The 68,310-nt window shown below is 41.6% G+C and overlaps 5 protein-coding genes and 1 pseudogene across 6 annotated transcripts in view; 2 read left to right on the top strand and 4 right to left on the bottom strand.

Moving 5' to 3' along the window:
- Positions 1 to 9,580, top strand: part of itgb8 (integrin, beta 8) — a gene marked incomplete at both ends in the record, with an annotated part of 13,817 nt that extends 4,237 nt beyond the window's left edge. The window contains 12 exons of the mRNA XM_079232023.1: positions 87 to 226; positions 621 to 786; positions 1,630 to 1,788; positions 2,127 to 2,222; positions 2,360 to 2,452; positions 3,506 to 3,646; positions 5,170 to 5,575; positions 5,674 to 5,896; positions 6,059 to 6,162; positions 7,534 to 7,650; positions 8,485 to 8,648; positions 9,452 to 9,580. Coding sequence (XP_079088149.1) covers positions 87 to 226; positions 621 to 786; positions 1,630 to 1,788; positions 2,127 to 2,222; positions 2,360 to 2,452; positions 3,506 to 3,646; positions 5,170 to 5,575; positions 5,674 to 5,896; positions 6,059 to 6,162; positions 7,534 to 7,650; positions 8,485 to 8,648; positions 9,452 to 9,580 — 1,938 coding nt within the window. The remainder of the gene's footprint in view (positions 1 to 86; positions 227 to 620; positions 787 to 1,629; positions 1,789 to 2,126; positions 2,223 to 2,359; positions 2,453 to 3,505; positions 3,647 to 5,169; positions 5,576 to 5,673; positions 5,897 to 6,058; positions 6,163 to 7,533; positions 7,651 to 8,484; positions 8,649 to 9,451) is intronic.
- Positions 9,581 to 12,023: 2,443 nt separating this feature from the next.
- Positions 12,024 to 14,418, bottom strand: sp8a (sp8 transcription factor a). The gene is made up of 2 exons (XM_079232247.1): positions 14,343 to 14,418; positions 12,024 to 13,647 (listed from the first exon to the last, which is right to left on the bottom strand). The coding sequence occupies exons 1-2, from the start codon at positions 14,361 to 14,363 to the stop codon at positions 12,424 to 12,426; spliced, it is 1,245 nt and encodes a 414-aa protein (XP_079088373.1). The 5' UTR covers positions 14,364 to 14,418; the 3' UTR covers positions 12,024 to 12,423.
- A 15,972-nt stretch (positions 14,419 to 30,390) lies between these two features.
- On the top strand, positions 30,391 to 35,533 carry sp4 (sp4 transcription factor; the record flags this gene model as incomplete). Its single annotated transcript, XM_079231643.1, has 7 exons — positions 30,391 to 30,397; positions 30,683 to 30,753; positions 31,671 to 32,033; positions 32,131 to 33,325; positions 33,610 to 33,808; positions 34,527 to 34,726; positions 35,253 to 35,533. The coding sequence occupies 7 exons, from the start codon at positions 30,391 to 30,393 to the stop codon at positions 35,531 to 35,533; spliced, it is 2,316 nt and encodes a 771-aa protein (XP_079087769.1).
- Positions 35,534 to 38,722: 3,189 nt separating this feature from the next.
- Positions 38,723 to 52,510, bottom strand: cdca7b (cell division cycle associated 7b; the record flags this gene model as incomplete). Its single annotated transcript, XM_079231640.1, has 10 exons — positions 38,723 to 39,152; positions 39,741 to 39,877; positions 41,020 to 41,169; positions 41,279 to 41,428; positions 42,011 to 42,190; positions 45,222 to 45,284; positions 45,412 to 45,640; positions 46,331 to 46,425; positions 46,656 to 46,802; positions 52,250 to 52,510. The coding sequence occupies 10 exons, from the start codon at positions 52,508 to 52,510 to the stop codon at positions 39,131 to 39,133; spliced, it is 1,434 nt and encodes a 477-aa protein (XP_079087766.1). The 3' UTR covers positions 38,723 to 39,130.
- A 4,042-nt stretch (positions 52,511 to 56,552) lies between these two features.
- On the bottom strand, positions 56,553 to 65,896 carry LOC306748460 (rap guanine nucleotide exchange factor 5-like; annotated as a pseudogene). The gene is made up of 11 exons: positions 65,873 to 65,896; positions 65,134 to 65,225; positions 64,949 to 64,979; positions 64,250 to 64,328; positions 63,788 to 63,909; positions 60,769 to 60,891; positions 59,187 to 59,361; positions 58,978 to 59,068; positions 58,576 to 58,635; positions 57,039 to 57,093; positions 56,553 to 56,690 (listed from the first exon to the last, which is right to left on the bottom strand). The product of its transcript is annotated as a rap guanine nucleotide exchange factor 5-like (transcript).
- Positions 65,897 to 67,195: 1,299 nt separating this feature from the next.
- On the bottom strand, positions 67,196 to 67,717 carry LOC306748458 (lactose-binding lectin l-2-like; the record flags this gene model as incomplete). The annotated part of the gene is made up of 1 exon (XM_079231628.1): positions 67,196 to 67,717. One exon carries the CDS (start codon positions 67,715 to 67,717, stop codon positions 67,196 to 67,198), a length of 522 nt encoding a protein of 173 aa, XP_079087754.1.
- Between the last annotated feature and the right edge of the window lie 593 nt (positions 67,718 to 68,310).

Here is a 68,310-nt window from a genome sequence, read left to right as displayed (position 1 = left end):
TTCATGCTTTTCTACTTCTCCCCTTTACCCGCCCTCGGCCGTCCCATTCTGTGTCCATCTACCTCGGCATGTTTTCTGTGGTCCAGTTGAAGACAGTGGGAGTGGCGCTGTCTCTCCGTATGACGGAGCACTCCTCCGACCTTTGGCTGGGTTTCGGCTCGTTTGTGGACAAACCTGTTTCCCCTTACATCAACGTCCACCCCTCCAAGATTAACAACCCCTGCAGGTAAAACAAACCATCTGTTGGTGTGATTATTGATTGCTACAAAAGAAAATGAGTGTTAATCCACTCTATATTGCTCATTTTGTGAATGTTCTTGCTATGTATAGAATATATATTTGACACTTTTAAAATGTTTCTTGTTATACTCCTTAGCTAACGTTTTCTTCTTTTAATCAGACAAAAATGTGGTGATTTGAGCGAGTATTTAAAAATACATACAAACAAACTGCTCCCATTAGTTGCTCCAATGTGTGACTGAGAGACTCGTCAGTTGTTGGGGGGCAACATTGTTGAGACAATGAGCTGTGCTGTGAGACAGACTTTTGACATGAATTTGTCCTGAGAATACATTCCTTGAATGTTTCAATCAAAACCTTTCTTGGCTGTCTCTCACCAGTGATTATGAGATCCGCTGTCGTCCAGCCCACGGCTTCCACCACGTTCTGAGTATGACCGGTAATATGAGTGAGTTCACACACGTGATCAAACGCCAGCGCATCTCCGGAAACATGGACACACCTGAGGGAGGACTGGATGCTATGCTGCAAGCTGCTGTCTGCCAGGTGTGTACATACATACGCCGGGAAGTCAGGCTCACAAGAGCTACTTGTGTGTGCAACAAAGAGAAACAGAGTTAACTAAACATTTGTTATGATTGGTCATTTTCAGTTTACTTGAGAATCTAGGAAATGTTCCGAAAAATGAGGCATTACTCCAAATTTGGTTGTAAGTTTGCACGCTGGTGAAAGAAGCATTTATTCTGGGAGAATGGTGGCACTCTGACTCAGCATTGGATATTACCAATGGAATCCCATTAAGTAATGACACCACTGCTTGGGTATGGCACACACACACACACACACACACACACACACACACACACACACACACACACACACACACACACACACAGTTGCTTATACTATGGCTGCGGGAGGGCTGTGAGTCACACCATGCAGGGGGCCTGAGTAACCAGCCTGCAGGGAAACACCATGGTGGTAATCACTCTAGAAATAGACTCTCCATTATGTCTTACTTATAAACTCCCTGGGTTTCCTTAAATACACATGTGCACACACATGCTCACATAAACCCATTTCTCAGACTATCTATGACAAGTCACTGACATCAAGGGGGAGTCTGTGACTGGTGCAGGAACTGCTGCTGTGTTTCCACGGGAACTCGGTTAGCGCAGATGATTCAAATGTTTGAATTTGCAGTTTCTTACCACATGTGTAAAAAATATATAATGCACGCACATTATTTCCAGTCTGTGTAAATTTAGTTGAGTAGTGATGTAAGGGGATAAAAATAAGAGAATCTATAAAACTACTATCCAGAGACAGAATACACATGATTTACTCACATTACACAATGTCCTGACTCCTCTCCGTCTCTCCTTTTAGACATCGGTGGGTTGGCGTCCAGAGGCCAAGCGCCTGCTGCTCCTAATGACCGACCAGCCGTCTCACCTCGCCTTGGACAGCCGGCTGGCAGGGATTGTGACGCCACATGACGGCCTGTGTCACCTGGAAAACAATGTCTACACAGGAAGCACTAGGATGGTGAGAGCAGGAGCAAACACATGGTGGGAAGACAGACTTAAAAGAGCTGAACCTTCAAAGGAAATACATGTTTGTACAGATTAAACAGATAAGATATGCTGTGTTCATTTGTGAATTGTAGAGGTGCCGGTAGACAGATTGTATTACCTTTGGCTGTCTGTTTTCCGGCTTGTTTCAGTCTTTGTGCTAAGCTGCTGCTGACAGTAGCTTTATATTTACTGTATAGAGAAATACTAATCTGTGTAGCTTGCCAAGAAAATACATGTGTTTATTTCCCTAAATGTCAAACTACATCAGCGGGAAAACAGCGTTTAGTCTGATGACTGTCTCCTTTTCAGGACCATCCCAGTGTGGGCCAATTGTCTGATAAGCTGCTTGAAAACCATATGTACTCCATCTTCGCTGTGGAGAAGCAGCAGTACCAGTGGTACAAGGTAATCTCTTCCACACATGTGCACACAACTGCACACAGTATATAAGTGGAAAAACAAGTGTTGCCACACAGGTTTTAGGCTAGAGAGCCTTCCATAAGGGGGAATCAATGTACCTTCTTCTCCCTTTTCTTTTCTAGGAGTTGGTACGTTTCCTACCTGGCTCCTACTTGGGAAAGTTAGGCCTCTTCCAGGCCCCAAATATTATAGAGCTGGTTATGGACGCATACAAGGTACAGAGCACTCACTTCCTCCACAACCTATTTGTCATTCTCGTCCTCCCTCTGTATATTATTCATCCTTTAGACAACAAGAAGAAGGACAGGGACATGTGAAAAGTTAGAGAGAAGAGAGCAGCAGCACAGCGTGAGTTGAATATATGAGCCCACACAGCATCAGTTCAGAAGTATTTGTCTGCTGATCTGCTGACACAACATGAACTCAGCTCAGAGCACTAAAAGCACATTCCTGTTTGCAGCAAAAAAAAGGCCTCAGAATCTGTGATGCTACAGAAGGTGTGGACTATTATATTCATCCAGGAGACTTACGTTTAGGAGTGCACAAAAGCACAAACTTAAATTCTTAAATTGGAGATGTTTTTGGTCACGGAAGTCCTAATGACAGAGAAACAAGGAAGAAAACAGGAGGTTAAGGAAGGGTAAGGGTAAGGCGTGTGTGTGTGTGTGTGTGTGTGTGTGTGTGTGTGTGTGTGTGTGTGTTACTAGGGGTATGTTCAGTTGGCAGCAGTGTAAGCTATAATCTTGCCTCAGGCACAGCGCTCCATTGTTTGCTTCGAGAATCTGCCGAATCCAAAGATCCGGGTGCACAGCCATGCATATGTGCACACAGGCATACATACACGCACACACACACACACACACACACGCATGCATAGATGCATACACAAGTAGCAGAGCCGAACACAAGCTGGCATTATAATAGCTATCAGATCCCCACGGAAACCATAAGTCCTAATCATGGACGAATACAAAGATGCTATTTTTGGCCCCATTTTGTTTCCCCCTGTATTTTACAAAGAAAGAAAGGAGGGCATTCTGGGGACATGTGGCAACTTTAATTAATCACACTTCTCCCTTCCTATACTCTCGCCTCATTACTTTTCACTCACACAGATTATATTCATTAAATCTTAAAACTGTCACTGTTTTTCCCACTCTCTTTTGCCGTTACCCACATTCCCTTGCAACCAGCATAATACATTGAATTCCTTGATATCAGGCAGTAAAGTTAATGTCTCTTCTTATCTGTCTCCGCATTCCATCCAGAGGTTGTTGTCGGAGGTGGCAGTAGCAGTGTCAGTGGAGGACAAGGCAGTCAGCAGGTACTGGGTGTCTGTGTCTCCTCTCTGTCCCAATGGATCCACCGCAAAGGACCAGAGCTGCTCGGGGGTGCAGCCTGGCCAAACGGTAAACACACAAGCTTCAACTAAAGAACAAATTCAAAGCACATATGTGGTTAAAACAATGCCATAATTTAGCTAAATGTTTCCTGGAAATGTATTGGTTGTATTGGGTTACTTTGACACATACAAACACACTCACAGACGTCACTGAGAGCTAAAGATGTGGTAAATAATCTGAGTTGAGCAGATTACAGGCTGTGTTTAACAGGAAAACATTGCCACGTGAGTCCATGAATTATTCTTCCTAAAATCCTTACCTTGCCCAATATGAGAGCCTTTAAGCAAACAAATAGGACATTTGTATATAGAAATAGGTCACCGGACATCCACTGTTTTCATACCTGTTCCATTTATCCAGAGAGAACAATTTCTTCCAAAGAAAAGTTAAACTATAACAAACAAATAACCCCCCTTTTGGTACTAATTATAACATTTTCATTACATTTGGAAATGTTCTTCATGTTCACTCCCTAAACTGCAGATAAGACTCCGTTCCCCAGTAACCGTTTGGGGCTCTTAACTTTATTCCAAGATACTTAATGATTGCTCTATAGTTACTTCATTGTGCTAATAAATCCAGCCCTTTAATCCATGGGTGGATTAAAGTGAATTATGGAAAGTACCCACATTTACCAGAACGGTATTCCAGTGAAAAAAAAAAGCTTTGGCATGCACAACTTACCACATAACCAGAATTATTAACATGAAGCATCACACTTAGAATCCAGTTCCTGGTTCCTGATGTTGGATAAGTAACCAGGAAGTATTTTCTGTCTTATCAGAGATTGCCAAAATGATACTATAAAAGTTGGCTCATTTTAGATTTACAGCAGGACTTTCAAGGGAAAAAATTTTTTTTACGGCCAGCTGCATGTCTCTGGATCTGTGGAGTATCTCTAAAGCAAGAGCAGTTTCTTGAGAAAGAAATGGTTGTTAAATAGTCAATCATTCATTTGTTTCGTTGGTATGTTTACCAGCCACAACAGCATTTCTTTCACCTTTTTAGTCACCCGGTATTAATGTTTCTGTCCATCTGTGAAAAGATTTTGTCACAACTGTGCCAGGTCCAGTCAGAAAACTTTACAAATGTGTAGTTGAGATCTAAATGAATGTCATGTTTGAAGATGGATGTGGTCCTAGTAAGGCTGCCGGAAGATAGTTTTTAATTTGTCTTGCCTTACATGAATATGTGTCACACTTTCCCCTTTCTAACAGGCAATACAACATAGTAAGCTATTTCTATTGAGTATTTTCTCCAAAAATGTCATCTTCAGTATGTCAGGACTTAGTGATTGCAGGCTGTATTTAGGCACAGCAGTGGTCATAAAGTAAAGTATTGGATACATTTAAATTTGGACCTGATGATGGCGCTAGAGAAAAAAGTCAGGGAATCATGAACATTATTAGGATTGATTCTCCGTGCACTATGAATGTCTGTACCACATTTCATAGCAATCAATCCAATAAATGTTGAGATATTTCAGTCTTTACCAAAGTGGTGCTTAACCTTTTGTTCTTCTCATGCAGGTTTACTTCAATATCACTATCGGCATGCACTCTTGTCCTGAGGATGCTGAAGATGAAGATGTAACAGTGTTGGTTCGACCTGTGGGATATAACGAATCCACTGTCATTCGGATCCACTCGAAATGCAGCTGCAGTTGTGGACCAACAAAGCACTGCAATGACGCCATCCAATGCAGAGGAAGCTCCCATCAGGAGCAGAGGCCGGGTCATGGACTAATTAAGGACTCGGACAGAGATTCAAACTGGAATTGCAGAGCGGATGGGTCTGATGTGGACTGCAGTGGTCGGGGAGTGTGTGGTTGTGGGAGGTGTCTGTGTGAGCAGACCAGGCTTGGCACAGTATATGGGAAGTACTGCGAGATAGATGACTTCTCCTGCCCGTATGAAGAGGGACTGCTGTGTGGAGGTAAACTTCAACATGATGTATTATGAACATCTAGTTCCTAAAAAGAATTTCAGACTGCAATTTTTCTGTTTGGCCCGGTCTCTATCTGTCTTTCTCAGGGCGCGGTGTGTGTGTGTCAGGTGAGTGTGTGTGTGAGGACGACTGGACTGGTGATAGCTGTGGTTGTCCTGTCTCCAAGGCAACCTGCCAATCAGCCAACGGCTTGCTGTGCAGCGGGCGGGGCAGATGTGTGTGTGGCAAGTGTGTGTGCGACGACCCCTGGCACTCTGGAGACTTCTGTGAGAGATGTCCTGCTTGCCAAAGCACCTGCCAATCATACTGGTACGTGTCAGTTTGTATTTGCTACCACAAAGCATGATGGGAGCTTTTACTGAACTATTTGTGGCTGAAGCTGACGCTGTTCTCTCTCTCTCTCTCTCTCTCTCTCTCTCTCTCTCTCTCTCTTTCTCTCTATCTCTCTTTCTCTCTCTCTCTCTCTCTCAGGAAGTGTGTGGACTGCCACTTGTCTCACGGCCTCACACAAAAAGAGGCTGGACATTGCAACAACACCTGTGCACCACTGGTGGGCTACATGGATGTTGTATCAGGTACAGCTGCTCTGAAGGCAATTTTACACATGAGCTATGCACCATTTGCAGTTTGGTGGATCTGGGGAATGTTTAAAATTGTGTTTAATTCAATGTCTGGCCTTCCTTCTTCAATATTCAGCCTCTCGTTTGCCATTTGAAATAGAACTGAAAGGGTAACTTAACACCAGGTCACAGAGTTTGTTGTAAATCTAGGTCAATATCCGGATTCACCGGTTTGAACCAGTGTTTGTCATGAAGACACCTTTCTGGTGGATTAAAAAGAAGCAACCTGTGCCAACGGTGTCACGGCGCTAACGATAGCATCGCCCTATGGCACTGAAGCATAAACAAGCATAATGACAACATGATTGAAATAATTTAATGTGTGTTTATGAACGGACTAACCAAGCTGCCACACAACATGAAGGTGCAGGTTGTGTTTTGTGTTTAGGAAGTTCATGACAAGACGAGACATGATAGAGATTATCTCAACGTAAAAGTCATGGACGGCTGTCAAGTGGGACACCAAGGGTTGAAATTGGGTAAACCAGTTCAGTCCGATCTGTGCATGGCTTAATATCAAACGAGTTTTAAAATGTAATAATAAACCTCTGAATGTAATAATAAACCTCTGAACACACAAACGTGATCTCACGATGCACTTACCCACAGCACACTTCTACATTACTTCAACAAGATGAACCACTGGAGTCAGCAAAAACAAGATATCAGCTGTTCTTTAGTTGCTCTTTAAAGCTGTATTAGTTTCTTTGCATGCTTTTGGGTAGCCTTGCCTGTAAACACAACACTAACATATAAACATATTAAGCCAAACAAGTTGTCCATCATGCTTATTTACAGATACAGCACACACACACAGAGCAACATTGGCATTGACCTTGACTCGTGTTTCTGACTTGAGTGACATAACACAACTCCTGAAAAACATATTTGGCTTAAATGATCCACTATGTTGACCCTAACTGTGTCGGTCTGCTGTTTGGTGCTGGTCAGGTGGTAAACAGTGGGTTTAACTGAAAATGGGTTGATAAAAAAAAAAAAACAATGAGCTAAAGGAGCCAAAAATAAAGATGCAGTAGAAAAGGTGCTTTGCAGAGTTGGGAGACAATGTTGTGGATCTGTCATTACCAGGGATACGTTTCACATTACACATGGTCATTTGATCTCTTGTGACACAATAATATACATATTGATTGGTGCAGATTGAAGGTGAAAACTAAAGAGCTTTAACACACAGCAGCTTTCTGGTAATGCAACTCTCCCTGATTCTTTTTTTTTCTTCAGTAATCCTAGAGGATTTTCACTTGGAGTTTAATACGTCTGGACTGAATAACTTCTTACTTCAACTCTCTCTCTATATATTTTCAGGTCAAGCAGGGGAGATGTGGATTCAGTGCATGTACATCAGTAATGACAGCTGTCGCTATCGGTTCCAAACCAGCTCACAGTCTGGTCAGACTCAGCTTCACATCAGCACAAGACCAGGTATAATGTCAACACACACACACCTCACACATACACACATGCCTTCATTCGAGGTCACTTCCGTTGCTACCACTGCTGTTCTAGTGCACCCTGATGTATTTGAGTCAGCAAGCCTGCTGTCAGTTTTACAGCTGTATTTTACATTTCCCCCCAGTTCCCAAGCGCTCCTTAATTTCCACACACACACACACACACACACACACACACACACACACACACACACACACACACACACACACACACACACACACACACACACACACACAAACACAAAACACAAACACACACAATTAAAAAGCCACTAATTCACACATGACCTGGGTTACACAAACACATTATTGCACATTCAAGTATTACAGTTCATCCCCGCCTTCCCGATTTTTGGAACAGCACCGTTCATTGTGCGTTCCCCCTCTCCCCTATCGCCTCACCCCCACCCCTCCGCCCAACGGGACACTCTCTTCCGGCTCACGCCCACTCCTCCCGGGTCCAGCAGGAGCCAGGTCTCCATGGTAACCCGGTTACAAAATGTCATAGCACTCTTTGGACTCTTTGTGTTAAGCGATGAGCCCGTCATCCACACATGCTCCCCAGCAGATTCACAGCCAGCTGACTGTTCAGTGCAGCAACACTGGCACAGCTGCCACTGACCGAGCCGTATAAGCGTGTGTTTGTTTGTTTGTATTGAAAGTATATTACTTAAGCACAACTTTGTGTATTTCCATGTCACTTTATAGTAAAACCTGTGAGCATAAACTTTTTTCTTACCCACGACAAAGAGAGGCATCATGTGCCAGTTCCGCACAGTGAGACCTTATGTGTGTGTGTCCACAGAGTGTGCCAGCAACAGCCGGCTGGTTGGAACATTCCTGAGTGTGTGTGCTCTGACAGTGCTGTGCGGGCTGGTGGTGGTGGCCGTGTCCCGGCTGCTGCTACAGAAGAGAGGCTTGTCACCAGGGGGCGCTGCAGAGGACGGACCCTATCACTGCACTGGAAAGGTTCGCTCTCTATAGTCAAGTATGCTTGAGGCCCTCATCATATATGACAGCAGCACGGTTTTAATTGAGATATCCTTGGAGCCTTCAGAAGTATTAGGGACCCCTTAATTCGACAGGACACGTTTGTTCCTGCGTTCTGTCCGCTTAAACTTTGAGTAAGAATTCTGCTGTCAGAGGTACAGCTGCATTTTACATTTCCTCTCAAATCCCTGCTCTGCATCTAGCGCGTCCAAATTTAAGACTTTACAATGATGTACAGCACCTTTGAGAAGAAGGAAACGATGGAAATTAAACCAGGGGGGCTTTCTGGAGATATCTATGCCTAAACTGGTGTGAACGCGTTTGGAAACCTCTTATTTATTCTACATCGTTCACAACAGATCATGGTGATCATATGTTCATTAGTTGGGGGTTCTGCAAGTAAAGCTGAACATACTTTCTCAAAGACTGCAAGATATAAAACATGGTTACTCTCCACTTTTTAAGTTTAACATTTATGAAATCCACCTAAAAGGAGCTGCTGTTAATAAAGTGGCATTCCACTGATCTGATAAGTCTTTGTGGACAACACTGTGTTACTAGTAAAGACTTATTAAAGCAGTATATGTTGTATTTATACAACTATTGAAACAGTTGGATAAAGTCTTCTGTGACAACTTAACCCATTTAATGATTAAATGTCAAGATATATCAGCATATGCTGCGTTGAATGTGTCCCAAAATCTATAGCAATACAACACTAAATCCAGTATCGTGTGTGTGTGAGAGATGCTATTACTGACTGCATGTTTTTCACTATTCAGGACCTGTCATTCATCCCAACAACCAATGAGAAGACAGTTTCTTACAGGAGGGACCGTCCACCTGACCGCCCTGTGGAGATGCACATCCAGGTTCCCAAGATGCCCCTCGGTGACCCCTGGCAGTGCTAGGTCAAGGTCGGAAGTAAAGACTTCTTTTCTGCCTCTAAATCTTTAACCAGCTGCATGTGGAGACTGATAATGATGAACTAAACTATGAAACCTCCATGGGATCACATTTGTTAAATGAACTGACCAAACTCTCTTCGATTGTGTGACTAATGAGGCCAGTATCCTGGAAATCCAGATGAAACAAAGAGCACATGTCCCGCACCACCTCTTCCTCTGCAGCAGCAGGGAGGCTGCTTCTTCCACAGGGTAAAGGGTGATCATTCCTCGCTTTTTAGCCATGCAGCAAATACTGCTCTAAGTTATGTGTGTGCGTGTGAGAGAGAGAGAGAGAGAGAGTGTGTGTGTGTGTATGTGGAGCATTTGTGCTCTATGCAGGCTTTCTATTTATGATTTTAAATTAAAACACTACATGTTTGACATTTCTGTGATTATGTGACACTCCAAATCTCCAACTGAACTCTCTCCCTGCTGTCTTAGTCTGCCCTCCTGCGGCCAGCTTGAGGTACAACATTGTGTCTCCAATAATACTGTCAACACATTACTGACCTCAGCTGTACTGCCTTGGGATTTAAGTCACAGAGCATACCAATGATGCTGTATGCCATAATTTGTGGCATACCTTGCATTTGGTTTTTGTCAACCGGTCAACTGCATTGCAAATTATTGTTACTTTATGGCATTTTTCTATGATGATAAATTAGAATATAGTTTCATGTGTTTTTGATCATCTGGTTAGACTTGCACTAGAACAGTCGTTGGCATTATACTACTGAAAACTGTGGGGTTTCTGGGTTAGGAGCCGTGATGGTGGGTGTGCTATATGTTGGGCATTAGAAGGCATCTATTTACGGCTACGCATTAAGTGCATTTAAAGCTAATGTAACAAATCCACAACACTGGAATAACAATGAACTGAAAAATCATGTTTTTAAAAAATCAACATACTGACAATTAATGGCAACAGCATCATCACACTTGTATGCATGTGGCCTCTGTAACAGAGACAGAACTGTGTCTGCTGGTCATCCCGGTGCCATTACTGACGAGTTTAGACTCAACAAGTCAGCTCTGGAGGTACTGAGATCAGAGGTGGAATTACAACCCTAATGCACTTGATCACCTAGATCCAGATTGCCGGTTGCATCTTGTGAGACTTTCGCTTGTCCAATCCTGTTCCTCCTTTTTGAATTTTATTCAACACGATGTTGTTTACAGCAATAGCTGCTCTCTTTTACTGTAAGTCAGGAACACTAATTATTATTTATTGTGATTTTATTATTAGTTATTTTCTATGTTATTGTGCTATTTTATGATAAGGCTACCTGTTTTACAAGAAGTGAGTACTGTTTGTGTTTATGAAGAGTGGTCTCTATCTCTGACCATGAGACTAATTCAGCAATAAGGTTATAATCATCTCATCTAACCGGGCACTGAGTTCGGAATAACAACAGCACTTTTCTGTGTAGTTTTGCTGTCAATTAATGTGACTAGTTGTGTAGCATGAATGTTTTCATCACAATAAAATGGGCAAGATTTTTTTCATCATTTCTCGAGTACTTTAGCTTTTCTGTACCAATGGGTTGTATATAAATGTATATAAATCAGTGGGGTGAAACATGACCATATGTATCTAATCAATCAGCCTCATTTAACAGCTAGCCTGTATTTCTAAATGGATATGACTCAATGTTTTCAGGTCAGTTTCGTGCAGATCCTGAATGTATATATATATATATATATATATATATATATATATATATATATACACAATATATCACAATATATATACAATATATCACAATATATATATATATATATATATATATATATATATATATATATATATATATATATATATATATATATATATTGTGATGCAACAAAATACATCAAGGTGTGACCAACGTATGTGGTCCAAAAAACTGGTGACTGTATAAACTGAACACTAGGTGGAGTTGCTCACTATGAGAGTATTGTTACTGATCACTGTAAATATTATAGATATAAGTATAAACAATAGGCAGTAATAGAAAGTGTGCAAAATACAATGTTTGTTAAATGATCCAATATTAATTCTTCAACAGCTCAGTCTTTACATAATTTACGTACCTTGATCAGACACATTTCATTTTCACAAACCTGCTACAGGCCTCAGTTATACTCAAATAAATATGACAATGTCTGAAACAATGTAGATCTACACCAAAAATCAATTAATTAAATCAATAGTCATTTTTTTAAATACGCTGAATGGATCAAATTCAGGTGTCTGAAATATAAGTTAGCCTGATTAATTCAAGTGTTTTTTGTGTATGTTTTTCCTGGTTTAGAATAGTCAAGTTAGTTATTAGATATTAGTTATATGCTGTTTTATTTTTGTATTTCTCAAACATAAATATGTTCTTTACTGATAGAACAGCTTTAACTAGCAACGAAATATGTCCAAAAGTGTTTTATTGAGTTATAAATTATAATCATGACTTACAAGCAAAGAAAAATCATAACAATTTACTCTTTCAACATCATTAAAGACGATATAGCCTTAAATTAAAATGAATGAATAAAAAATGGATTATGGCAAGACATAACCCAAATAATTATATGACAGGCTTGTTTTGGGAATAAATTAAGCGCATATAACGTCTTCAAATAACAAGTCTGATAAACTGTAGAGTAAAAATTTATTTTTTTAAGAAGGCTACAAATAAGATGAGGTAAGGACACACAGTTCATCCACAGCTGAAATTCATCATAAAGTGCCATTTCAATGTTTAAGTGTCCAAGAAAACACACTCATATGCTGATATACAGTGTTATCAAATGCCCACGTGTGGCTCTGTACATCATTGCACCGCCCTCTGTCCCTCGGCGTTTTGGACAGTCTGACGCACCTGTATCCCGGGAGACTGGCTCGGGCTCCCGGTGAGGCTATTGTCCGTGTCGCTGCTCCCTTTACCGAGTCCCGGTTCCGCGCCATCTTCTGAGCCCTCCGCGCTGTGCGTCCTCGCGTGCTTGTTGAGGTGGTCGGAGCGCATAAACCGCTTGTGGCAAGTTGGGCACTCGAACCGCTTCTCCCCGGTGTGCGTGCGTAAATGCCGCTGGAGCTCGTCGGAGCGCGTGAAGCGTTTCCCGCAGAAGAGCCAGTTGCAGACAAACGGCCTCTCCCCGGTGTGCCAGCGCAGGTGAGCCTTCAAGTGAGAGGTCTTGCCGTAAACTTTACCACAACCCGGGATGTGGCAGCTGTGCAAACCCCTGCGCCGCGGACTCGTGCCGCCCTGGCCGAGGCTCTCCGCCTCCTGGCAGTTCGGACAGTCGCACGTGGCTCTGCCGGAGTAGCGCCTTGAGGAGGAGCGGGAGGATGCGGGCAGGGAAACGACGGGGGTTCCTGTCAGAGCAGGGGCCCCCGTCGTTGTAGACTCTGCGTAGGGAGCGTGGACCGGTGGCCTGAAGCCGTCAAACAGGTGCTGAGTGGCGGGGTGCAGGTGCTGAGAGGCCCCGGGGCTGAAGGCGGAGCTGTAGTCAGTGTTGTAGCCGCTCAGAGGAGACGGTAACCCGGCCGGGGCCTGTGTGTCCACCCAGCTGGTCCCCATGTCCCACCAAGCAGCGGACGCGTTACTGACATCTCCCACCGGCTTGAACCATGATTCGTAGGGATGCGCGTGCATCCTTGGATAAATTCCGGCTATGCTTTCCACTGAGGAGGGGAATTTGGTCAGAAACACAGACCGCTGAGTGTGCGAAGGATCGGGAGCACAATTCTCTGATGGCACGGAGGTCTGGTACATCGAAATGTCATTTCCAAAAGGCGAGTTGGCAGTGGTCACCGAGAAAGCGCTAGAGGTCTCCGTCAAGCCCGTCCCGTTACTCCTGGAGGGAACCCCGAGAGGGGTGAAGCAAGCCCCGAGGTTGCTGGTACCCGGGGCGCCTCGCTTCCACGGGTGAAACCCCTTCGCGTATCCCGAAACACCATCGGAGAGACCAGGGGAGCACGAGGGGCTGGACTCTCCGATTCTGCTGCAGGTGGCAGCCAACATTGCCAGCGGTGTGCTGCCGAGCCGGGGCTCCTCCTGTAGGGAACACACGGACATTTAGGCCAGAGTCATCATGGCCAAGCACGGTGTGCGTAAAGACGCGCACAATATTAGATACATCTAGTGTTAGTCACTCGATCTGCGTAACATGTTTAGTCTTAAAGATTAAAGTCATGTTAATTAATAATGTGGCATAGTTTAAGGTATAAACAGTGTGCCTCTGGCCTCATAATATAAATAACAATTAACATGGATATATATATATATATATATATATATATATATATATATGTATATGTATATATATATATATATGTATATGTATATGTATATGTGTGTGTTAATGCAGGCGCACTTCACCGTCATCAGATTAATTATATTATAAGACGATTTCTAAAATCAATTATATGTCTGTGCCTCTTCCTTTTAAACACATGTAGATACTTCTGACAGATACTTTTTTACTAACTGTCATGATCAGTGAAAACAACAAACTGAAGAATGAAAACAACTGCTGTCGGATTAATAAAGTATATAGACTAGTGATATTATCAGAGGGATATTACTGGTTAATGCAGCGACACTACCGGAGTGAAATGGTTAAAGTGAGAAGTTAACTAGGTTCCCTGAATACCACAGACACGCTGAGCCATTTAAGGATATTGTAACAACATATAACCAATACTTTAGAGACAACTCGGATACAGAAGTACATAGAGAAGCAAACTTACCCCTAGCAGTGTAGCAGCCATGGATCTTTGTCTCTGTGTGTGTATGTGTGTGCTCGCGGGGACTGGACGGGATGAGTCTGCGTTTCCTCTCTAACTGCTTCAATAGTTGTGACTTCTTCGTGCTTTGAAGTGCCGCTGAGAGTCCGAGGGCCAATCAGAGACCAGCTCACACTGTCGCTAAACATCAGCGCTCGAGGTCGTCGTAAATTTGAAAAGTGAGCTCCCGCGACTCTAGCTTGCTCCAAATTGCAGAGAGAGAGAATATGAAAAGAACACATCACGTCCAAGACAATATATTCAGTTTGACTACAACCCTTCACTAACTCACTCTTTTTACTTCAAACAGCCATGTGACTGAGCTTGCACACGTGTCATTATTTGTTATTAAACGTGGTAGCAGTATTAATTAGCAGCAATCCAGTGTTTGTTTATTTAATCTAGTATTTTTATTTTTTAATTTTTATTCATACAGAGCTCAAACATCAAAATGCTCCATTATAGGAACCAGGAAAAGAGGAAGGGAAATGGCCCCACAGGACCATGAAGTAACCAATTCAATTTCACATTTGTAAAAATGTTGTGAATAATACCTCCAACAAAAAAGATAATTGAAAACCTCAAAAGCAACAGCACTTTGTGGACAGTTTAGATAACCACATATTTATGTGTTTAGGTACAGGTTAACCAGGAAGCCAGGTACAGGATAACCAGGAAGCCTTTGTTTCAGCTATACAGTCTGATGTTTTTACTGATGTTGTGAAGCCACACAGAGGGAGAGGCTGATGAATGAGAGGCAGCCCGGTCCATCCCATCCTGTCCCTGGGGCGTATCTAGTCAGCCCTGGGGCAGGGAGGGGAGGACACCACCACTGCCTCCACAATTTCATCTCATTCAACACAAAACAAATGTTGTCTTTTTTTTTTTTAAACACTTCTTCCTGTGCTTTCCTCAATTCTATAGATCATTTAAATACTTGTCCTGGGTCAGACTCAAGCGGTGTGCACTCACTGTGAGGGAGAGTTTATATCACTTGAATGTAAACAGGTACTTCTATATTCTTAAAGTATGGGTGATTGACCAATGTGATAACGCACTCCCTAGAAATAACCCAGAATCATCTTCAGCCTCTCAATATATGAGCAAAGCCACAGAGGGAGCATTTCATTTGAATTTCAAATTTAATAAAACAGCAGGATTTAATCCATTTCCTTCATTTGTTTGGTATTAACTGCTTCCCTGCCTTTTTTCATCTCTCTTGTTCTATCATCCTGAATGAAGTCAGCTGGACACACATAGACGGAAAAGTTAATCACATTCCTCATCCACTCAACCCCCCAACACATGCACATGCACGCGCACACACACTGTTTACACTGGGTGATTGATAGTGCGCAAGATTCATTTTGGTGATGCTATGCACAGACAAATAGTTCACTCCATCAGCAAGCGTATAATTGACACTATTCTTTAAAAATGTTTAGTGTATAAAGATGGGTAAGAGTAGGTCATATTCATTATTTTACATTATGTTGAAAACAAGACACATGGAGGTACCTCTAATGTCTGTTGTACAGATACAAATACACATACTAATTTCCACTCCTTTAAACAGATCTATGCGCATACGGGTTATTTTAATTTTGTTCCTCTTTGTTTATGAGCTTTAAAAGCGGCTTTTGCACGTTGGCCACAGACAACAGCTATGTTGTGACGTAGCCATGACTATGCTAAAGCTAAACATAAATGTGCTTATTATCGTGTATAGATATTATTCATAAATTCAGTGTGTTGTTCCACATGGCCAATTGAGACATTAGCTAAATCAAATTTTGATGGAGAAAAAACAACAGCCTCTAAACACCTTTTAAAGATAACTGTTTTAACAAATCTCAGCATATGCAATCTCAGAGTGGAATGCGTGAGATTTAGTGTGGCTACCTTTAAATCTACATGATCGAATGTATTAAGTTGTACATTAATCTATTGAATTTATTACAGTATTAATTTAACAATGGGATGTAGACACATATATTATAAGATATGGACTATAAGCAATCAAAAGCTTAAGATCATTTAGTTTTGAAGATGCTGGATTTTCCACTTGAATTCTGTGAATGATTTAACTACAAACTGCAGTATCTGCAATTTGTTGTTCCGCCTATAAAGTACAAAGGTATAAAATGAGAACATTACAACCTTTTTATCGGTCACAGCTTTTTCACTGGAGTTATTATAATGTAATTCATTTCAGGGATTTTTAGAAGATTTTTCTGGGATTTTTTTGTTGATAACAAATTATTGTTGAAAATTATGGCCTATTAAGAATATATTTGGGTGTCATTTTTGGTAGGCACACGTCCCATTGGACCACACAAAATCACAGGTTCCCACGCTGGCCCTCGCTCTCCCCCACAGCCTGAGGCATTGCCGCATGCACAGGTGGAGTTTACAGTAGGCCATCTTGGCGTCCTCTTGAGCCACCCAAACAGCTGTCCCTCTTTTAAAAGCATTCTTTTCCCACACTGAAAGTGTGTGAGTGTGTGTGTGTGTGTGTGTGTGTGTGTGTGTGTGTGTGTGTGTGTGTGTGTGTGTGTGTGTGTGTGTGTGTGCTTTAAAGGCCCCCAATGAAACCCTGTCTGAGCCCCAACCTGTTCCTTTAGCGATGATAATGACCACATTATCACGCGCCATCGGACGTCAACAAAAAAAGATTGTCGTGTGCGTTCCAATCACTTCGTGGGCACTGAGACAGAAAAAGCAGAGAGAAAAGAGTGAAATAAAGATCTGGCACTTCTCAGGGAGAGGGATGGGTGAAGTATTTTATTTCTCCTTGGTGTTTTCCTCAATTACTCTTTTGTTGGCGGAGTATAGTCACAGTGATCCAGAGGGCAGGGCGGCCATCTTGGTCAGCTGCCCTGCTGGGACAATTAGCAGGAGAATCAGAGTCAAAAGACCAGCTGCGAAACATGACACAAAAAAATATGCATTACAGCCGGGGGGGGGGGGGGGTCAGTCAATCAATTTCAAAACAAAGAAAGAAAAGAAAGAAAATAGTTACAAGTTTTGGAGCTTTCCTGTGACAAAAACTGTTTGCATGCCGTCTGATTCGACTGGACAAGTTCATGAAATATTTCCCTGAGAGACAATATTGTGAATAATAAACGGAACTGAAAATAGTTATCAAACTTTTTTTAATATCATGTCAAATAACAGTGTTAGCCTACTTTTGAATACAGACACAACACTTCAGACATCATAAAATATGTCCCGTGTATTAAAAGTGCCAGAGGAAAACATGTTTTGTCTATATTTTTTATTTATCTTTGCCACAGAGGAGTATCTCAGACTGACCCTTATTTATCTTTTGATGCACTTTAAAGTCAACCCTTATAACAAATTGAGAGAGAAAAAAGTCATCCAGGTGAGCCGTGTGCCAGGATGTGCCTGGAGCAGCTCCTCCCCGGCTTCCTGTAATTACTGCGTGGAGAGGGCACGTCCACCGTCTGTCAGCGCGGCGCTGATGGAAGACTGTGGCAGTGGAGCAGGGAAAACGTGTTCGGGTGGCTGTGATGAAAACTTTCACATAAGCAATTTACAAGATCCCATTTCACCCGCACTTACAATAAAGGATCAATAAGCACTGAAACCCCACTTTTATCTACTGCAAACACATAAAATCCCTTTCTTTCGCTGTCTTTTGCTGTAACCTTTTCTCACACACACACACACACACACACACACACACACACACAACACGCACACGCACACACACGCACACACACACAGGGGTCAGAAAGAGCATCTCTCATCAGTATATCTATGCCGCAGACTGAGGGAATCCTGGCCAATGTAATTACACTGTTGAAGCGCTTCATTCACATTCATGTATACAGCAGATCTACATACACCAGTAGACACGCTCATTCATGAAATGAGGGGGGGGGGGGGGGGGGGGGGGGGGGGGGGGAGAGGTGGAGGAGGATGGATTCATGGGTGAGCAGAGGAGAGGCCTCTGTTTGTTAGGCACAAGTTTGGGCTGAAGGTGAATTGAAATTGTACTTCATGAGTAGCATCTCTCTTTGTTCCAAGCACACACACACACACACACACACACACACACACACACACACACACACACACACACACACACACACACACACACACACACACACACACACTTAGGGTTGATGGATGCCTGGGGTTTGTTAAGTCATACATCACAGAGGTCATTTAAGCTGCCAACACATCTGCTGTCTCTGCCCTCAGAAAGAGAGGAAGAGGTGGAGAGGGTGGAAAGATTTATAAAGGCAAGGGGGAGAATTATGCAGGGTGAGAGAGAATGAGACTGTGATTAGTAACTGGAGTGGATGAACAGTGCACGCACGCACGCACACACACACACACATACACGCACACGCACACACGCTCACACGCACACACACACACGGTATCTTTGCCAAAGCTGATTGCGTTATGAGTTTCTTCGCTCTTCCATCAACTTTCGTCCCATCTCTGTTAACTACTGACAATAAAGTTGCTGATTCATGCCGAGAAGCCTTTCAGCTCGCCAACACATTAACGAGATGCGTCTGAAGGAGGAGTCCTCATTGATTTCTTCAAATGTTGTTGACGTTTGTTAGGTGGCTTTATCTCTGACGTTTCAAACGGAGCGTGTTGATTGCAGATCAATAGCTTTTAGCTCACGTTGACTTACTATAGCTGCCTCTTAGACAGTGTCTCCTCTGTTACTGCCTTCAGGTCCCTACCAAAATAAAGAATATTCTACTTTACTTCATGAAATAGATGCTATCAGAAAGAGGGAACACAAATCAAGACTCTGGCTTTAAATCTTACTCTTTCAAAGTTTAGAATAAAGTTCTGTACTTGATCTACTGGTCAGATTTGCATCCACAAAGGCAAAACTCAAAAGGTCCAGAAATTGTAAACAAAAGTTATTTAGTGGAGTTGACGCTCGAATGTTGGTCATATAGTTGCCTCACCGCTTCTGATATGCTTTCCTACGCTGTGACAATAGTATGTGAATGAAGCAGTATGTTGGAAGGTTTTACTCATGTTGCTGTTGGTTAGCTAGCTGACTAACCTGCTAATTCCACCGTGTTTTTACGCTACACTGGTTTCAGTAAATGAGCCAAACCGCGGGCTGGTAGCCCTTCACTCCCCACCGCAAAGAGACTAAGGAGTTTCCTACCGGCAAACCAGTCTCAGTTGGGGGAGTGAGGTGGATGGGTGTGCTAGTAGCTAATTTCCTCATTTGTAGTCGCAAATGTAGCAAATGTGTAAATAGGTCACTAGTTCACCAAAAAAGATATATATATATATTTTTTTAACCAACAAAGTGAGTCAAATGGTACGCTTCCAGTGATTGGTTGGAATGATTTTAAGACCAGAAATTAAACAAGTCAGAGTTAACTTGACAGCGGTCCAAAACCACCGCTTTGAGGTGAACCAGAGAGTTGTCTGCGAACCAAACAACTGTTTTCGATTTGGTGGTCACACCAACTCAAATGCAACGCACCAAAAGGGGTAAATTCTCCAGAGTTCAGTTCAACCGGACTAAACATCAGCCTGTGACATTAAAATATGGGAAACACCGCTGAAGTCTGTCTCAGTTCAGTATTTCTAATCTCATGGCATTGTGACATCCGTTCTGTCCCCTGATATGATTTTTGTTTTGTTGTTCACTTCTTTTTTCTGAATGAATGACAGTATTTCGGGGGCTAGCTGTTTCCATCTGCTTCCCGTCTTTATGCTAAGCTCAAGCTAACCAGCCTGTGGCTTTAGCTTTACACTTAACCGACAAATATGAGAGTGGTATCGATGTTCTTATCCAAATCTTGCCAAGAAAGCGAATACATGTATTTCTCAAAATGGCAAACTATGGCTTTAAACATTCGTTTGGTGGTGTATTTCAGGAGGTAGCTATCCAATGTTATTGGTACAAAACAACAATGGTATGAATGGTATTACAATTACATGATAGCATCAAGAACATAATGCCAATGGAAAGTTATTTAAGATCCTTATTCGTGACTCACAAATGAAATGCATCTGCAAGTCAGGTGACGTGGTATTTAACAATGTCTTATTAAATGTGAAAGAGACACACAGGGCGGGAGGATTGATGAGTCAAACAAACACAGGTCTTTAAAACTGGTATTTAAGACCGGTGTTTGTGTCCCTGTGTTGAGTTATTGTGACGATACGTTTGTGAGGATTTTCCTGAACCTAACATTCTTTTTGTTACCAAAACCAAACGTTTCCTTGGTCTTGGCGCGTCATTTTAACCTGTTTCGTGCCACCACCATAAAATGCGTCCGTTCTTTGTTTTACTCTGATCTACATCGATAACTAGAGGAACCAGTAGCAATTTGTGCATGGAGCAAGTGGTGAGTGTGTAGGGGTTAACATGATAAGTAGGAGCGGATGTGGCATTTAAAGTCTGTTATTATGGTCTATTTTCCACAGCTGGTTCTGACACACAAATTGAGACTCATCCAACAAACCCACACATCACCACTTATGAATTACACACACTCCAATAGCACCGGGTTTTGTGCACCAGGGAGGAAGGCTGATGAGAGGGAGAGAAGACGATGAGGAGCGGGGGATGAAGATATAAGAACAGAAAAGCCGGTGATGCAACACATGTCTCACATGTTTTGATTTCTTTAATCTCTTTTAATGCTTGGGTAAGATTTTTTTCCCCCTGAACTGAAGCTGGTGATGTTCTTCAGCATCAACCAGGGAAGACTCTGATAAACTTCACCACACTCGCTCACATACACAAACTTGCTCTCACTCTCTCCTTGATTAAATCTTTCTCTGACCGTGATCTCTGTTCTCTTCACCGATAACACTGTTCATCCCTCTTTTCACCAACACACACACACACACACACACACACACACACACACACACACACACACACACACACACACACACACACACACACCTCAGACAAGGAGATTAATTTACTCGTGTTCATTTTTCAAGTTCTACGTCTTCTCTGCGTTTAATGTGTGGTCGAATGTGTGTGTGGTCGTTGATTGATGCGCAGAAGCCCAGGAGCATAATCATACACTTCCAGGCGTCATTTTTCACTTTCAATGTTGATGGATAGACTTGATGCATCTGATCACTGCTACCTCAGCGTGGGGGGTCTAGGTCATCTCCGAGGTGTGTGTGTGTGTGTGTGTGTGTGTGTGTGTGTGTGTGTGTGTCTCTTATTGGCCAGCAGTCCATCTGTCTGTCTGAGGCCAGTAGTGATTGAGTAGACTCCCCCATTCCACCAGAAGGTCTGTTTGTGGGGTCTCTTCTCCCTTTGCTACCCTGAGGACAACCAGCCATGACAGACAACTGTGTGTGGATGGGAGTGTGTTTGTGTTATTTTTAAAAAGGGAGAAAATCCACTATTTTACTGACCCCCCGTTGTCAAGATTTAGGGAAAGTGTCATCCTGAAAGAGCATTGAAGATGTTCCAAATAAAAATTCCCCAAAGGTAAACTAAGACCTCTAATTCCCTGTAGCTGTTGTGTGTTGTTTCAAAAGTTCAACTACTTTTAAGCTGCTATTACACATCTACTAACGGATCAACCGCCATCAATCCTTGCATGTAAACCGAAACTTCAGCCGCTTTAAGTGCACAAAATTAGCTGAGCTGCTTTCAGCACTTACAAGTCAACAGGCGTTTCATACAACAGTTCAAGTTTTTTTGGTGCTTTCCCTTCAACAGATATGACAGTGATTAACCTATTATTGGCATATCAGTAATTATCTAATGCTTACACTTCGAATGACACTTGAACTTCCTTTGTGAGATCAATGTTAGTTAGTCTTAGCTAATAGAACATGACATTAGCAAATAATTTCAATTAAAAAAAGATTTACACTATTTAAAACAAAGAATCAAATCTTTGAAAATGACGCCTTTATGTGTACTTACTTTTTAATGTGAAGTGTGTGAATAGGGGTTACTATGACTTATTCTATGTGGACCAAGGCACCCAGCCATACTCATACATATGCAGACACACACACACACACACACACACACACACACACACACACACACTATTCATGCTGTGTTCCTGGTTAACTAGCGCTCCTCCCACTCATTGCGCTTCACCTCGCCACAATGCCAGCCATAAAATTCAGGGGGTGAAGGAGCAGGAGAAGAGTGGGGGTTAAGAAAAGCACAGAGAGATGGCTTGATGTTAAATTGACTGGAAAAAAAGCTGCTTGCTTTTTCATGCTAATTGCTGTGCAACAAATTGTTAATTTATTCCACTAAGAACTGCAAAACACCCCCAGATTTGACAGAAAATGTGTGTACTATAAGACAAGCTTAAATCAAACTTCTATTTCTTACACTATCACCATCTCTGCACACACAAATTCAACTCGGGATAGGGTGTTTAGAGGCGTGACAGATTTAGAGAAAAGAACGCAGGTCAATACACATCCTTCTGGTTCTCCCTCTCTCTCTCTCTCTCTCTCTCACACACACACACACACACACACACACACACACACACACAATAACACACTCTCTTGGACCAGGTTCAGGTGGTTTTGAGGTGATTTCATGGTTGCCGTTTTATTGATGGTTCCCGTCAAACATGAAACGTTTCTTTTCCCACCTAACCGCACACACATGCACTGCCTCTGGGCTGTCATTCAGGACATACACAGACAGCAAGTAACAAGGGATTGGCGTCAGCTCTACCAGGCCCGCAAGTCATGTCAGGTCCTGCACTGAACTACACACACACATACACACACATTTACACACTTATCTTGGATCTTTATGGTGTGCTGCACCCTCCACTTAGCACTGCTGTAAAGGTCTTCCTGAATTCGTACAAGAGAGCCATCTTCAAAGAGGTCCATGCACGCTCACACAAACACACACCGAAGAGCCACACAGACTTCTAAGCGGACTTAATCATTTCACATTTGGCTTCAAAGAGACTATTTAAACACATGCTTGCTCACTGTCTGAAAGCACAGCATGGGTCCCGTTCTCTTTAATAGTGTTTCAATTCAGCTGAATTCTGCGTCTTTGAGTTCAGCTGCATTTGGGGAGTGAAGTGATAACAGAGAAACAGCTGAGATAATGCAGAGCACATGTCCTTTTTGATGCATTTCTCAATAACAAGCGGCCCTCATTAATAAAGAGGGATGTTTTTTGTGTCTTGAACTGTACAATACATCACTAGGAATCAGCTGATGGAAATTGGTTTTCACAACGTTCAATTTGAATAATTTGAAAGTTTGAATATGCATTTTACTGCCTTGTTTGCCAACCCCGTAACAATCACTATACTTTTTCCAACTACATTTAAAACTCAACTTAAAGTGTGATGTATGGGGCCACGGTTTAACTCAGAGTTCAGTCTCAGTTCAAGGTTTTGCTCCTATCTCTTCCATAATGATGCAACATCTTACAGCATCTCATCTCCTGTCCTAAGGAGCTATTTGTCTTGACCTTTGAACCTCTGAGGTCAGATACCTCTGGAGGCTGACTTTCCCCCTCTCTTTGTGCACATGTAATGTCGCCAACGTTATCTGTGCATGTGCAGTTTGATGAGAGGGAAGGTACCTGACCTGTTGTATGAACACTCAGATGTGCAAAATGCATAGGCACATGCACACAGAATGGAAAAGATGAATGCATGTAGTAAATACCTGCAGTTGTTGCCACTAAGACATTCTGCAGATTCTAGTGATTCAGACTCTGTCTTTGAAGGTGTCTTCTGAGTCGCAGGACTTGTAATTAGGTTCAGCTCTCGGCCTCACTGTTGTTTGAACAAAGCTGTAGTCAGAGGAGTTAACAGTTTGTTAGGACTTGAAGTCCAGCGAGTCGTGTTTGCCCGCACACTGGCGAAAACGCAGCAATTCAACATGTCAGTGACCAATGTTTGTCATTCAAAGACATTATCGGTTAGTAGTCAATATTTCACAATCACGCGTAACTCGCTGTATATTTAAAAGAGTTGAGTCTTAGTGTGATATTGTTCCTTGCATTCAGAAAAAAACATGCAAGTATGAATGGTAGTCTGTCAAAACATTCTCTGATTGATTTATGGTCCATGAAATGTCAGAAAGATATGGCTGCAACGTACTGTGTAATTACTTCCACTTCACAATGAGATTCTTTGGACTGACTGTGCACCAGTACAGTGCACACTGACGCAATACGATTGAAGTTAGGGAATAAGAGGGTTAACATGAGAGTTGATGCTCAGTCTTTGTGATGTTGTTTAGAGACTGACCGTCTCGAGACTGAGAGACTGACCGTTTATCTGTCGGTAGTAATAACAGCGGTTAACAGGCCCTGCACTGATTTTCTGTGTAATTGTGAGAGAATTTGAGTTTAGACTGGCACGCCTCTCTCTCTCTCACACACACACACACACACACACACACACACACACACACACACACACACACACACACACACACACACATATCCACCTGACACACTGTACATTAGGATGTGTTGTTGGTTCAAGGGTATGGTAGGTTTGGCATGTTTTGATGGAAGTGAAGCTGTCAATCAATTACAGCAACAGGTAATATACTAACTCAAATATCACTTGCTGAAGCTAAAGCAGACCTATAAGTGTAAGCTTCCTTAAAATTCGGTCGTCAACTACACTTAAAATGCGTTTAATATTGGAATTAGAGAGAAAGGTATTCGAAGGTACAATTTTAAATATCATTTTATTTGAGTTGCCCATTTCTTTATAGTAAAATACAATGTGATCTTAGGTGCATACACAGCTGATACACTCTGTGAAATCATATTGTTGTTTGTGTGCTAAAAAAAAAAGAGTAAAAAATGCAGCCACAGAGAGAAACAAAATTACCTTAACAAAAGGTGCAGGTTAGACACCCACCCACACCCTGAACTGGCACCATGCCCACTGAGACACACCGGTTGTTTTCCACTTGATCCAGACACCAGGAAGCATCAATCAGACAACTATCATTACAGCGAGACGCTGCCAACTTTCACAGAGCTTCATGCCAGTCCAGTCGAGTCATTTTCCAGTAATACAAAATATAGAATTCATCTTCCTCAAGTTACTGGACTCAAACATCATGGATAGAAAAAATATAAATGTACAGCTTCGGATCATCCCAAATTGTGTGCTCGCATATGCTGTAGTGTAATAGGAAGTCATGATGATGAGCCATAGAAAACACCTGTTCTCGTTCAGATTTACTGGCACTAAAGGATGAGAACAGAATGACCATCTATGTATCTATGTATCTATCTATAATAACAGCTTGTAAACTTGTTAGAGAAAAGTTATGTGAAACATGTCAGTTATCACCTGTCAACAAGTTCTCCAGGTGTACATGTACACACGCACACACGCTCTTACTTTATGAAGAACAGAGGCAGCTGCCAAAAGCTGAACTCATGCTAGAAGTCATAAATCTGTTCGTCTTAACTTAACCTTTAGGAAAGGGAGACATTCTGACGCCAAGGCCCAGTGTGACAAACTCACACCTACGCATACGAGTGCACAAAGAAAACCATAACTGCACGCAAGCGTGTACTGACTCACACATGCCAACATGCTTATGCGCAGAGGTGCACCACTACATTCCTGTGCACGCAATCATGTTGAATATACTCACAAGACATATGGAAGTGATGTGGACAATGCAATTACCTCCCAGATGCAAATCAAACCCATCAGACTTTTACATTATTCCTCTGTTTATGTCTGGATAATTACTCTGTAAACTATTTTTTTTTTCCCACATTACCTTTCCAAATTTGATCATTCTTCATGTCAATATTATAGAACATGCAAAAAATCAGCTCATTTATATGTTCAGTATGAAATCTGCTCTCATGTTTCAGCTGATTCTGTGCGCTTTACATATTGTTATGACGCTTCACTTTCAGTCAAATCAAAAGGCATTTTGCTCTTCTCTCAGTTGGAGTTTGCAGGTAAGAGAAGCAAAACTGCCAACACTGAAAGTGCACGGCTTTAAAAGAAAGAAAGTAAACTCTATGCTTGCTCAAATCGAGTCACACCATTTTTGTGTGCATCAAAACGTCTAAAATGCTCAATGACAGGTTCATTTGATTTGTGCTAATTCGGTCATGCACATTCTCAGACATTGACCTGCAGATTTTCTTAGTGGTAGTTTTTTTGTGTGTTGCTCATAGTTTTGACATTAATTTATTTCAAAACCAACTGTAACAGGCTGCATTGAAGTCATATATTTCTATTTGTATTTTACATCATGGAGCCATATACTTCTTCTTCACGTCTCTATTCTAAAGTCATTGTAATGTTAGGCTTTTTAAAAGCCAAGCATACCTTGACTTGGAATACAGAAGGAAGAGTTCGTCATCAAGCTTAAATAGAGTTATTGCATACTGCATACTTATTGCTAGTACTCAAACTAAAATAAAGTACTCAAACTTTAGTTGAGTATTTTCATTGTATGTCCTTCATACTTTTCATCCCATTTCAGGGAAATATTGACATCAATAGTTACTTGATATTTTACAACTTAAGCCGCAACCTTAATAAAGCATATACAATATGAATGTTATGTTATGTATGAATATGTATCGTTATAGATTTAACTACCTAACATATATCAAATTGTAAAACATGCTTACATATCATTGATAATAATGCAATATAATATAACATACATGATGTAAGAGAACTTTTAATTTGAAAACTTAAGTATATTGTGTTGCTCATAGAACATTTACATGAGTAGTTTTATATTGCAGTATTTCTGTTTTTACATAATCAATGCTCTGAATACTTCTTCTAACACTGAGGAAGGTGGAGGTATAGAGCAGTGTTTTCCAACCTTTTTTGAGCCGTGGCACATTTTCGACAAAAAAAAAAATCCTGCGGCACACCAACAACCAAAAAAGTTGCAAAATGTCACATTGTAGCATAATACAGCATATATGGTAGGTACTTATTGTGCTACCTACTGGCATGGAAGAGTATTTAACTACTAGGCCAGCCACTATATTGTAGGCTCAGATGCTCAAAAATGGAAAATTATTTGCGGCAACTAAATAATATTTTTTTGGCACCGATTAAATGAAATTGGAGATTTTCCCACGGCACACTGGTGTGCTGCGGCACAGTGGTTGAAAATCACTGGTATAGAGTAAATATTCTAGGTTTATATTTTCCTATTTTACGTTTTTTATATACCACTTTTTATTTATGTATCGTGTTATTTATATTTTAAACAAATGTCCCCTCTGGGGATCAATAAAGCTTTCTCTTATCTTTTATTATGTTAGTAACTATAAAGCCCCCATATCTGGTGCATGGCGCCATCTAGTGGTAGCAGCTGGAAAACAACTACTACTTTCACTTTCTTCACATTGAAGGGATATCCGTTTATAGTTCAGCTTTTGCTGATCCTAAATGTATCGTATTATTATTATGATGTGTAGGGCCCCAATGACTTTGATATCAGTAGGATCACTTAAAGTTAAATGTAAGTTTATTGAGGATTAATGACAATTAAAAATAATTATACTTGTACAACATTTAAACATTGGAAAAGGGCTTTTTGTATGTGTGGCATGAGTGATCTAAAACAGATGACGGCCTCCTCTTTTACCATCACCATCATCCTCATCACACAGGCAACAGCCCTTCTTCAGACAAGACCTCGTTGCCTAGCAACGCCCTGCCGAGTGGCCCAGGGGGCGGGACCAATGCACTTGGCTTCCGCAGTAATTACAGTGCATGTGCGTATGTATCTATGTTTCTGGGCCAATCCAGGTGTGTGTGTGTGTGTGTGTGTGTGTGTGTGTGTGTGTGTGTGTGTGTGTGTGTGTGTGTGAGTATTATCAGGTCTGCAGCCATGTTTATAGTTATTAGGGCTCTGATAAGAAAAAGGTCAGATTTTAAACTCTTGAAGCTTATGTTGTGGCATGATTACGCTCATCATCGTGAGATCACCAAATAAATCCATACATGTTGGTGCAATTTCGGCATCAAGTTGCATGTTGGATAAGAGCCTTGAAAGGTTGAAATCAAATAAATCTTGAAATCTATGTCAATGAACAGCTTTTAGTATTATGCTGACTTTAAATGACTGGGTGCATCTTAGAGACACAGTGCCACTGTGGCAGAGTATTGCTCTGGCTGACAGCCTATCAGCCTAAATATTTCCCTTGTGTGCCGTGGGCATATCCTCAGTTGGCTGCCTGCTAATGATGTTTTCTGCTTGGTGAACCGGGGCTTTGACTCCACTTGGCTTAAGTCATGCCTCGCTCATGGAGGTTTTCTCAGAAGGAGAGGACAAACAGGTCAAGAGGAACCCCTGCCTGGGACCATATAGGCCTACTACGTCACATGTAGCTGTGTTTGCTGGGATGAATTTAACATACATATACATTTCCCTTTGGGGGATGGAAAGAGGTTTTAGCGGGTGGGTGAGGCCATTACTTATACTTCCGTGCGATTGCTGCTACTGCAAACAAATAAAAACAATTAAGTTCTCTGCTTTTCTTCTCCGGCTAAATAGCCATGATTCAACTCGCAGTCCTTGAACGTTAGTAGTCCTTTTGTAAGTCGAATATTACTTTATATGTACTCAGTTTATGAATATATTCAATGGAAGAAAAAGCAGCACATCCTCATATTTGGGAGACTGGGAACATTTGACATGTGTGCACAGTAAATAACTTAAATTATGAATAGTTGAGCCTGCATTTGTGACAAACTGACTGGTGGAATATGACAAGGACGAAGTCCACCCAAAGGATATACGTTATGCAATTTATTAAACTATGGTCAACACAAAACAAAAAAAAAGAGTGGGTCGATTAGCAATGAAAGCCTGAGGGCCGAAGTGAGCCTACTCAACTGAGAACCCTCAGCCAGAAAAACCCAGATGGTAAGAGGGGGGTCAATTAGTAGGATAATTGTTTCATCCCTAAATCAGGCTACTGTAAAGTACTGTTTTCTCCCGATACGATTAAAAGACTAGAGACATGGGATAAGATGGGGCAGGGACTGACAAGGGAAAAAATATATTAGTGGCAAATAAATAAAAGGATTTCAGCACCGAGGCAACACTGTGACATTATTCACAATTTGCTCCCCGTATCGATAAAAACTAATGTGCATTTCAGTACCTCAGCTTCTCCTTTTCTAACCAGAGCTGTCATCTTGTGACACCAGTGCAGAGTGGGAACACACGCCTCTCCTTCCCGTCCGCCCAACCCCCCACGACACAGAAGTCCCCGCCCTTCCCTCTCGCTCTCACACCAACGTGACTACCAACACGGACGCGCCCCGGAGCATCATGGGAGCTGTAGTGTCCGCCGCCCAATAGAGCCCAAGAAGGCGAGGCCTCACCAAAATACAACTCCCATCTCGACCCTCGCACGCCGAGCGCCGTCGACCAATCTGAATATGTGGGAGGAGCGCGTCCGCCCACAAAAGCCACAGCTATCTCCCCGTATCTTCCCCTTAAAAAAATCAATTGTGCACGAAAAAAAAGGGGAATAGGCGTAAAATACAAACACCGGTGACGGTTTGTTTTCGGTGCACGAAGGACGGCGACGAGGCGTCCCCGCGTCGTGCGGCGAGAGAAACAGCGGCGACAGGCAGGAGCAGCGAAGAGGGTGTTGTCCTGATGCTTAAATGGAAGTGGGTGGGCCTCCACGGTCACACACTGACAACTTCTCTCTGGATATTATTCTGACAAGCGCCAATTTGCTCGTTTATGGACTGGCTATCCGGTGAAAGAGACATCCGACGGGGCTGCGAGGGGGCCGACGGGCCGTTGACGTCCACCGTGTTCTCCGTTATCTCCGTTTTTCGGGGCTGCTTGATTGTGTCTGCGCTTGGCACCGCCCTTCCTGGCCAGTGGGTGGTTTCGTCAAACGGACAGATCCGCCACGGCCCAGCGCCGAAGATATAGGCCGTCCTCCGCCGCTGTACCCGGCCGGCCTTCTACCGTGAACTACACCCTCTCCCTCTCGGTATATTAATGCGTTATGAGTGGTAGGTACCCTCCCCCTCTCCGTCTCCACCCCTCTTTCTCTCTCTCTCTCTCTCTACGTCTGACAGATAGGAGGCTCCCAGTACCTTTGATATTAATGAGGAGGTTACTGGTTCTTTACCTTTATTGACCACCTTTGTTGTTGTGTTGCAATAGTATCATATTTAGTTTAGGCAACTTAGTGTCTATGTTATGAGTGTGCCTCATCCTGGGACTTTCTACTACTTAGAAATACTCATATTTTAACTGGAGACATTCTTACATTTTTGTCTTCTCTCTTTTGACAGACTCTAAGAAGGAATCATCTGGAACTGAAGGAGGGAAAGCATCTAAGAAGGGGAAAAGTTCTGGATCGCAGGTAAAAGAAATGAAAAAAGAGTTTATCATACTTTTTGCTTTGCCTGTTAGGCCAAACATGTACTCCCTCCCTCCCTCCCTCCCTCCTTCCCAGCCAGCCTGACACCTCTGGGGGCGTTTCTCTGGTGAATTTCACTTCCTGCTTCTGTGCAGTCCTGCTGAGAGCCAAACCATAGCTTGTTGAATAGGCTTATACGGCTGTCACACTTCACCCACAGTACTTTTGAATTGTCCATTTGAATTAAGGTCTAAATTATTTAATTCTGCACATGGATTTATTATAAAGACCTGTAGCGTTGGTATGTGGCTCTACAACTGTGAAACCTCCTTTTTTCTCTCTGCTTTTCATAGGTTGTATATCTTTGATATATTTCAACGAGGCAGTTATTCTTAAGTGCATTATCTGTTGTTAAGCGTGTATGACAAGCATTGTTGCTGTGTTATTCCACAAGGTTTTACTTGTTACCGAACCTAGGCTTTTTCCGAGGTGTATAGCATAAGAAAATTGCTTGCGACCTAGTTCCTTTGAAAGGGAGGAGAGAGAGAGCGAGAGAAGGCGGCATTTTCTTCCAGTGTTCTGAGAAAAGAGAAATGTGGTTCTCACACGCCCACCCACTCACTTCCTGTAATACCGCCCACTTCCACTGACAGCTCTCTCTCTCTTTCTCTTTCACTCAGCTTTTTGTTTCTTCTTATTTCACCATGTTTTCCCCTCCCCTCCCCTCACTCTTTCTTATTTCAAATGTGTTCATTGTGTGAGTGCATAATGATACCTGCCATTTTTTACTTACATGGTGTACTTTCTTGTGTGTGTATGTATGCTTTTGCTTCCCCTTCTTCCCTCGTCACTCCTGTTTAACCGTTCCTCTCTCTGCCCCTCCCCACAATCCATCCTTTCCCCCACCCCGCCTCCTTCAGGATTCCTCGCAGCCCTCTCCGTTGGCTCTGCTAGCGGCCACCTGCAGTAAGATCGGAGGGCAGGGGGGAGCAGAGGGGGCCCTGGCCCAGGCCCAGGCTCAGGTGGGAGCCCAGCAGTTCCAGGTCCAGGGTGGTCAGATCCAGCTGCAACCAGGTCAGCTCCAGGGTCAGATAGTGTTGGACACAGGTGGAGGTCAGACCCTGGTGCCCCAGCAGCTGGAACTGGTCCCAGCTCAGTTCACGGGGAACGGCTGGCAGATTATCACAGCAGCACCTACTATGGCCAAAGAGAACACCAATCAGCCTGTTGCTGTGACAGTGGCCACCACCTTGGCTAATGACAGCTCACCGGTTGGACGCAAGGTGAAGGAAGTGGGGGAAGCAGTGGGTTTGAGCACTTGTTTTTGTTTGCCAACTTTTGTGACCTTAACTGTATCACTGCTTCTTTCCTGTTGGGCAGGTGAAGTCATTGGGTGGGATCAACAGCGTTGCAGCCAATCAGCAGCAGTTCCAGATCATCCAGGTTCAGAACATGCCCAATGCTGGGGGCGGGGTCCAGTATCAGGTCATCCCTCACCTGCAGACTGCAGATGGGCAGCAGATCCACATCAGCCCAGCTCAGACAGCCTCCTTCGGGACTGGACATGAGCAGATCCAGCTCATCCAGACCCAGAGCTCTGGCCAGACCCAGGCTATCCTCCAGCCAGCCAACCAGCAAGCCATCCTGACAACTACAGCCAATCAGACGGTCCCGCTGCAGATCCGCCCTGCACAGTCGTTCCCACTGCAGCTGCAGACTCTACAGAGTCTGCAGGGATCCCAGACTCCTGTTATGACCACAGTACCCATAAACATTGGTGGCATGACCCTGGCTTTGCCAGTGATAAATAATGTTGGAGGGGGCGGGGCCGTGCAGCTTATCCAATCAGCAGATGGCACATTCTCTGTTGCCAACGGCAACCAGCTGATGACAACAACAATGTCTGGGTCCGCTCCTGCCACAGCAACAACTGGCTCGACGGTCATAGCCGAAGGTGACGGCGTGTCCGATGTGACGCACGTGGTTTCTGTTGGATCAGAGAGTGGACCAGCTGACACCCAAGTGCAAAGCAGCGAGGCCGACTCTCAAAGCCAGAACCAGGCCAATGGACTACAGCATCAGATCGATACAGCAGGAACCATTCAGCAAGTGATAGTGGGCCAAATGGGGCACCAGATGGTGCAACAGATCCAGCTGCAGCCTCAGAGTCAGGGTCAGGCACAACAGCAACCTCAGCACATTCAGACCATCCAGCTAGCCCCAGGACAAACCCTGCAGCCCATCCAGGCCTTCCAGAACCAAGCCCAGGTCCTTATCCGTACACCAACCCTGTCCCCATCTGGGCAAATCACCTGGCAGACACTGCAGCTGCCCGGTGGAGTCTCCCTGCAGGGTGGCCTCGGGGCAGCCATGCCACAGCAGCTGACGCTGGCCCCCGTGGCCGGTGGGACAACAGTGGGGAGCGGAGGGCTGGTCTCCCTGAGTGGAGCTCCTCTGACGCTGAGCGCAGCCCAGATCAACCCAGGGTCTGGGGTCCAGACGGTCAGCATCGCAGGGCTGGGCACTGCTGGTGTTCAGTTGCAGGGTGTTCCCCTCACTATTACTGGTCTACAAGGTAAGACTGTAATACATCTCTGTGTGAATGTGTAGTGACTAATCCATCACTGATCCATTCATTAACAGAAACAAAAATGACTAATCTCCAGTATTGTGGTACAATCGTATGCATTAACAATTCAAAGTTAACCTACATTATACGACGATGACACTTTACTCTATTTTGGATCTGTTTTTTTCAGCTTTCTCTACTGTAAGTTTTCTTCAGACTACCCCACAGACAATATGACTTTTTTTGGATAAATAAGTTTACACATTTTTTCAATTTGAATCACCTTTCAGGTCAACCACAGGGTCAAGATGGGGTAAAAGTTCAGTCGTCTCCAGTGACGGTCACTGTCGGCAACGTGGCTTCAGGCTCGTCGATGAGTCCAGACCAGCTGGGTTCAGTACAAAGTTCTTCGGACCAAGAGGGACCGCCCAGCAAGAGGCTTCGTCGTGTCGCCTGCTCTTGTCCGAACTGCAGGGATGGAGAGGGAAGGTACGAACACATTAGAAACACAGCGCTCCATGCAAAGATGAGGTATTCAAAACTAGTGTTAAACATGTGTTCATATGGGGAATTATGGGTTTGTCTCTTTAAAAAAAAAAAAGGGACAAATAAGTCTCTTGCAAAGATATGACTGTAGTGCAGTAATTGACAAGGAAACTGTCTTTTGGACATCAAGTTATGTTTTATTACACCACCATCAATCACACAGTTAAAGAAAACACTGAACTAAGCTTGATTGTTTGACTGTCAGAAATCTACAACTCATGTTTATATATTTTATCATTCCAAAATGAGTGATGGCTGTGATGTCATGGAGGGACAACTGGTTTGACAGATGGTCAGAACACAATGTAGCTTGTATCCTAAAGTGAGAATTCAGACCTTTTCACCACCCAGCACTTCACATTGGTAATGAGGAGCCTGCACCCAGAAATACACTGAGAATATTTAGTGGCCAGTCAAATATATTCAGCTTTGCTAGAATAATCAGTGAATCCATTCCCTCAGAGAAGTTAACTTCATAAAACAGAGCTTTTTACTAAACATTTATCTTAGCTTTGGGTGGAGAGATTATTTCCATGACCTCTAGACACAGTGCAGGCTAGCTCTGTTCCCATTTGTTTCAAGTCCTGAAAGCTTTTATGTAACACACACACACACACACACACCACCTGCAGCTCACTCCTAACTCAAGTATGTTTTGTAGGAATAGCGGTGACCCCACAAAGAAGAAGCAGCACATCTGCCACATGGAGGGCTGTGGGAAGGTTTACGGCAAGACGTCTCACCTGAGGGCTCACCTGCGCTGGCACACCGGCGAGAGGCCGTTCGTCTGTAACTGGATCTTCTGTGGCAAGAGGTTCACCAGGAGCGACGAGCTGCAGAGACACCGGAGAACACACACCGGTAGGACAAACACGTACAGGGATGTGGACTGGGGATGTGGGTCACCCTGGTCCCGTTTGAAGGCCTTGGGGTGATAGCAACGAAGCGAATTTTTATCCAGTAATTAATGCAAACTAGGGCTGCAACTGATGACGCATCAACAATTCATCTTAAGTGTTTACATTTTTTTTTATAGTTTAAAAAAAGGCAACTTCCCAGAGCTCAATATGGAAGATTCAAATAAAAAGTAGCAAATCATTACATTTCTTCACAATTTGCTTGAAAATTAATCAATTATCAAAATAGTATTTTTCTGTCAACTGACTAGTTGTTTTAGCTCTAATTCTAACTCCTTTATTAACAATACAATTCAACTTGTTGCCAAACAGCTATACATGTATTTAATTGTAAAAGATAAAATAAAACATCTCCGAGAAGGCCCCAGCCAAAGCAGAGTTTCTTTGTCACAACTGAGAGGTGTCTGTAGAAAAGCCGGGTGTCCTTTCTTGATTTATTTGGATCTAATTCTTTGTCTTCTCCCCTCTAGGAGAAAAGCGTTTCGAGTGTCCCGAATGCTCCAAGCGCTTCATGCGCAGCGACCACCTCTCCAAGCACATCAAGACCCACCAGAACAAGAAAGCCGGCGCTGCGGTTGCAATCATCACCACTGATGACATGGAGGAAGATGCCCCTGAAGGCATGGATGCCTCCCCTCAGATCGTCGCTGTGGCAACCCTCTCACGTGACTCTGACCCCGCTACACCCACCACATCTAATCACATGGAGGAAGAGGAGGAGGAGGAGGAGGAAGGGGGGGAGTTTCAATAGGCAGCCGACTCCCGTTTCTTTACTGAAGGCTGACTTCCTGTTTTTTTGGGAGTCTTTGCAGGGACTGTAGGGGGGTGGCTAGTTTTTCTTTTTACTTTTAATTTGACATCATTTTAAAAATGTTGTTCTCTCATCAAAAAGGGACTCAAAAGAGACGGGATCATGTGATGAACAGAAAAATGTAAACATCACAATCTAAAAATAACTAACACATATAATAACAAAAATGTTGCCTAAACATATGAAAGATTAGTTTGGCACTTATCAAATGAATCTATAACAATTCCATTCGCAGTGGGGAAAGGAATGTAAGTAGTATCTAGATTAGCACAAGATTAGCCTGCTGAATCTAAAACCATCCAACACGGAGGGACATTTTCTGAATTGCAACAGAATCTAACTCTATGCACAAAGTTGTGTTCCTGTTTCATACGTGTCGGACTGTGCTGAGAGTCAATCATGGTACAGGACTGTTGCAGAGCAGCGAAAAAGCAGGGGCAGTCTGGGATGGTCTGTGTGTGTGTGTGTGTCCTGTATGAACGAGTGTGTGTCTGAATTCTCACGCTGTCACCGAGAGGATCTACCTAATTTGAGTTTTATTCATGGTTCAGGTTTAGTCCTCAGATCAGATTCAGGTGTTGATTCCTCCGAGACCAGTCAACGGATAAACTGTTATTGAAGAAAGAAGAGGGAAATTCTAAAAAAAAAATAATGAAATGAATACAAAATAAATTAAAAAAAGAGTAGAAAAAAGCACATATAAAAAGATTTATAAATAATGCATTCCTATTGAGGCACAGTGGCCATTAGACAAGAAGGTTTCTATAGAGAAAAACAATCTAGCTTTCTACAACTTTGTTTGTGTAGTGAAAGCAATACTATAATGACAATCCTAGTGAAACCATGTTTACATTGTCAGGGGACGTTTTCTCTGTTGATAAAACAAGCCAGATTAGTGAGAATAAGTGAAAGCAGTGCTGTCGTCAAAACAAACCATGTCGCTTTGCAGATACCACATGGTGGCTTTAACGTCACAGCTGCAGTCTATCCAATGCCAGTTAGTAATTTTTATATAATAGATTTCCATCAGATGGTACCTGGTAGATGGAACGGCAGTTTTGTTGGACAGCGGCACCGTCACTGGTGTGGCTTTTTGCTCTCTGTGCTCTGGTGTCGACCCCTCTGCACCTCCAACCCTGCTACGTGACCGACGTGCCACAATTGCCTTAACACAAGCTGTCGTACAGCGGGAACCTCAGTTAGCTGGATGGAGAACGAGGGGAGCTCTCCTGCATTAAAAGTTGGTGAGACGGGCAGCACAGCACAGAGAGGGAAAGAGCGACAGGGCGATGAGCGGTGGGTGGGAGAGGGTCGGGCTACTTAGCTATGTGGATATTATGAGACGTTTTCTGGTGGTGTTGCTCTGTGTTAGTTCAGTGCGTACATTCTTTTGAAATTTAAATATACTTTTATTTTATAGAATTGATCAGTTGTTCCCCTCACAGTATGTTGACACACAGGACCCCACTGTGTACAGCTAATTTATTATTTATCCTTGAGTTGTACTATTTGCCTTTTGCTGGACTTGTATTTGTGTGCGTTGATTCTGAGGTTGTGTACAGCATGTTTGAGTTTTTTGCCGTAGTGCTTCTTTCTTCTCTCGTTTAATCTTTGTGCTTCGGCTTTCTTTTTCTACGTCTGTCCATTGCTGTTCATTTCTTCTCTTTGCGCCATAACGTGTTTTTTTGAGGAAAATAAATAACAAAAGAAGAAGAAAGCAAAAAAAGTTACTATTCTTTAAAGTTGAAAAGGTTGATACCAAACAAATTTAGATGTTTTTGGTAATATTTTGTGTGACAACCAACTTTTTTTTCTTTGATATTTTGTAGTGACATCTCATTTGTAAATCTTTTTCTAAAAGATGTTTGTTCGTCTCCATAACATTTGATAATGGGTTTTTGCCAGGTTAGCCTCAAAGGCCCCAGTTTATTGATATTTTTAAAACTGGTTTGTACAAATGTGTTATGTCAATAAAAAAGAAAAAAGGACAACTTCAAGCAGAAAAGATGCTTTGCCTGCATAACACTTGACAATAAAGTGATTAAAACGGTCTGAAATTCCATGCTGATGCTCTGGTATTTGTGTTCACCAAGAGAAACACAGTGGAGCCCGAACAATGTCTACACAATGGTACACTTTGACACACGCACACTATAACGTCTGCTGCCCAAACTGGGCAATCTCTCAGTTGTGTTGCGACAGTGATATCTGTGTTTCCATTAGGAACAATCACTGTTCCCAGTTTCCATTTCTGCTGTTGATGGACTCCAAACTGTTGTGAGGATCGAACCTGTGACTGTTCAGTTACTCAAGAACTCACAGCTACTTTGACTAAGTGAGTTATGAGGAGTGAGTGAGTGAGTGAGTGAGTGAGTGTGAGTGAGTGTGTGTGCCGATAAAGAAACAATAAACCGTCTATTTCAGAAAACATTAACTACAAAACACGCAGCGTGTAACTCTGCTACGATCAAAGTGTGACTTTGGTGGTTCACCAGCAGGGCACTCTTGACTGGCTGTCTACAAAAATAAAGTTGTAGGCAGCTCATGCAAACCATTTGACATGTTACTCCTTTGAAGCACTTTAAAAAAAAAAACACGGCAATCTACAACCTCTCTGCACCCTCGGGTGATTTTGTGAAGGTAAAAAGAAGTTTAGTGTAGTGAACTTTCAAAGTTTACAACATTATCAAGGACAGAGTTTGACATTTTGATTACACTAGTGTGAAACCTTTTCCAGGACTGGTCTGCAGACCTGTATCACCACAGTGTGAACATCCACTCACATGGATAGTTCGTTAGTATGCACTGAAACACTGGGCCTACAGATAGATAATTAAGACACCATTGATTAGATAAACATTTCTCACTCACACGGAGGATCTTCACATGAAGATCCAGTGACCTCAGGTTGACCTCAGACTGTGCTGTGACCCCTGCAGCAATGCTACCTGGTCATTACATGAGATCAGCTGACCTGCAAGAGCAACCGTTGACCTGGACCTGATCCGTTTCACCTGGGGAAATGACAACGCGCACACGGACACACACAAGGACACACAATGTACCATAATGTTAGACAGGCAAATCATTTATGCAATGCCATCCTTTATTAGAATTTACAGTGGACCAAGAACAACAACAATGCGGTAAAAAAAAAAAAAGTAGTTTGTATATAAAAGGTTATTTTTGCATCCATATACCTCACATTTGTTCTAGTTAACATCAAGAGTGGAACTATTGAAAGGAAAATATACAGCTCAAAACAGAGTACTGACTGAAAATCAACAAAAATGTCCCTGCATTTTATGAAGCCTTAAACCAGGATGTATACAACATTAACAGTGTGTGCTTTGTGTTACGGTAATATATATAAAAAAAAAAAAACATATTTATGCTTTCGTTTCTCTGTTAGATATAAAAGGTTGATCTAAACCTAAAAATGTACATTCGAATGAGTTCTACGGTATTGTGCAGCGAGAGCCTGCTCTAGGTTTAGCTGTACGAACAGGTTCTCCTCCCCGTTTATCTCTCTGGACTTTACTGCAGATCGCTCTGAATCCTGCAATGGAGACAAAACAAAACAAAACGTGAGCTGCTGACACAATAGTTCTCAGTGTGGCTGCAACCAATCACTAGTCTTGATCTGCAAGTATTTTACCAACCGATCAATAAACAATTCAGTCTTGAATATCAGAAAATAATTTAACAAACACCCCATTGCAATTCCTCAGAGCTCAAGATAACGTCTTAAAATGTGATACAAACCCAAAAGATATTACATTTACAATGGTCAGCAAATCCTCCTGGTTTATATTGGATATTAATTCATGTCCTTTGGACTAATTGTTTGAATTACTAATTATTTCAAATAAACATCAATTTGTAAGCATCTAGTGAGGCTTTTTTTAGAAATCGTGCACTCAAAAAACAATCAATAACTTGAGAAATATTTAAAGTCATCCGTAGAATTGGCTTAATTTAATATATTTATATTTTCCTACTTCCATACAGTGTAGTAGCGTAGGCATTTCCCAACAGTTATTTTACACTGACTGCGCATATGTTCTTGATTAGATGCCTAAAATGTTCACATTATGGCAGTTTTAGGGAAATCCAGGTCTGTAACAGTGAGGATGAAGTGACGTACCGCTCCAGATACTCATGGACGTTGTCGTGGCCGTTGTAGCGGGCCAATCCCACTAGGATGCCGGTAGCACAGCGGCCCTCCTTCTTACGACACAGACTGCAGTTGCACATATCTCGGCAGATGGGGCACGACCACGTCTACGGAGAAAATGTCCAGATTTAAAAACCCTGTTGTTACCCCTACTGCACAAGTGTTTATCCAGAGCCAGGTCACGGTGGCAGCAGGCTGAGGAGGATATTCCAGACCTCCCTCTCTGCACCTTTCCAGCACTGCAAGGGGAACCCCAAGGCGTTCCCAGGCCAGAGACTCTAACCAGCTGGCCCCTTTTGAAAACGAAGGAGTAGCGACTCTACTTCCTTCAACCCTCAAGTCTTAAACATTTTCAAATATCCTGCTTTTGTTACTGGGAATGAATATTCAACACATACTTGGGAGTTTGTCATCCTAAAAGTTGCACAAACAGGCAAGCATTCATAATAAGCCACACACTGTAAACACACTAATGAATATTGTTCTAAAGGCAGGATATTGGTTTGTAAGTAGCCACTAACAGTGTAACCTGTGATGCTTTGATTTGTAATACATGTGTAAGCTGTTAACTGAACGTTGTTCTAAACAGAAAAAAAATGAGTGAAAGATCCTCTCACTCATAAACAGGAAAACATTAATCTTAGAGCAAAAAGTTGTCTTTGGTTTTCACACTCGCAAACATGCTACTTCATGTGCGCAGTGATTAATGTTACAATCTGCATCCTTTTGCTTGTATTTGCCAGTAATTACATACAAGTTTCTGCAGGTGGTGCTCTTCGCTTTGTTCAGCTATCTTGGCTTACACCTCTTCTGTTGAATACTCAGTTCAGCTTTTGATCAAAACAAACAAAACAAAAAACGGTCACTAGCTGTAAACCGAATCCAACATAGCATAATAAAGCGCTGTGATCAAAACATCATTATAGCGTATGTATCTTTGTTGTAAATTGTACTCTTACCTACCCTGCTACATATTATTTAATTGTCACTCAAGAACCAGCATTAGCTTTTCATATAAAGTAACTGTATCCAAAAACAAGACAAACAGGTTTTTAATCTGTTTGTAACTTGCAATACTTTGCAACAAAAAAAAATAAATAAATAAATCACACTTCAGATTTAATGATCTTTGTTTTTCTTCTGATGACACCCACATTCATCTCAAGTTTAGTCCAAAGAAGAGTTAGTTAGTTAGTTAGAGTTTAGTCCAATGAAGAGTTAACATTGTTAACAGTGTAATCGCACTGACCGGGTCCAGCAGCACATCACATACGTCCTCTCCGTAGCGGTTCTTCAGGCACGGCCCGCAGAACTGACCTTTGCCCTTCACACAGAAACCGCTGCGACACACTGTCTTGGTGTCCAGAGTCTTCTGTCTGCACTGGTGACACGAGCTGCCCTGAATGAATGAATGAATGAATGAATGACAGACTGTTAAGAAACGCAGAAAACTTCAGTACAATACAGTACCAAGGCCATTAAATGGGTAAAAGCCAGAGGTGACTCACATGCTCTTTGTCCCAGATCTTGTCTTTGCTGCGGTACGCTATGTTGTCCAGGTCTTCTCGAGTGATGTCATCAACTGACCTCACCTCAAACTGGCTCCTCCTGTAGCCGCTGCTCCTCCTTTTCTTTTTCTTACCAACAGCCTCATCCACCTGCACAATCACAACCGACAGATTGCAGATAATAATTGTTTTGTTTAGTTTTTATTTGTAGAATGCATGCTGGGACTAAAGTTGACTATATAACCAATTGTAATTGTGAATTTCAAATGTACAAATGACTTCACTGAAAATATTCTCCGGGCACATTTTAGGGCTGGACGATTCAACTGTTTACTTAAGCGGTGGACGAAGTACGATAATTTACTTAAATCAAAAATAATACCACAATACAAAAATAATCCCTGTTACGAGTAAAAGTCCTACATCCGAAATGTTACTTAGGTAAAGGAACAAAAGTTTTAGCATCAAAAGTACTCATATATATTGTTCTGAAATGGGCCATTCTGTATAATATTACAGTATATCGTTGGATTATAGTTATTGATGACTTGAGTAAATGTACTTAACATTCCACTACCAAAAAGAGCACAAACTTGTTAACAAGAGCACAATATTCTTCATAGATCTAGCCTCTTAATTTTGCACCAGATTGATGCACCTTTCAAATGTACATAATTTCCCCCTCTAGGGAGATCTGGGGGCATGCGGTGAAGTGTGTGTTACACATCGTACCTCCACTAGTCTCCTGAGGTCTACAGTCCTGGGATTTTTGACGAGTGGCTCGCTCTTCTCCTCCACTGCAAAGTTCTCAGGAGGACGAGCCTTACGAGACGGGTTCCTCCTCTCTGACCCCACCTCCGGTTCAAACTTGCGTCTCCGTGTCGTCACTTTCTCTGACGCCCGCTTCTTCTTCTGCGTAAAAAACAAAGACAGTGTTTACAATCTGTCTAAAACACAAAACAGCAAATTGTATTTGCTGTTTTGGGTTTGTAAAGCTTTTTAAGAGAAGTGCTTTCTTTTATTTCAAGCACTTTTAAAAAAGGTACCTAAATCAAATATTTTAACATTCTTTAAATTATTACTTAACAAAAATAGATTAAAGAACACAGACTCTCTCTCTCTCTCTCTCTCTCTCTCTCTCTCTCTCTCTCTCTCTCTCTCCTCCTCCTCATCCTCTCTCTCTCTCTCTCTCTCTCTCTCTCTCTCTATCCCTCTCTCCTCTCTCTCTCTCCTCTCTCTCTCTGTCTCTCTCTCTCTCCCTCTCTCTCTCTCTCTCCCCCTCTCTCTCTTCCTCTCTCTCTCCCTCTCTCTCTCTCTCCCCCTCTCGGTGAAGACTGAAGAGATGGGCCAACGAGGCCAAGCTGGAGCTACAGTCCTGCTTTGCCTCCACTGATTGGAGTGTTTTTGTGGCTGCTGCTACAGACCTAGATGAGCTAACTGACACTGTGACATCATATATCAGCTTTTGTGAGGACGATAAAAACCTTCTGCACACATAACAACAATAAACTCTGGTTCACTGAAAAACTCAGGCAGCTTCGTCGGGCTAAAGAGGAGGCCTACAGAGGTGGGGACAGGAATCACCGACTGGCTGACAACCTGAATGTCTTCTATTGCAGGTTTGACAAGCCCACTTCCACCCAGCCCAACTGCTTCATCATCAAACAATCATCTTCACTTTCTGCCTCACCTCTCCCATCCAACCCCCACTGAGGATCTGCAAAGAGGATGTGAGTCAGCTCTTTCAGAGACAGAAGATCAGGAAGGCTCCGGGCCCAAACGCTGTCCCTCTCCTGCCTGAAAGTCTGTGCTGACCAGCTGGCCCCCATCTTCACAAAGATCTTCAACCGATCACTGGAGCTGTGTGAAGTCCCTTCCTGTTTCAATCGCTCCATGATCATCCCGGTCCCCAAGAAATCCTCCATCACAGGATTAAATGACTACAGACTCGTCGCCCTGACGTCTGTGGTCATGAAGTCCTTTGAGAGGCTGGTGTTCACGCACCTGAAGGACCTCACAGGGCCCCTGCTGGACCCCCTGCAGTTTGCCTACCGTGCAAACAGGTCGGTGGATGATGCAGTCAATATGGGACTGCACCATATACTGCAACACCTAGACTCCCCCAGGGACATATGCAAGGGTTCTGCTTGTGGACTTCAGCTCGACATTCAATCCGATCATCCCGGAGGTTCTTCAACCTAAACTCTCCCAGCTCACCGTGCCTGTCGGTGGATCACAAACTTCATGACAGACAGGATGCAGCAGGTGAGGCTGGGAAAAATCATATCCAGCACCCGGACTATAAGCACTGGCGCCCCCCAGGGATGTGTGCTCTCTCCAGTGCTCTTCTCCCTCTACACCAACGACTGGCCTCATCAGGAACGGTGACGAGTCTGCGTATAGACGGGAGGTTGAACGACTGGTCCTCTGGTGTGGTCAGAACAACCTGGAGCTGAACAAGCTCAAGACTGTGGAGATGACAGTGGACTTCAGGAGGAGCCCCCCAACACTACCCCCTCTCATCATTCACAACAGCCCTGTGTCTGCGGTGGAGACCTTCCGGTTTCTTGGATCCACAATCTCCCGGGGACCCTGAAGTGGGCCTGCAACATCAACACCATCCGCAAAAAAGGCCCAGCAGAGGCTGTACTTTTCTGCGCCAGCTCAGGAAGTTCAACCTGCCTCAGGAGCTGCTGATCCTTTTTTACTCCGCCATCATCCAGTCTGTCCTCTGCTCTTCCATCACTGTGTGGTTTGGATCAGCCACCAAACAGGACAGAGTCAGGGTCTGCAGAGAGAACTATTGGTTCCAGCCTGCCCTCTATCCTGGACTTGTACACCGCCAGAGTCAGAAAGCGTGCTGGAAAGATCACTGCAGACCCCTCACACCCTGGACACAAGCAGTTCCAACTCCTACCCTCTGGTAGGTGCTACAGAGCACTGTACACCCAAACCACCAGACACAGGAACTGCTTCTTTCCACTGGCCGTCAGCCTGATGAACAATTAATCAGAATTCTTCCATCTGCACTTTTTGAATACTGTCTTTAATGTCTTTTTTTAATCTTTTTCATATTTATCCTGTTTACTGTATATTGTGTGTGTATAAGTACGAAGAGCAAATTGAAACCGGAGTCAAATTCCATGTATGTGCAAACTTACATGGCCATTAAATCAGATTCTGATTCAAGCATATTCGGAACCTTAAGAAAAAAGCAAGCATATCATGACTACCGTACATAAAAAAAATAGTGATTATTGTATATTTTTTATTCCCTGATTTGAACGTCTTCAGGCTCTTTTCTCATGAGATGAGATGTAATTTTAAATAACCTATTTACTTGTTTTTGTCAAAACAGTTTCAATAACAAAATGAAATGTTTGATGAATAAATAAGTATAAAAAAAATGTGTGTGTGTGTATATATATATATATATATATATATATATATATATATATATATATATATATATATATATATATATATATATATATATATATATATATATATATATATATATATATTCTGCTTTCATTCCTCCGATTTCACGTTCCATCTTATATCCTTTATGTTGCTGTGTAAATGTATTTTATTGGGCTGAACGGCCACGTGCCATCTTTGTTTACCTTTTCTTTTTTTTACGTCTCCATTGCTCCATTGGTAACTGCGTGTTTAACGTCACATTGCTACAAATTGTGGGCAATTCCCTTGGGAAAAGTCGGCATCAGCTGACTTGAGGAAAGGGTTTATAAAGGGCTCAAGATGTCTGCCAGAGACGCAATCACTGGACGATGGTCCAGTGATTGAGTCTGTGGCAGACATCTTGAGCTCTAAACCCTCACGCAGTTAGCTGAGGTGTGTCTCAAAGTCTGTGAGTCCGTAAGGGTTGAGATTGGGATTGGTCCTATGGTTATGAGAAACTGGTGGGAGTGCATATACTCACTTGAGGGGTGGTGGGCAGAGTCAAGTCAGCCATGGTGCTCAGATCAGCAAACAGCTTAGCCAGCTGAAAGACAACAGCAGAGAAGAGTAAAATAAATGCAACAAAGGAAGGACAGATATCGTTTTAGTCCAGAGATCACACAGTTTGTCAGAATATGGAGAAAACGCCAAAGGTTGTAAGGGTTCACTACCATGGCCTTGTTTTCCTGGATGTTCTTGTCCCGTTTCCGTAGGCTCTGAGACAGGACCTCCTCTTTGTTGTCTTTCTCCTCTTTCTCTTCCTCCTCTTTTTCATCCTGCTGCTGCATCACCCTTTGCCTTCCTCTGGTTCTTTGTAAAGGAGGATTTTCTTTGACTGGCTTTTTGACATTTTTCTCTTTCAGTTCCTGTTTGGCGGTAGACAGTCTTTTGACGGGAAACCTGAGGAAAACAATTAATATAGAAATCAACTATATTATCATAAAACAGGTCTGTGTTTCTGACAAGGTCTATTGTATAGCTGGGCACTAGAATGAGCACAGTAAAGAAAAAAAAAAAAACAATAGGGTGAAAAAGATAACTTTTTTATATTATTGGTTAATGACTCTTTATTTATATAAATAAATAACATCACGCGTAGTTACAGTGACATCCGCAATAAGAGGCTCCGTTCACTTATAAACTTCATTTAATCTAAATGGGAGTAAAAGTTACAAAATAAACATCATGCTTTATTGATGAAAACTTGAAACTAGTGACTGAGACCATAAACACATGTTTACAATGTAATACATCTAGTGAGCGGTATAATCCTTTTCTCATAAAAACCAAACAAGGGATGGCCAGTAGAGAGAATGCAAGTTTAAGGGACTTCCACATTGATTTCACTGTTCAGAACCGGAAGTTGCCTTCTGTTAAAGACACATAATATAGGTTCATGTTGCATTCAAATACATCCGCCTCTTTGTGTATTCTAGCAGCACTTAAGGATATTACACATAAATAAAACACATGGATGTAGGTGTTCCAACATACTGAGGATACAGGGATCATATTTACATTAAAAAAACTAGCCGCTGGCTTATTTACCAATTGACAGAAACAAAACAGAGACAAAACAGAGACACACACCTCAGGGCAACTAAAAGACTCCTCCTTTTTGGTGGGGGGGCATCGTCGCCATCAGAGTAGAAGCCTGTGTCCACGTCGCTGTCTGAATCCACCAGCTGGAGAAAACCAGAGAATAAAAAGCATTTAAACTGGAGTTTATTTGCCTACAGAATATATCATACACATGCTCATCAAATAATACAGCTAAATTAATGTGTGTTCTATGTTTTTGGTGTATGGCTCTTTTATGATGATTTTAATGTTTGTAAAGTGTAAAGCGCTATATAAATAAAATGTATTATTATTAATAATAATAATAATAATAATAATAATAATAATTTCATACCTCGGTCTTTTTTTGCCGTTTGTTAAAAGATCCCCTTTTCTCTTCTTTCTCTTCCTCACTGAAACCTTCAAACTCCTCCTCACTGTCCGACTGGCTGAACAGACGAACCAGCTCCGCAGTGATAAACTTGGATTTGAAACACGGAGCCTGTTGGCAGACAAATGAACAATCATATTAAACTTGGTGGAATAGCTGACAGGGCATTTTTGACTTGTTTTTCTACGAGTGGGTCCCCGTGTAGTTTCTCTCGTGCATATGCACTCAGGTGACACGGTACTGAGAAGTATTCTTTAAATCCCGGGTGATCATGGGAAGTAATAGTCCGGAATGCGATGAGGTATAATTAAAAAGTATTTAATAAAAGGTTGATCACAAAATCAGCTTATGCATTCTCACTTGAGGCCCTCTCTTTCTCACAGATTCACAGTCTGTCCCCCAGTTAGCTGCCGCCTCTGTCCTCCAAGAGAGCCCCTTCCAGTCTTGCGTGTTAGTTTATCCCAGACATTCACATAGCTACATAAGGCCCTTCCATTGGTTAGTTCTATTATTTCACACCTTTTCGTGCCTTTTTACTCATTCATCTCAAAAGTCAATGTTCAGCGCCGCCACCTCAGGCGAACAAGAGAACTACACTTCTTTCTAATAAAACAGTACCCTGGCATCCACATGCACTATGCAAACGTTGTTTTAAACTCCATTCACACATTAATCAGTAATAAAAATGACCTTAATATGCATACAATTAAAAATCCTTCATAATAATATCCCTTATTAATTAGCATATTTCATGCATTGTAATGTACACAATAAACAATTTCTTTATATAGATGTGCAAGTCCAAATGTGACAAACTAAATGACTAAAACCCTTCAGTACACAGTCCTGCCACTGGTGTCACGCTATTCCACGCCAATATATGCTGCAATGCAGCAGCAAAGACAAGAGAGAATACACAGACTTTCACCAGAACTTTTGTTGTTCTTTGGAGGAAACCCCAACAGGACAGTTTAGATCAGTTTTCAGCATTACACCAGAGGGCGCACCATTCCATCAGTGGAAATCCTTGACTTCACTGAATTTAATTAAACTGCACAGCCTGCCACTAGCCGGATCACCAGCGCTGAGCTTGATATTCATTCAAGTGAATTCTTCTTCTTGAGTTTGCATTGGCAATTACCACACTAGGACGTCCTCATCACTGCAGGCCTGTGCAACAGAGCAGAGAAGTTTAAGAACCATGACAAAGTGGAGTAGGAAAGGAACAGACACCTAAACCGTGTACGGTGCTTTGTTTGCATTGGCTTTACTTCCTCATAATACCAGATACGTATAATGAGGGTTTCAAAGTGGGAACCCATCCACTATTTGGGGCATATTGGATGAAGGTAATATATACAGAAACTATATCACACCACGTTATTTCACAAAATGAGGAACTATGTGGGGTTCTATATTAAATGGGTAATGCATGTATATAAATAAATATATAATTAAGATGCTGTCCACACCATCACAGCAGCGGTCTAAGAGTCAGAACATGTTTCATTTTCTGTAGCAGGTTTTATGAGCTCATCAGTTCAAAAACACAGTTATAAGCAACTGGGATAAAATAGGGAAAGATGTGATTATGAAGTTACAACAATGTAAAGTATATTTTGAGCTGATAAAGAGGACACACAAACATTACACCAGGGTTAAGTATTAACATTATCATGTTTTCTTTTTGTTTAGGCCTGGAGTCACATATTTGACACATATTTGCATGTGTAGTTTGTATTGGGTAAAACAGAGCCATGCTGTGTCTGGTCCATTTGTTGATATCGGCTGAACCATTCCCTCATCGCCCAGGGGTGATGACCTCTGACCTTCCAAGAGGAGGGCGACACAGATTGGACCCACCTACCCAGCTCCTTAACAGAACACTGAACGTGCACTCGTTGACTTTGAGCATCAGGTCTCAGTTCAATAGATCACCTGAACATTGATGTGAAGCAGCTCACGTGCAGGCTAGCTGGCCAAACCAGGGCAAAACTAAGATTAGATAAGTTTAGCAAATAGCGTTCAAGACATAACTAACAGAATGATAGGATTTCTGGGTTACAGGACTAAACGAGCTAACGCTGAAGCAGGAGAAAGGAGAAAGATATGCATGATGACGAATGAAAGACATGAATGCATCAATGGAGCAAGCTAGTCAGGCCAAACCAACCACGTTAATTTAACAATTGTGTTCATTTTGACTCGCTGTGACTTTTCTTCAACACAAAAACCAACATGTTCGTGCTACATTTAAGCGAACTGCTCTGCCGCTTACCTTTGACGCGAGGGTCATTTTTATCTCCGTTTATCGGCAAATATCTGTTCAACAGAAACTTTTGTCTTGTAGCACAAAACCCAACGAGTAGCGGTGGGTTTAAAAATTAACCACGAGAGAAAACTGGCCGTTGCAAAAGTAGGGGTTTCGTTGTTGTTGGCCTTCCACATTAGTTTGTAGTTGAGTTCAACACTTACACGTTGAGGCTCCACTAACAGCCGTAAAACACAATAAAGGCCCTGCTATCTTACATTTATCAATGAATAGGTTTCTATCCGTGTTTAGAAGTAGTCGCTCTCCACAGTCCCCCCTACACTGACAATGGTGCGGTCCACCCGTTCGCGCGAAAAAGTCTAATGGGCGTGGTAATCTATGAGCCCGAGTAATGGGGGTATTATCGAAAACTACAGTGAATTTTGCAGTTGGGTCTGTTGGATTATTTGTGTCTGCCATTGAATGGTAGACACAAATGCTTTTGTATTATTCCAGAGGAATCACGGGTACATTCCTGGCTAAATAAAGGATACATAATAAAAACATAAACAAGCTTTTAGCGTTGGTGAAATCTAACTATGTATGTAAATTCAATTTTGAGGTATACTTGTACTTTTATGTATTATAATTCCATTATGCTCCATTTAAGAGACAAATGCATTATACGTTTTACTCCATTGCATTCATGTAGAGTTTAGTTACACGTTACTTTTCAGGTAAAGATTTTACATCTGTTTCTAAAAAGACATTGTTGTACCCAGTATTTAGTTAGAGCTGCAATTAGCAATTATTTTCTGCTGCTTAATTAATAATTTTACTGATGATTCTTCAAATACATTTAGCTGATGATACAAACTTGCACTATTTACTTGGATCGGAGTATTTGCACATTGTAGTAGGTCTATTACTACTTTTTTAGTAAAAGCAATATTTTTTCCACCACCGACTTTCAGGCATTGCCTAATCTATTGAGATGATTTTCTGCTGGGGACATTTAAAACATTAGTTTTTGATGGAGTTTCCGGGCCAATGTTTATCATTTTCCTGAAGTTTCCTGGAATGTATACCTTATTTTGTATTTGGCCAGGCTCAGTAACTTCCCCCGCAACAATTACTTCAGTACATTTTTTTGTCTGGAACATTGTAATGAACAAATGTGATAATAAGTGAGCTTCCGAGTTATAGGCCTGTTTTGTTATAGTTGGACAGAGTCAGGATAGTCGTTTCCCCTGTTCCCAGTCTTTAGGCTCAGCTAAGACTAATGGCTGGCAATTTGTCAAATAAAAATACAGAAAATGTAGCTAAAACCAGGGGAAGGGAGCAAAGGGTTATGAGTTATTTGTTTAAAGCCTGGCTACAACGCAAATACTTGGGCCAATTGTATTCATGTCAAAGGGCACTCTACCAGATTGACAATTACACACCACCTGCATCTCCGCCTATGCATTCAGTTTGTCTCACCTCCTTCATTACGACACTCATTACTGTTGTTTAGTTGTCAGAAGCCTGCTGAGTAAAATACACGTCAGGATGACTGCAAAATAATAGGGGTTAGCAGCATCAGGAAACCAACGCTGGCCAGACTTCTCTTCCACACACACACACACACACACACACACACACACACACACACACACACACACACACACACACATTACACACAAACACACACACACACACACACACACACACACACACACACACACACACACACACACACACACACACACACACACACACACACACACACACACACACAGCTTACTCCTTTTTGTCAAAGGTCATGCCAGCTGGCACATTGTAAAACCTGTCTTTCTTTCCCTCCACTGCAACTACAAACTCTTGATCTTAAAGTCCACAATTAGTCTTTCAAATGGAAATGGTCTCCTCTCCATCCCTTCCTCCTTCTCTCATTTCCTCTCGCTGCTCCTCTCTTGTTATGCCCTTCTCCCTCAATATCGTTCATCCTGTTTTGGGTATTTTCATGGGGATATAGTTTAAACTTTTAATACTGTTGTGTTTGATCTGTTTTCATTAGTCAACATTGCAGGAAAGGAATATGTGCACTTTACTGGCATCAAATTGATTCCCAATAACTCTTCAATTAAATATAACTGGCGTAAGTGGCTGTTACATTTTTTTTTTAAGAATGTGTTCATTTTTTGGTCCCTTTTCCAACAAAATAATCATAATTATAAACTTTTCATGAATTGCTGAACAAATGAGAGATGTGGGTCCCAATTTAGACTCATTCACCCGTATGAATGTGCTCTATGCTGGATCAATCTTTTGCTATTTCTGTTTGCTTCTTCTCCCCATGACTGACAAACCCAGACTGTATCTGACACTTGTCCATATTTATTTTAGTGCGGAAAATCATCCTTTTATCATCTTATCAGAGTATTGTATGGTGTTCAGAATAGATTGAGGAGCAGAGATGTGATCAGTGATGTGATTTCTCCTTTTGTCACTGATGTTGTGACTGAAACGGTGGACATTTTGCCGTCATGTCTAGACAGTTATCTTTCTCACAGAAACATGAGTTGAGGAAGTTCTATGTGTTACTGTATGTTCAGAAAGTCACAATGCAGAGGTGTTCATTATCCGTGCTCAAGTCAACATGCAGGTAGCTTAGAAATTAGAAATATGTTGAAACATTTTGTCTTCAGTATTCTGTTATTTAGGGTTTATAAGACTTTTACTGTTTTGTATATTTTTGAGATGTGCATATAAAATGGATTAAGTAGTTATAATGATGTTGAAACCTGTGTTGTTCCCCGAAGTAAGAGTACAGAAAAACCACATGTTTTTCATTTCAAGGCTATTTCAAATAGTGGAAATATTCCCTTTGATCAAACACTGGAGTTACATGTGTGGATTTCAGCATTTATGATAGTGAAGTTTATTGAAATGACTTCTGCACACACACATATAAGTGTACATTTTGTGTCTTTATTTTGGAGGTCAAATGCATGTTGACAGTGAACAATAACCATGTTCAATCAGACATTTAACATCTCAGTTATTAATAAAAGATTGTACGAGATACACAAACAGAGGCATACGTTCTAGAACATGGGGTGTCGTTCCATTTCTTTACTTCACTAAAGTTGGTTTGGACACAGTGTTCTTTTCCACCAACGTTGTTTGGTTCTCCTTGGTTCCAATTTAAAAAGTTGGATGCAGATCCATCAGACCACAACCATGTTCCTTCTTTGTGAATGTCACTAAGTCCGATCCAGGTGAGCGCCTCAGTATTGTCAGAGTTCTTGATCAGGGCTCTAACAAAACTGTGCTCCTTCAGACTGTGGATGGACACCAGGTTGGCTCCCTGTGACTTACAGTTGAGCTCTGCATCAATCCAGGTCATCTGTTTGCTGACATACTTGTAGCAGTGGTCGGTGAAGCTGACCCAGGAATCGGGACAGTTGACTTGCAGTAGCTCCTCAGTGTAGTTGACTTGCAGCAGCGCCTCGGTTTGGTTGACTTCACCAGAAGGAGCCACGGCACCCAGAGCCAGACCAAACAAGAAGAGGAACAGGAGCATGTTGATGTCTCTCTCTGTCAAAGGAGCAGGACGAGGGTTGTTGTGTTGGCTGGAGTTGATCTGCACCGTTGGATGGGATCGAGTCCGTGATAGAGAGAAATGACAGGCTGCTTCCTTTATATGCTTCAGAGAGGGTGTTTTTGCTGTTGGCACGTTATTATTGGTCAGCTGAACTTGGAGAACACTTTCAGTAAAAGGATAAGTCAAAGCATTTACCAATAAAATAGAGACATTGCCTGTCTGCCAGAATGTCAGCCAGATCCATTGTTCAAACATGATGTGACAGGCCAAGGACATTACGTGCCAAGGCTCCAAAGACCACCAGCTCACCTAGAGATGACACATGAATCCGATAATTTATTTGTTGGTTTAATTTATATTTTAATTTCCTCACAGATAAAGATCATCTGAGGTAAAAAAGCTGTATGTTTGTAAAATCCAGACTAAATTAATAAAACCTTTCTCCAACCTCTGCCAAATCGAGCCAAAATAATGTTTCTATTTGTTAGTGATAAGTGATGAGAGTCTGTCTTTGAAAAATACTTTTTCATTCAAAGACCAGGAATAAGCTGCTCATAATGTTTAAGTTTGGTTTAAACCCTCAAGATCTTCTTTGACTTCTGTTTCGTAATGAATCAATGATGGTCTAAAATCACAGCTCTTCCCTGTCCATTTGATTCATATAATCTTAGTTTATTGTTGATTTGATGATGAATACTTATAGATACAAATAGTTCTACTTTATTGCACTTCACCACAAAAAGCCTCAGTGGGACAATATTTAGACTAAAACCTTCCCTGTTACAATCAGTAATTGGTGGATACAATGCAGATACAGACCCACAGTGTAGAATACATTCAGAATGTATTGCAGGTACAAAGTGCAATGAAGATGGTAAGAGGTTGAGAAGGAGCAGCGGAGGCAGAAGGTAGAAAAACAGGCTGATAAGAGTGAGAGCGTGGGTAGTGTGACAGCTCGGGTTATGGTAGTTGAGACAGGCAGAGAATCAAAGGGAAATGATCCTGGAGATACAAGGAAACAGGTTAAGGTCGAGTAAATGAAACAGTGACAAGTCAGAGCGACCATGAGTGACATGCTTTATGCTGTGGTCACCATAACAATTTGGCACGAGAAGAGCCGCAGTTTAAACAGTGGAGAGGTGGCGAAATGATTGCTGGCAGGTGCTCAAGGGAACAGGGATCCAGGTGGACAGCAGGTCAGGAACAACACACACAAACACAGAGAGACCAACAGGGGACACGGCAGGAGAGCCAAAGACAGAGAAACACAAGAAAACCATACTGAAGCACTCCCCAAGATCAGAATGACACCAAACAAGTACTCTACCTGATCAAAGGTCTTCTCAGCATCAGGTGATATGATAAGACCATGTGCTTTATGTTTGCATGTTGTATGCAGCACAACCTTATTTGATATGCTTCACAGAGGATGTCTGCACTGTTGGTGTGATATCAACGGTCAAATGCACTTTTACACAACCACACAGTATCTGAACAAAAGCCAAAGAAAGGCAAGCTCACCCAGAGATGTCACATAAAATGTCAGCCAGATCCATTGTTCAAACATAATGTGACAGGCCAAGGACATTACGTGCCAAGGCTCCAAAGACCACCAGCTCACCCAGAGATGATACATGAATCCAATAATTTATTCAAAGACTTTCCAAAGTGTAATTTTGTTGTTTTAATTACATTTTCATTTCTTCACAGATAAAGACCATCTGAGGTAAAAAAAAAAAAAGTTGTGCGTTTTTAAAATCCAGACTAATTAAAGGTTTTTAATAAAGCCTTTCTCCAATCTTCGCCAAAGCAAACTAGAAGAATGTTTCTTTTTGTCAGTGATAAGTGATGAGAGTCTGTCTTTGAAAAATACTTTTTCATGCAAAGACAAGGACAAAGCTGCTCATAACGCTTGAATTCAGTTTAAACCCTCAAGATCATCTTTGACTGGTGTTTCGTAATGAATCAATGATGGTCTAAATTCACAGCTCTTCCCTGTCCATTTGATTCATATAATCTTAGTTTTCTGTTGATATGATGATGAATACTTGTGGGACAAATCGTTCTACTTTATTGCACTTCACCCCTAAAAAGCCTCAGTGAGACAATATTTAGAGGCTGGAGAGGCAGTGCTCTTGTGTTGCAGCTGCTTTTCCAATATTTATGTATTGCATAGAGACTGGAATAGACATGAAAAAACACTTTTAGGACGAAAACAAACAACATAAATGAGCCAGTGAAAAATCAACATGCAAACAGGTTTTAAAGAACATTGCTTTAAAAAAACTTAACTTTACTCAGTCATGACTACGGCCGATAAAACACTAAGTACACCTTCCTGTTGGTTTAGTGTCTTCTCAAGAATGAACTGACACATGAACCTCTGAACATGGCACATGAACTTTTGTCACCTCAAAAATACATACATAAACAATATATTACAATAAATAAGTAATATAGCACAATTATTCTGCTTTTTAAACACAATGAGCAGAGGTGTATTTGCGCATGTGTGCGTCATGTACAGGTTAACAGTAAAAAATAACTACCACATGGCCTTTCTATGACACTGAATATGAACAGACCATGGCTCTGATTTATCAGCTTTAGCAGTCAAAGAATCACTGACTTGGTTTCACAGAAATAATCTTCAAAATGAGACGATGTATCTTACAAGCAGTGAAACAACAAGTCAACGCCCTGAAGAGTTTGGCTGCTACAGGACAGCTACAGAACATTTAGGATTTATTTGCCTTTGGATGTTTCCTCAGCAGAAATGTACCTCTGGAGTGACTGAAGCTGTTTATAAGGATCTGTTTGGTTCAGAAAGGATGTTAGGAGTGAAATTGTTCTGTGAACCAAAGCTGAGACGGAGCGAGTCAGTCTTACTATAACGGTCTGTGCCTTTCTGCTTCCATTATTCTGTCCACACCCTGTGTTGGTTTTACCAGACAGTTTACACAAGACAACTTCTGAATGAAGTGATATTTTTTACATGACAACAGATCAGACGTCATTCCAGGGCTCAACCAAGGAAATAAAATTCTGTGGTAAAAAGATCAACAGTTTATCTATACTGCAGGACTCGGTGTGACATTTGGCACTGAAAAATAAATAGGTCCATATTATATACAATGTAAAATGATCCTAATCTGTTCACACAAACATTAGAGAGAAGAGCGCATGAGGAGTGTCAACCAGGACTCTAAAACGTAAAGGAGAACAAAAAACATTCACTCATCATCAACAGTTTATGAACTCTGGCACGTTCAGAAGCGCTACAGTGTTTCCAACATCAGTCAGTCAATAGAAACCTCTCACAAAGCCTCCTTCACATGCCAGACACTGTTGACGTTGCACCTTTTGTCCCTCACTGAGGCTGCATATTTTTAGGTAAAAACCTCAGTGAGAAAAGGTAAAAATATGTCGGTATGTTAACGTGTTGCACTTCTCCAGCCCTGGTTGCTTTAAATAATATGCTACAACACAATAACCAGAAAAAAAGCTCCACATCATACACCTAAATAACTATGGCATGTATCCTGAATATACATGCATCACAAGGCAGGTATGTGGTATGCAGATGAAATTATATGAGACCAGTGATGGGGAAGATTGTGACCATCAGCTAATAAACACATTTAACTCGTCTACGGATTGTTTTGTGTTTGTAACTGATGAAGAGGCTGTTAAGTCCTTGTCGGCCTCCAGGGGGCGAGACTTGAAAAACAGAAATAAAGAAACATTCCACCTGCGAAACAGGCTCATAAATAACCCAAAACATATCACAATAGCAAAACTATGCAGTCCAATAGATACTGTTCCAACTAGAAGAGAGACCCGGCATCTCTGTCTTCATGGCACCTTATTGTCCACTTGGCACCCCCGGCTGGTGGTGTGACTTTGTTGCAGTGTATGTGTCAGTGTGTGGGATTATGACGTGAAAAGCATTCTCCATGTCACACATACTCGGTGTTGGAATTTCCACTGTGTCCGGTGTGTTTGTTTGTGCATCTGCGAGGGTTTGTGTGCGTCTGTCTTTAAGCACGTGGCTCCAGCTTGTGTGACAGCTCGAAAAGCGTCTGTTGATTGTCGATAATGTGCAGGTAATGAACGCTCGCCCTCACCTCCGCACTGTCGACCCCAATTACCTCGTTGCCTAAGAGACCGACACAAAACACGCACAATTAGTCGCACATAAGAGTTTTCACTGCAGGAGAACACACACATTCACACACATTTGGTACAAACACAGACTGTATTATGGCCATATAAAGACAGTAAAAGAAAAGTCTGGAAATGGTTGCTTAGAAACTGTAAGAGAGAACTGAATGGAACAGGTGCAGTACACAAACTCAGCATCAGGTGGCGTCAGATTCCTCACAATGAATAGAGCCGAGCATCAATACTTCATTCAAAATGAACAGTTTTTCACAAGAGGAAGGAGCCTGGAGAGCCCCTGGAGGTCAGCCTTTCAACAGAGTTCACTCAGATGGAGAAGACTCACCTGGCTGGTCGCTTTGGCAGTGGCGAATCATTCTCACTGTGTCTGCGATCATATGCTGTTGGTTTAGGAGAGATATGTTGCATCAGTGCAATACCAAACAGTAACAATCAAATGTTTAATGCACCATAGCACTTATATTACTACTAACGACTGCAACTAAGATGATTTTCATTATTGATTGATCTCCTGATTATTTTCTTGATTAATCACTTGGTCTATAAAATAAAAAATTATAATAATAAAAAAGTCCATCCCATTTTCTCAAAATCCAAGGTGATGTCTTTAGATATCAACTTAAATATTATTTAAAACAGGGGGAAAAGCAGGTAATCTCCACATTTGAGAGGCTGAAAACTGCATTTTCGGAGAATTTTGCAAAAAGAATCACTGACCGACGACTAAAAAATAGTTGCAGATTATTTCTCCGTCGATCAAATAGTCCACTTATCCTTGCAGCTCTATTTACTATAAATATAAACAACAACTCAGAAGTTTTTTATTAAAAATGAGACAAACATGCTACCTCAGCCTTTCGCCACCTGACCCTTTGACCTTTTTTTTATACTGGCAATACAACTGTAAACATGCAACAGTGATTGAGGTGAAAGTTAGCAGAGAACCATAGCAAAACAGAGCTTGATCTCTGTAAATGATCTTGTTTCAATGTCTTTCTCCTACTTCCACCCAGGAGTGATTTGAGTTAAAGTTGGCAACATTTAAAGCAATGCAATGGTACATCTGTTCATTAATACAAATAACACAGTGGTTCCTTTGTCTGGGACAACTGTGGCTCAGTGGTTAGCATGAGTCTTTCAATCAGAGGATTGGTGATTCGATCCCGGGCTCCGCTAGTCCACGTCGATGAGCAAGACACTTAACCTCTAATTGCTCCCCCTTGCTGTGTCTACGGTGTATAGAGCAAAAATGTAAGTCGCTTTGGATAAAAGCGTCAGCTAAATGTAATGTCTGGTGACTGGCTACATAATACACATACTTGGGCTTCCCTGGTATTTTAAATGCACACTCCATATTGAGCAACATGTGTGTTCAACTTGCGGCTATCAAACTTCAACCTGTCTGTCCTGCTGTGCAGTGGTGAGTTTTTTTCCTCACACATCTTTTGTTTTATCAGTACAAAAAATAAAACAATGGGAAAGTTTCTATTTCTTTTAGGCACAATTCTGTTCTGATTAATCACTGTGAAGCAAACATATGATGCCAATATCTGGGTTGACAGTTAGATCCCCAGTCCACAAAGAACCCTTGGGCAAGACACTGAACTGCAAATAAGTCCCTTTGGTTTAGCCATCATCTTTGCATCTTAGCATGCTAACATCTATGTGTAAATGGGTGGATTAAAGGCAAACTGCAACAGAGAGCTATAAATGACTGCATCTACTATTAATGTGATCAATCAGTCATCTGTTGACGCAACTTGTCTTGTTGAATGTAGTAACTAGATAACAATTCAAACAATCGCTTCACTCATCTAATTTCAATGATCTTTTAAGACTTTTTTAGAAACGACTCAATTTACCAGTTTCTCAAAGTTGACCAGGTTGCCGTGGAAGGTCTTATTACCCTCATGGATGAATGTGATATCAGGACAAGTGTTTCATCATTGGTTCATTCAACAAAATAAAGTGTGTGTGTGTGTGTGTGTGTGTGTGTGTGTGTGTGTGTGTGTGTGTGTGTGTGTGTGTGTGTGTGTGTGTGTGTGTGTGTGTGTGTGTGTGTGTGTGAGAGGTTATCAAGTCAAAATAAGAGGAACGTATTTCTAGTTTTGCATCTGTTTACATCTCTGTTGAGTAAGTTTCATCGTGATGAGCTCCAACTCTGAGAAAGACTCCCTGGACATTTCTGAAAGGAAGGGGTTTGGTCAGAATCCAGTTTAAAGCACTTCTATAAATACACTAAACGCAGCAATACTAACACTCACCTCCCAGGTTTGGTTGAGTCGGCTGACAGATGCTGTGTTTAAACCCATGATGATGGCAAATGCAGAGTTCAAATTTCTTTGGGCTTTACAACTACAGACACACAAAAATGTAAAACAAATATAACACAGTGCATAGACATCTTAATGTGTTTGATTGATGGACTTTTATTTGTGTATATTTCTGAGAAGGTGTAGCTGTGTGATCTTACTGAGCTGCGATCTTGATGAACTTCTTAAGCAGCTGCACTCTCTTGTTGAGTGACACACATGAGCACCTAGGACATGACCCACTGCTGGACCTCGTTACAGCGCTGGAGCAGCACAGAGCGCCACCGTGTGGCCGGTACCAGGAATACGGCTGAGGGTGTAGTAAGCGAGCTCTTGCTGCATGTGGAGGGAGGGAGAGTGTGAGTGAAAGACATCAAGCGTTTTAGAGGAATGCCCAAAATAGCTGGTCTCATTTTTAGAGCCCAAGGTGACATCTTGATAATGCTTGTTTTGTCTGTCCAACAGTCAAACACTCCTCAAACAATCCATTAACAATCATAAAAAAAAAAGAAAAGAAGCATTTGAGAAAGTAAAAAACACATCAACATAATGAGTAAGATGCAGCCTGGATCTCTTCCTCTGTGTTATGCTTCATTTTCACAACAATTATTCAGCCGCTGAGCTGCAAGAAGACTTTCTGTCTTCATGATCCAGCAAGTGTTGCAGAGCATTTGCATCTTTAATGCTTCCATATATTGCTTTTATTTCAGACTTGTAAGTCCATATAACAACAAACAGAACAACAACAATATATAAAACACACTACAATACAAGGACACAGGTATAATCATTAGTTAAAAAGTCACTCGTGGTTAAAAACATACAGACACTTGTTCGAATGCTTCCAGAGACAATAAAAATACCTTGTATCACTTTGTGTTGGCTTGGTCAAGGCTTTTATAATTACATTTTCAGATTCATCCAGTCGACATTTAAATTTGTACATGAAATTCCTCAAAAAAGCATGAAGAGTGGGAACATTATGAGTCACAAACATGTGACTTGCACTTGCCCATCTGGGAGGTTTTAGCAAGATTCTAAAAGCATCATTATATGCCACCTGAATCTTTTTAATTTTTGCTCTGCTGTACCTGCACCACAGGTGTGCTGTATAGAGGAGAGTACAGTAGGCTCTAAAGAGAACAGTTTGAACATCTTCTGTGCACATAAAAAATGTACGTGCCAGCATATTGGCTTGTGCATAAAGTTTGCAACACTGCCGCTGCACATCATCATCATCAATTAAGTCATCCCTAATAATGTGACCCAAATATGTGACTTTGTGCAGCACATTCAGCTGCTGGTGTCCCATAAAAAATGAGGGAAACTGTAGCTTCTGATCTTCTTTTGTTTTAGCAATCATGACAACACTCTTTTTAGAGTTGAATGTGATGTCATAGTGCAGCCCATAACTTGAGCAGACTCTGAGCAGTTGCTGTAACCCAGCGCTATAAGGAGACAGGACCACTAAGTCCTCAGCATATATCAGATGGTTAATAAGAGTTTCCCCCACCATACTCCATGTCTTACACCCTTTTAACTTTTTGGAAAGGTCATCCATGTACAGATTGAAAAGAGCAGGAGATAGCATTCCACCTTGTCGAACGCCATTGGTCACTAGGAAGGGTGCAGATACGAGTCACAAACTTATGTTCCAGTAATCTCACACATCACATGCATATTTTGTGTGTGTGTGTGTGTGTGTGTGTGTGTGTGTGTGTGTGTGTGTGTGTGTGTGTATACCTTGTGGATGGATTTGAAGAGGCTCCAGTCCAGGTGTGTGAGAGCAGCTGCCACATCCCAGGTGTTTATACCAAGGAGTCGCACCGGCCTCTTGCTTAGCTCAGCACTGTCCGTTAAAGGAGGCTGCACACACAAAGGAAAGTTAAGCTAGCACATAGAAAGACACAACAAATACAGTATTGTATGCACACACATGAGCTGTCTATTTACAATATTTTTTTGGTTTGGTTTGGTTACTTTATTAGTACCCGTAGGTAGACTTGGTTTGCTGTGATTAACAGCAGAAAATGAGGCATCCATCTCGACATACATTACAACAAACACAGACAACCAGACAAACATGATAAAAGTACTCCAAGCTCCAGATCAGTGCTGCTTATAATTATGATTTGTTCACCTGCGTGATGGCTACACCGTGGTACTAAATATCTGCGTCTAGAGGGGACAAACTGAAATTCCCTATGCAAAGGGTGGGAGTCTTCCTTTAAAATGGAGCCAGTTATCTGTTGTAATTTTCTGGTGTACAGGGACTCTGGGCTAAGTTGTGACTCACCAATCAGCCTGCCAGACCATTTCAATAATAGCACGATAAAATAAGGTCATCAATGTTTTGTCGATGTGAAAGTAGGACAGTTTCCTTAAACAAAACAAACGCTGGTGCCCCTTTTTTGCACACAGCTTCACAGTTGTCTTGAAAGTTCAGTTTTGAGTCGATATACACTCACCTAAAGGATTATTAGGAACACCATACTAATACTGTGTTTGACCCCCTTTCGCCTTCAGAACTGCCTTAATTCTACGTGGCATTGATTCAACAAGGTGCTGAAAGCATTCTTTAGAAATGTTGGCCCATATTGATAGGATAGCATCTTGCAGTTGATGGAGATTTGTGGGATGCACAATGTCTCAACAGAAATCGAGACTCATCAGACCAGGCAACATTTTTCCAGTCTTCAACTGTCCAATTTTGGTGAGCTCTTGCCAATTGTAGCCTCTTTTTCCTATTTGTAGTGGAGATGAGTGGTACCCGGTGGGGTCTTCTGCTGTTGTAGCCCATCCGCCTCAAGGTTGTGCGTGTTGTGGCTTCACAAATGCTTTGCTGCATACCTCGGTTGTAACGAGTGGTTATTTCAGTCAAAGTTGCTCTTCTATCAGCTTGAATCAGTCGGCCCATTCTCCTCTGACCTCTAGCATCAACAAGGCATTTTCGCCCACAGGACTGCTGCATACTGGATGTTTTTCCCTTTTCACACCATTCTTTGTAAACCCTAGAAATGGTTGTGCGTGAAAATCCCAGTAACTGAGCAGATTGTGAAATACTCAGACCGGCCCGTCTGGCACCAACAACCATGCCACGCTGAAAATTGCTTAAATCACCTTTCTTTCCCATTCTGACATTCAGTTTGGAGTTCAGGAGATTGTCTTGACCAGGACCACACCCCTAAATGCATTGAAGCAACTGCCATGTGATTGGTTGATTAGATAATTGCATTAATGAGAAATTGAACAGGTGTTTCTAATAATCCTTTAGGTGAGTGTATGTCCCGAGATATTTGTAAGATTGCACACATTCCACAGTCTGACCCATTCATCTTTCTTTTCTTTCTTCTTACCGGTCACACCCCTGCACACTTTGTATTTAAACACTCATGCCACTTAACACACACTTTTTAACTTAAACACATGTGACTTTAACATACACTTTAACTTAAACACACATGTCATTTTAACATACACTTGCATTAACGTTATCTGTTTGTCTGAGCACTTTATCTTATACTTAATTTAATACCCATTGCACTGTTGTTGTCGTTGATTGTTGATTGTTGATTGTTGTTTGTCTCGTCTAACGTCTCATGTCTAATGTATGCACCTTCGGCCTAGCAAAATTTCTCGTTTGTGTAAACATTCCTGGCAATAAACGGTTTCTGATTCTGATTCTGATTCTGATTTTCCTGGAGCTGACTAACAATAACATAATCATCTGCATACTTTTGTAGTGTTTTTTAAGCTTAGTTTGTCACATTTGGACTTGCACATCTATGTAAAATAAGTTGTTTATGTGTACATTGCAATGCATAAAATATGATAATTAATAAGGGATATTATTATAAGGGATTTGTAATTGTATCTATATGAAGGTCACTTTATTACTGTGTAATGATGTCCATGTATACATTGCAATGCTTAAGATAGATTATTGTTTATCAGGGGACAGAGTCACTAGTTTGCTGAGGTCACATGAACTCTGTACTGCAGAGTGCAGAGGTCATTTACACACAGACAGTGGTTGAGGGTTTTACAAAGGAGCATTTGGTCTTAAAGAACAAAGAGAATGGACCACCTGTGGTTCGTCCTGTGGTTTATGACACGAGATAAGGAACTGGAGGGGGATTCGAGCCAGCCGAGATGAAAGGTTTCTGGGGAAGGATGACTGTAGGCTGAAGTAAGATTCTCATAAGTTGTAACATATAGAACTGAATAACAAATCCTTCTTGGTCAAATATTGCGTGAGCAAACACAGGAGGGCGGAGTGAGGACTTTAGGTACCGGAAAACATGAATGTTATGGAGCCATTTTCAAAACCCGTGCCAAAGAGAGACTCCGCCCCTGTGGGACTTTTAGCCAATCGCATGCCGTAGATTTGAACCAATGAGGAGAATGAGCTGGGATGTTAAAACCAGATTGTAGATTCCTGTTCGAGGTCTTCGAGCTGAAGCGAGACAGGAACGGTCTGTGGAGCGGAAGCTCGGAGACCCTCAGCTGAGTATATGTACACTGTATCACCATTTGAACTTTAATTAAACCGTTAATCATAACTCTTTGATTTTCCTGTATTTCTTCTCTGCAATGAGCACACGAGGTTCTACGAATGCTTTTCACTTTAAAATGAGAAATCAACAAATAAAAGTCTGACATGAGATCTATCTCCCTCCAGATGTTTAAAAATTAAATTAAACAATGCATTTCTTTGCGTGTTTGTATGTTTACCTCCAGTGTGCGACGCCACAGCAAGCACCATGTCTTCTTCTGCTCGGTCCATCTTCAGACCCACAATTCTTAGCATTTCATGGGCCTCCAGTGAGGGGTGTGTGTGGACACTCATGTAGGAGTCAGCGCTCACATGCACGCAACAAATGACTGAAAGATAAATAGAAATGGTCGTAGGTCAGTGGATGTACTGTTCATATACTGTAATTGTGTTTATGCAACACTTTAAATGGCTAAAACAGAAACAATGAAATACTGTAAAGCCATAATGAAGCAAGAGCAGAGAAAAAACTCAAGTATTTACAGAGACTTGAGTTCATTTTTGTCAAGTACTCAAGCAAAACAACAACAACAAAACACACTGTAGTTTAAGCAATTTGCATTTGTACAGTGAAATTAAAACTCACAGTCTGACATTATGCATAATTATGTACAGTAGAAGGCAGTGTGTTTTGTGTTGCGTACGAGTGTGTTTGTGTTTGCTACTCACCCTCTCGAGTATCAGTCGGTGGACTTCTGAGCTGCATACTGTTTTCCTTCAAACTCAACTGCTGATACATTTGTTTACTCTGATGGAGAGCAGAAAAAACATAGAGATGTATAATACTGTATTTATACTTCATTGAGTATAGTGATGTGCTGATAACATCTGTATCAATACCCATTCAGCTCAGATGTGATTATTACAGTTGAGACTCTATGGGCTGAAATAGGGCAGAAATATCCCAGTACCAAGTCGTATCAAAACCTCTCCAGTCAAACAATACCTGCAATTGATCCTTTTTTAATCTAGAAAAGAAATACTATTCATGTGGTTTTACTCAAAGCCGTTGCCTGAATGACTCATTTAAATGCTGGGATTGTTACTTAACATAGGCTGACATCATCAGGAACTTGTTACTTTGACTGGTTTGGAAAAAATGACTCCAACCCCACAATTATATTTATATATCTACAATTAAATAATTTGAAAGTTAAAGATGTGAGGTTATATTATTATTATTATTACATTGCACAATTATCTATATGTTTGACAGAAGAGAAACATACTATCAATCTTCTGCATGTTTGCACATTGCACAAAATTGACAATAAAACTGACTTTGACTTTGACTTTTGATATCAGTCAAATGCAGCATGGATGTAGTAAATATTCCCTTTAATCAACCTCCACCTCTCTCTGGCTTACCTTTTGGCTTGGAGGACAGTCATCGACAGTGCTGCAAGACAGAAATAAGTGAGGAGGGATGCAGGTAGGCATGGAAAAACAAAAACACAGACACACACAGACACACACACACAAACACACACAGTGACAGGCAGTCATATCCAACACAGAGAACAAAGTCCTTGTGCAGAGACAAACACACTTACTGTCTGCGACGCAGAAGTTTCTGGAACTCCTTCAGGTCTTTCTCCAGTGTGGGGAACTCATACACATCTTCTAAAACACACCTGTACAAGGTCTGACAGAGAGCGGGAGAGGAAAACAATCACGTTGACACTTTCTTTTGGTTTCATGGTTGAATATGTTTGTTTGGTCCATCAGTAAGGCTGCACACTGGAAATAGCATTGAAACTCCTTTGTCTTTGAATGTTCTCCAAAGGTTCAGTCTCTAACCATCACTGTACACTGACTCCATATCAAACCGACTGGCTGCCTGTTACGACACAGCTGTAGGATGGCACATACATTTTATAATATCAGAATTATTATGGCTAAAAAAAGTAAATTCTTGTGTTTTTCTTTTGTTTAACCAAATCCCTATTCAATGCTTTGAAAATGGTAAGTTAAATTCCTTTCATCTTAACTAGTAGTGGAGTGGAAGAATAAATCTCAAAGTAAATTTCAAAATATGTACTTATAACGGAGATGAGTATGAAAATGTTTTTGTTTGTAATTTAGGTGGAGCAACCTTAACCGTACCAGTCTGAATGAAAGGTAACCCGAAAGGTTTGATTTCATATAGTGTCAACAAATAGAACATCACATAAACAATGCTGTCACTGAACACACACACACACACACACACACGCACACACACACACACACACACACACACACACACACACACACACACACACACACACACACACACACACACACACACACCATACCCTTCTTGTCTAAGGTCATGCCAGCTGGCACATTGTAAAACCTTTCTGTCTTTCCCTCCACTGCAACTACAAACTCTTGATCTTAAAGTCCACAATTACTACAAATCTATCTATTAGTCTTTCAAATGGAAATGGTCTCCTCTCCATCCCTTTCTCCTTCTCTCATTTCCTCTCGCTGCTCCTCTCTTGTTATGCCCTTCTCCCTCAATAACTTTCATCCTGTTTTGGGTGTTTTCAGGGAGATATAGTTTAAACTTTTAACACTTTTGATCTGTTTTCATTAGTCAACATTGCAGGAAAGGAATATGTGCACTTTACTGGCATCAAATTGATTCCAAATAACTCTTCAATTAAATATAACTGGCGTAAGTGGCTGTTAATTTTTTTTTCAGAATGTTTTCAACTTTGTGTTTTGATTATACTTTTGCAAGAATAACTTTTTGGTCCCTTTTCCAATAAAATAATCGGAATCATAAACTTTTCATGAAATGCTGAACAAATGAGATGTGGGCTCCCACTTTTAGACTCATTCACCCGTATGAATGTGCTCTATGCTGGATCAATCTTTTGCTATTTCTGTTTGCTTCTTCTCCCCATGACTGACTAACCCAGACTGTATCTGACACCTGTCCATATTTATTTTAGAGCGGAAAATCATCCTTTTATCATCTTATCAGAGTATTGTATGGTGTTCAGAATAGATTGAGGAGCAGAGATGTGATCAGTGATGTGGTTTCTCCTTTTGTCACTGATGTTGTGACTGAAACGGTGGACATTTTGCCGTCATGTCTAGACAGTTATCTTTCTCACAGAAACATGAGTTGAGGAAGTTCTATGTGTTACTGTATGTTCAGAAAGTCACAATGCAGAGGTGTTCATTATCCGTGCTCAAGTCAACATGTAGGTAGTTTAGAAATTAGAAATATGTTGAAACATTTTGTCTTCAGTATTCTGTTATTTAGGGTTTATAAGACTTTTACTGTTTTGTACATTTTTGAGATGTGCATATAAAATGGATTAAGTAGTTATAATGATGTTGAAACCTGTGTTGTTCCCCAAAGTAAGACACAAAAACAATATATTTACAGAAAACCACATGTTTTTCATTTCAAGGCTATTTCAAACAGTGGAAATATTCCCTTTGATCAAACACTGGAGATACATGTGTGGATTTCAGCATTTATGATAGTGAAGTTTATTGAAATGACTTCTGCACACACACATATAAGTGTACATTTTGTGTCTTTATTTTGGAGGTCAAATGCATGTTGACAGTGAACAATAACCATGTTCAATCAGACATTTAACATCTCAGTTATTAATAAAAGATTGTACGAGATACACAAACAGAGGCATACGTTCTAGAACATGGGGTGTCGTTCCATTTCTTTACTTCACTAAAGTTGGTTTGGACACAGTGTTCTTTTCCACCAACGTTGTTTGGTTCTCCTTGGTTCCAATTTAAAAAGTTGGATGCAGATCCATCAGACCACAACCATGTTCCTTCTTTGTGAATGTCACTAAGTCCGATCCAGGTGAGCGCCTCAGTATTGTCAGAGTTCTTGATCAGGGCTCTAACAAAACTGTGCTCCTTCAGACTGTGGATGGACACCAGGTTGGCTCCCTGTGACTTACAGTTGAGCTCTGCATCAATCCAGGTCATCTGTTTGCTGACATACTTGTAGCAGTGGTCGGTGAAGCTGACCCAGGAATCGGGACAGTTGACTTGCAGTAGCTCCTCAGTGTAGTTGAATTGCAGCAGCGCCTCGGTTTGGTTGACTTCACCAGAAGGAGCCACGGCACCCAGAGCCAGACCAAACAAGAAGAGGAACAGGAGCATGTTGATGTCTCTCTCTGTCAAAGGAGCAGGACGAGGGTTGTTGTGTTGGCTGGAGTTGATCTGCACCGTTGGATGGGATCGAGTCCGTGATAGAGAGAAATGACAGGCTGCTTCCTTTATATGCTTCAGAGAGGGTGTTTTTGCTGTTGGCACGTTATTATTGGTCAGCTGAACTTGGAGAACACTTTCAGTAAAAGGATAAGTCAAAGCATTTACCAATAAAATAGAGACATTGCCTGTCTGCCAGAATGTCAGCCAGATCCATTGTTCAAACATGATGTGACAGGCTAAGGACATTACGTGCCAAGGCTCCAAAGACCACCAGCTCACCTAGAGATGACACATGAATCCGATAATTTATTTGTTGGTTTAATCTATATTTTAATTTCCTCACAGATAAAGATCATCTGAGGTAAAAAAGCTGTATGTTTATAAAATCCAGACTAAATTAATAAAACCTTTCTCCAACCTCTGCCAAAGCGAGCCAAAATAATGTTTCTATTTGTTTGTGATAAGTGATGAGAGTCTGTCTTTGAAAAATACTTTTTCATTCAAAGACCAGGAATAAGCTGCTCATAATGTTTAAGTTTGGT

Source organism: Taurulus bubalis, assembly GCF_910589615.1.
Source record: "Taurulus bubalis genome assembly, chromosome: 16".
Classification (NCBI taxonomy): Eukaryota; Metazoa; Chordata; class Actinopteri; order Perciformes; family Cottidae; genus Taurulus; species Taurulus bubalis.
The sequence above is the reverse complement of the archived record's forward strand: the minus strand, read 5'-3'. Positions and strand labels throughout refer to the sequence as shown.

Bases quoted from the DNA above. Each gene is read 5' to 3' on its own strand.
- sp8a (XM_079232247.1), bottom strand. From the start codon at position 14,363: ATGGCTGCTACACTGCTAGGG. The intron at 13,648-14,342 runs GTAAGTTTGCTT...TGTTCCCTACAG, and splicing joins TGGCTGCTACACTGCTAGGG to GAGGAGCCCCGGCTCGGCAG.